At 39.9% G+C, this 67,849-nt stretch overlaps 3 protein-coding genes across 7 annotated transcripts; 2 read left to right on the top strand and 1 right to left on the bottom strand.

The window, feature by feature from the left end:
• Positions 1-11,582: 11,582 nt before the first annotated feature.
• Positions 11,583-28,997, top strand: GTA2 (global transcription factor group A2). The gene is made up of 22 exons (XM_010247536.3): positions 11,583-12,271; positions 13,821-14,059; positions 14,145-14,291; positions 14,389-14,547; positions 14,646-14,729; positions 20,229-20,299; positions 20,415-20,772; positions 20,896-21,051; positions 21,148-21,245; positions 21,345-21,393; positions 21,481-21,633; positions 21,722-21,865; positions 21,983-22,076; positions 22,226-22,384; positions 22,471-22,519; positions 22,600-22,694; positions 23,134-23,212; positions 24,193-24,247; positions 24,359-24,476; positions 24,566-24,709; positions 28,435-28,535; positions 28,699-28,997. The coding sequence occupies exons 1-22, from the start codon at positions 11,956-11,958 to the stop codon at positions 28,942-28,944; spliced, it is 3,114 nt and encodes a 1,037-aa protein (XP_010245838.1). The 5' UTR covers positions 11,583-11,955; the 3' UTR covers positions 28,945-28,997.
• An 8,761-nt stretch (positions 28,998-37,758) lies between these two features.
• LOC104589273 (uncharacterized) lies at positions 37,759-63,399 on the top strand. Of its 4 annotated transcripts, none has more exons than XR_016076138.1 (4): positions 37,759-38,826; positions 41,416-41,526; positions 57,965-61,728; positions 62,781-62,919. XR_016076138.1 is itself a non-coding variant. In XM_010247535.3 (4 exons), the coding sequence occupies exons 1-3, from the start codon at positions 38,131-38,133 to the stop codon at positions 42,230-42,232; spliced, it is 834 nt and encodes a 277-aa protein (XP_010245837.1). In that variant the 5' UTR covers positions 37,777-38,130; the 3' UTR covers positions 42,233-42,245; positions 62,781-62,891. The 4 variants fall into 4 exon arrangements, 3 of the variants coding, with proteins under 3 accessions (XP_010245837.1, XP_088743539.1, XP_010245835.1); XM_010247535.3 differs by lacking the exon at positions 57,965-61,728 and adding an exon at positions 42,206-42,245 and having other exon boundaries at positions 37,777-38,826; positions 62,781-62,891; XM_088887413.1 differs by lacking the exon at positions 62,781-62,919 and adding an exon at positions 42,206-42,245 and having other exon boundaries at positions 37,777-38,826; positions 57,965-58,051.
• A 779-nt stretch (positions 63,400-64,178) lies between these two features.
• LOC104589272 (alcohol dehydrogenase 1-like) lies at positions 64,179-67,511 on the bottom strand. 2 transcript variants are annotated; one of them, XM_010247532.3, is made up of 10 exons: positions 67,021-67,511; positions 66,462-66,598; positions 66,304-66,350; positions 65,854-66,179; positions 65,681-65,763; positions 65,509-65,584; positions 65,336-65,397; positions 65,087-65,182; positions 64,780-64,941; positions 64,179-64,665 (listed from the first exon to the last, which is right to left on the bottom strand). In XM_010247532.3, exons 1-10 carry the CDS (start codon positions 67,052-67,054, stop codon positions 64,549-64,551), a joined length of 1,140 nt encoding a protein of 379 aa, XP_010245834.1. In that variant the 5' UTR covers positions 67,055-67,511; the 3' UTR covers positions 64,179-64,548. The 2 variants fall into 2 exon arrangements, with proteins under 2 accessions (XP_010245834.1, XP_019051855.1); XM_019196310.2 differs by having other exon boundaries at positions 65,336-65,584.
• Between the last annotated feature and the right edge of the window lie 338 nt (positions 67,512-67,849).

Here is a 67,849-nt window from a genome sequence, read left to right as displayed (position 1 = left end):
CGAGCTCCCTGGGGCTCCTTCGATCATCGACTAGGAGGAGTCTCTTCCGCTTAGGGAGCCTGAGGCCTCGGCTGAGGCCGTTGTGAGGTCGGTAGCCGAGGCCGAGGTTGCCATCGGAGCTGCTAACGTTGCAGCTGAAGTCTCCGTCGAGCCCATTCACACAGCCGAGATGGCTGTCTCCAGCTCGAGGAGCCCGAATGGAGGCCAAAGCATCTTGCTTCCCCAATGCGGTCTTCGGAAGAGCAAGGGGGCCACTTACTCCGAGGAGATTTCGGTTTGGGCCGATATGCTCAACCCTTCTCAGCTTGGAGCCCGAGCTGCCACCCACACTATGGTGGTAAGTTTTCTTCTCTTTTCTTTTCCTTTTGTATTTGTGCTTCTTCGGTACTAACCAACCTCTTTGTCAGGCGAACTCCATCGTGCACGCCCTTACTCTTTAGTCCGAGAGGATCCTAAAGCGAGCTTTGACTGCCGAGGAGTCATCCCGCTCTACCCATACCAAATTGAGGATAGCTCGTGAGCAGATCCACTGGTTGGAGAGTGGTGCTATGGCCCAGAGGGGCGTCATCACGGCGCTTACGGTAGAGAAGGACGAGCTGAGGGGCGAGATGGAGGCCCTTAAAGCAGAGCTGACACGTGAGAAGGCCAAGCTGAAGGGTGAGTTGGATGCCCTTAGAGCAGAGGCGGAAGGCCTTAAGGAAAATAAGAAGGTTCTTCTACACGAGGTGGAGTACCTCAAGGCGGACATCACAGAGAAGACTGAGATCTTCACTCAGGCGATAGAGGAGACGAAGGTCAAAGCCGTTGCTGAGTATATTCAGTCTAATAAGTTTGATGCCGTTCTGGGGGAGGCCTACCACAAGGGGTTCAACCTTAGCAGGTGGATGAAAAGGAATACATACCCCGAGCTCAACAAAAGTACCATCACCACCTCACGAATCACGAGTGAGATAGCTCATCAAGCCGTGGAGAACCCAGACTCAGAGGAGGAGGGTGGTGACGAAGAAGCGGATACCCCTGACCAGCCCGAAGCTCCTAAGGAGGTCTCACGCGGGGGTGGAGAGCCTCCGAAGTAATCACCTTTGTACTCCAAGCCTGCGAGCTTAGTCCTTGTATTTTGTTGTTTTACTTTCTGTTGAGCTCGTTGTATAAACTTTACCTGTTAATGAAATTGACCCTTTTCCAAGTGTTCTTTCCAAGTATTGCTTTATCCGAGCTTATCATGGTTGAGTGTGGGGAGTGGTTTGACATAGTAGGGCATAGTAGGGCGTATGCCCGAATTGCCCCGCGGCGTACATTGAGGTGATTTGACATAGTAAGGCATAGTAAGGTGTATGCCCGAACTGCCTTATGACATACATAGAGGTGATTAACATAGTAAGGCATAGTAAGGCGTATGCCCGAACTGCCTTGTGACGTACACCGAGGTGGGCTTAACGTCGTAGGGCTATGGTGTGCTATGGTGTTGGGCTCCGTTGTTAGCTCAGTGTTTTAGCCCTTTGAGTTCATTCACGTCATAAAGGTGGCTACTTGAGCCCGAACTGCCTTTTGGTCCTTGAGCCCTGAGAGTGACCCGCGGTCTACTTAGTTACTCATAGGTAATTCTTTCTTAGGTTGACAATAGTCCATGCCCAAGGTACTTGTTTCCCTTCTAGGGTTTCGAGCTCGTATGTTCCTTCCTGAGTACTCATTTTACTCGGTTGGGTCCTTCCCAGTTCAGACCAAGCTTTCCAACACCGGGCTTGGGCACCATAACTTTACGGAGAACCAGGTTGCCAACGCGGAAAATCCGCCTTTTGACCCTGGCGTGATAGTACCGAGCTACCCTTTGTTAGTAGGCCACGGTCCTGATGTATGCGAGGTCCCGTACTTTGTCAAGAAGGTCGAGGTTGGTACGTAGCTCGTTTTCATTTGCTTTGTCCTCGTAAGCTTCTAATCGTAGCGAAGGGACTTCAATCTCGGCCGGAATGACTGCTTCGGTGCCGTATGTAAGGTTAAAGGGGGTTTCTCCTATGGCAGTCTTTTCCGTGGTACGGTAGTCCCATAGTACACTGGGTAGCTCGTCCGTTCATAGTCCCTTAGCTCAGTCCAGGCGCGCTTTTAGTCCTCGAAGGATAGCCCTATCCGTAACTTCCATTTGGCCATTTGCCTGAGGGTGCACCACCGAGGTGAAGTTCTGTTGAATTCCCATGTCTCGATACTAGTTTTGGAACTTGATGTTTTCAAACTGTTTACCATTGTCGGAGATCAGTACCTGAGGTAATCCTAAATGACACACTATGTTCTTCCAAAAGAAGTTCTGCACGTTTTGAGCCGTGATTGTTGTGAGAGGTTCAGCTTCGACCCACTTTGTGAAATAGTCCACTGCCACCACTAGGAACCTCCTTTGTCCTGTTGCTGTTGGGAATGGCCCGAGTAGGTCAATCCCCCATTGTGCAAATGGCCATGGGCTAGTGAGGTATTTTAGGTCGGCAATAGGCCGGTGGTGGATGTTGCTGTGTTTTATGACGCTTGTTGCATTTTTTGACAAGTTCGATTGGATCTGCTTTCATCGTTGACCAGTAGTACGCCTGTCGTAGTGTTTTCTGAGCGAGGGCCCTGCCCCCCAAGTGTTTACCGCACAGGCCTTCTTGAGTATCGCGGAGGACGAGCTCGATTTCCGAGGGTCACAGGCAGCACAGGTAGGGGAGCGTGTAGGACCTTCGGTACAACCGTCCGTCTATTATGACGTATTTGGCTGTCTGACACTCTACCCTCCTGACGGCATTACGATCTGCGGGGAGGGTCCCGTGTAACAGGAAGCTCGTGTGCGGATCAATCCAACTCGGCTCTGCTCGAACAACGGGAGCTTCCTCCTCTACCCCCATGAGAATACTAGGCCGAGGCAAGTCATCTATATACACGGTCCTCATGGTCTTATCGTCAGTGCTGGCTAAATGGGAAAGGGCATCAGCCTCGACATTCTCTGATCTTGGGATTTGCTGGATGAAGTATGACCAGAAGTTGAGCAGAGCCCCTCTTACTTTGGCTAAGTATGCTACCATGGTTGGCTCGCGGGCTTCGTACTCACCCATAACCTGATTTACCACGAGTTGAGAGTCATTACAGACGACAATGTGCTTGGCTTTCACTTCCTTTGCCAGGTCCTGCCTGGCTATCAGTGCCTCGTACTCTGCTTCGTTGTTGGATGTCGGGAACTCAAAGCATAGTGCGTATTCCAGTTTCACACCTCTAGGCCCGCACAGAACGATCCCAGCTCCGCTGCCCTACCGGTTTGACGAGCCATCTAGGTGAAGGATCCAAGGTTCTTCATCCCAGTTTGGGCTTGGCCTAACTAGGAGAGATACCGCGCTGGTTGCTACTTCACGGAGCTCGAGTTCAACCAGCCCGGGAACCCCAGGATCTCCCACACTGGGGGCCTCGTGTTCCACTGGCCTAGGGACCTCAGAACTGAAGGTACACTCTACGAAGAAATCTGCTAAGGCTTTGGCCTTGATAGCAGTTCGCGGTTTATATTGAAGGTCGTACTCGCTGAGCTCGATGGCCCACTTCGTTAGCCTTCCTAAGACCTCGGACTTAAGCAAGACTTGTCTCAGAGGTTTGTTGATAAGGACAACAATGGTTTGAGTTTAGAAGTACAAGCGGAGCTTTCGGGCTGCTATCACTAGTGCATAAGCTAACTTCTCTGTTTCGGGATACCTTGTTTCTGCTCCCTGCAACAATTTACTAACATAATAGATGGGCCGTACGACCCGATCTACTTCTCTTATTAGTACCGAGCTGACCACCTCGTCACTCGCCGAGAGGTACAGCTCTAAAACATCACCCTCTTCGGGTCGGGTTAAGACTGGGATGCTGGCCAGGTGCCTTTTGAACTCGTCAAACGCGAGCTGACACTCTTTAGTCCATTCAAAACCTTTGTTTTTTATGGCCTTAAAGAAGGGTAAGCAGCAGTCTGCTAACTTGGACACGAAGCGGCTCAAGGCGGCCAGCCAGTCGTTCAACTTCTGAACCTCCTTTTAACTTACGGGGTGGTCTCATTTCTAGGATGGCTTTGATTTTGTCCGGGTTGGCCTCGACGCCTTGCCGGTTAATGATGTACCCTAGGAATTTACCCGAAGTGACACCGAAGACACACTTATTCGGATTTAACTTCATATTAAATTTACGCAAGATTTCAAAGACTGAGTGTAAATCCTGTATTAATTCATGTGAAAATTGGGTTTTCACGACCATGTCGTCGACATAACTACTTTTTTGCCAATAAGTGGCTTAAACAACTTATTTACAAGTCTTTGGAAAGTAGCCCCAGCATTCTTCAGCCCGAAGGGCATGACCTTGTAGCAGTACAGGCCGAACTCGGTTATGAAGGCAATTTTCTCCTCATCAGCTGGGTCCATTTTGATTTGGTTATAGCCCGAGTAGGCGTCCAAGAAGCTCAGCAACTCATTTCCTGAGGTTGCGTCCACTAGATAGTCGATCCTGGGAAGGGGGAAGCAGTCCTTTGGGCAAACTCGGTTTAGGTCGGTATAGTCGACGCACATGCACCACTTACCGTTAGCCTTTTTCACCAGAATGGGGTTGGCCACCCAGCTCAGGTAACGGACTTCCCTGATAAAATTGGCTGCAAGGAGTTTCCCAACCTCCTCGTCGACTGCCCTCCATCGCTCCGGGGCTAGGTTGCGTTTCTTTTGTCTAACGGGCCTAACTATAGGATCAGTATTAAGTCTGTGAGTGATAATGTTGTGGTCTATGCCGGGCATTTCTGCCGTTGACCATGCAGAAACATCTAAATTTTTGAGTAAAAAGCTTACCAATTGCGACCGCAAGGGCTCCTCAATAGAAGCACCGATCTGAAGTACCTGAGCTGGATCTTCTGTTGAAGCCAGGATGGGGATGGTCTCCTTGGTAGGTGTAGTTTGCTCCGCGAACTGCTCTGCAGGTCATCTTAGCTCGAGGTCGTCAGCTACCTTGGCCTTTCCTTTGAGGGCGGCTACGTAGCACTTGCGGGGCTCGAGCTGATCGCCCCATGCCATTCCGACTCCAAAGTCTGTAGGGAACTTCATCACCAGGTGGTAGGTGGAGACTACCGTTCACAGGACATGGGTGATGGGTCGACCTACTATCGCGTTGTACGGAGAGGGGGTCACGACCACCAGGAACTCGTGATTGAGCCTTACCACATTAGGCCAGGTACCGACCTCCACTGGTACAGTAACCTTTCCCAAAGGCTGATCGAAGGCTGCCTTGAAGAGGATATCCCCCGGACTGTGGTCTCTCGCCTGGAGGCTGTCTCTGCGGTTGCTCTGCTGGACTCGGGGGCTTCTTTATTTTGTTCCTTGTGCCGACCTGCTTTATTTTTATGATTGCTATTCTGTACAAAATTTCTCAAATATTCGCGACGAATGAGTTCTTCTATCTCATTGCGGAGATTCTTACAATTTTTGGTACTTTGACCGTGATCTCTATGGAAACTACAATACAAGTTTTTGTTCCTAACATTAGGATCGGCCTTGAGCTGAGGTGACCACTTTACATACGGGGCATCCTTGATCGTCATGAGGATCTCGGCCCGTTTTGTGTTGAGGGGCGTAAACACCCTTTTTGCTGCTGGAGCTTGGAAAGGCTAGACTGGCTTTGCCCCCCGAGCTTGGTCCTTCTTCTTGTAGTCATTTGGAGCCGGGGGTTCCGGTTCCCTTTTTATTTTTTCGAGGACGTGCTCGCCCTTCTGGTTGATCTCCTCCTCTGTTCCTATGAACCGACCTGTGAGCTCGAGGAACTCAGTCACGGTCTTGGGTTGGTTGACGACCATGTGCCTTTTAAACTCTTTGTGGGTGATGCCCCGTTTGCCTGTAGTGAGCCGAACTCCAGGGTCCAGGTCGGGTATCTGCAGGCAAGCGTCATTGAATCGTTTGATGTAGTTCCGGATAGACTCCCCATCCCTTTGGACTATGCTGAGGAGGCTTTCCTGAGTCTTTAGGCACTTTTTACTGGTGACGAAATGGGAGGTGAAGACCTGCATGAACTGTGCCCAGCTCCTTATTGAACCCGACGCGAGGTTTCGGTACCAGGTGTGGGCTACTCCCTTGAATGTAGTGGAGAAGGCCACGCACATGCAAGATTCACTCGCTCTGGCTAGATGCATATGGGACTGGAAGGCGTCGACATGGTCGAAGGACCCGTCGTACTTGTCCAACGGGGGGAGTTTGAAGTCCCTAGGTATGGGGACAGCGAGGAGCTCCGGAGACAGAGGAGAGGGGACTGAGAGAAGTGGTGCCGCTCTAACCTCTCCCGAACTTATTTCTATTTTGCCCTTGAGCTCGGGCAGATTGTGGGTGGTGGCAGTTCGGCGAGCCCAACGGCGTCTCCGTTGCTTCTTGGCCTGCTCGACGTTGGTGCTACTGGCCTCAGTATTGTTGAGCTCGATGGGCCCAGGGGGAGGCAGGGATGACTATCGGTAGCTGTGGACAGAAGGACCTTGTTTCAGGTTGTCGGTTAGCAGTTCGAACCTGTTCTCCGCAAGCAGAGGCTCGAACTGCAAATGCTGAGGTGACGCCGGCCTAACCGGCTGGGAAGCCCCCGACCTGACTGCGGGCCGCGTGGCGGGGGTAGGAAGTCTTCCCTTCCTTCCATGAGATGATGCCAAAGTCTCTCCCCGACGGGAAGGGAGTTCATTGCGGCGATGAGGCTTAGTTGGTTGTGTAGCCGGATGCCGGGGCGGGAGTGATGGGAATTGTTGCTGGTATTGATACTGGGACACTTGGTGCAGCACTTGCTGCTGGTGGAACTGAAGTTGTTGTTGAAACTATTGCATCTGGGCTTGCATGGCCTGTATGCACTGCGTCAGGTCTTCAAGTTGATATTGGCTAGCCACCAGAGGGAGGATGGTGGGTTTAGCGAAAGTCGTCCCGACTGCAGGGGGCAGCGGAACAGTCACAGGTGCCACCGTCGTAGGCACGTTTAGGCTAGGAATCCCGTCCACAGAGAGGGGGACGGTGAACTGCCCGATGCAAATGGTGGGCAGTTGGAGTTGCTCCTCTGGGGTGTTTCAACATCCGGAGTTGGTGGAAGAAGCCATGGATATCGGTGGTGCCGATGAGTTAATGAGAGGGAAGTTTCACAGAAGTTAGAGGCTTTTTGATGTGTTTCCCACAAACGGCACCAAATGGTGCTGCACAATTTGGGCACTCCTAGCTGGCTGTGACTTGGCTTCTAGCTGGGACGGGCGGCACCTGAGAGGACGAAGAAGGTGAAGGATTCCCGGGGAGCTCTCCCGGTGGGAACACTCCGATGGATAAGTTAGATCTGGAGATATCTCAAAGGAAGAACAAAGAGTAAGAGTGTTGAAAGTGCTTAAGCTTCAATACCTTTGCTTTGTGAGGGTCGAGGTCCTTTTATACCGGAGCTCGGTCACATCAGGCGTAACTACCACTGCTCTAGCCGTTACTGACAGGGCAGGGGTGGCAGGTGCGGGCTGCTACTGTAGGCTGCTATTGCAGGGCACAGACTCGTCAGGCGTGCCATGCCTTTCAGAGACGGCAGGCAGAGCGCCACCTGGCAAGGGATTCGAGCACTGCCACCGGATCCGGCAGGTACGGATGTCAGGCAGATCTCCTTGTAGTTTGCCGAGCTACTATGCACCGAACCACCTGGGGCAGGTTTGCCTTGCACCGAGGTGCCTGCACTGGAGGCGAGCCTTAAGCAAGTACGAGCAGGAGTCTCGATGGTGCTGTCCCAAGGTGTTTCTCTCTCAGGACAGCCAAAAGTTGGGGTGCTTCCTTCTTAGGAAGGGAGATCTCGGGATCCCTTAGGAGGAGCTCGGGTCCCTTTGCATGGGGGAGCTTAGGGTGCTCCACCCTTAGGTTCGGGGCGAGCTGGGCCTTGCTTCTCGACGAGCTGTCACACCCGCCGAATCGTTTGGCCGGGCCTCGACGAACTTGCTGCACCAAGTGATAGCCAAGCTGTCACGCTAAATTGTCACTTATGCCAGGTCATGTCCACATGTCCCCGTGCTATAAGGTCGGGCCAAATCACCCTACATCAAATAGTATTTCGTATCTTGAAACACCTAATACACATTTCATGCATATCAAATGTATCATCTGGAATAAGAGATGAGGTCATTGAGGTATCATGCTTAACAACATATTGAGTAAGCAATTGGGCTGCTAAGGGGCCATTTAATAACAACTAAGATGGTTTAATTGAATGTTTTATTGCTTTATTTTTTAGCAAATATATTATTAAATAGGTTGTGAGCTCTTTATTAATATAAGTTAAAATTTGTTGATCAATCTCAAATATTCTATATTTTAATTGTTTTATCTACTAAATGACAAAGTAGTAAATCGTTACCTGCTTATAGATGTTATAAAACACTCCTAAAAGATACGAGGCAACTTTTTTATCTAATTATCCTTTTTTTTCTTGATAGGAGCTAGTCATGTTTTTTAAGTGAAATGCCTTTTTGTTTGAAGTCATTTATTTAAGGACATATATGATGATATGTGTAACGATGTGATGTTATTAAAATACATTGATTTAATTTTATAGTTTATAGAGAAACCAAAATAGGTATTGACATTATAGTGTATGTATTATAGATTTATACTTTATCTTGTGTTTAATGTTTGACGATGCTAATCTTGTCCCCATGGTTTGGTAGGTTAATTGATTATGTTTACAGTCTATTTGATTGGTGCGATTGATAAGAGAAAATGGGAATATTTTTCTTAGATTTTCATATTCATTCATTTGTTTTGTGAGACGGATTGAGAAATAGAGTGATTCCGTTTCCCAAAACTTGGAACGTGGGGTTGCACTAAAACGGTGCGACTCCAGTGATAAAGGAAACCACACGTGCAGCGGTCTCCTCTGATTTCTTTTCCAGACCCTCTTTTCTTCATATTTCCTCTCGCATTTTTTTCTCATTTTTCACATGCAGCAAGCTTTTTCTGCTCACAACGGTCCATGCCGGAGTGAAACCCTCTGCCAAACAATAGCTGAGCCTTGTGAGGGTTTTAGTAAAAGAGTATTCATGTCATAGTAAGCTTTTTTCTCTTTCAACTTGCTTTTCCAATCATGCTTGTTCATGGGATTTGTTATCTTCTTTGCATTCACGCCAGTTGCTAGTTCAAGTAGCAGTGGCAAGCGAAGAAAAAGATGAAGAAGAAGATGGAAAAAATAAGAAAGAGGGATAGGAGGAAAAAGAAGAGAGAGAGAGATGAGGGGAGACTAAAACTCACCTCGTCCATGCCACTGGTTTGAGTTCGAATGAAGATGATGAACAATAATTTCCCTTCTCAGCAATCAAACACCAGAATGTCAAAATGAGAAAATAAATTTTCCCTTCTCATCCCATCCCTTCTTAGCAACCAAATGGACTGTTAATGTTTAATGGTGCTAATCTCTTTCCCATGGATTGGTAGGTCAATTGGTTTATTCGAACCATACTTTTTGCCCTTTGATCCCTTCCCAAAGCTTCACTTGTTGGTTTGAGAATGCTACACCTGAATTTGGATTTATTGATATTGATCAAACATCTATGTATATCTTCTATATCTATATATTAAAATGGAATGTGCCAATCTATCACTTCCTTGTTTTTTGTTTTATTCTTAAAGGCATTTATCTTTTTTTCCCCTAGTTTCTTTTCAAAGGCACTTATATTTTTGTTCGGTTATTTTTTTTTTGCATTTTCAAAATTTTAAATTGAACAAAATAACTCAAATAACCATTCACCTTTAAGATTTTTAGCACTCACCATTATCTCTCTCTCTCTCTCTCCCCCATTAACTCTTTTAATAATCTCTCCTTATTAATTGTTCCATTAATTCTCTCCTTCAATAACTCATTAAATTGCATAAAATTCATTAACCTTATCTATATCTATGTCCATTTCAATTTAACTATAACAATATATATATATATATATATATATATATATATATATATATATATATATGTATTAGATATATTTGTATAGTAATTATTAGTAAATATTAATTATATTGAAATCGAGATATTCAATGACATATTATTGCATTAAATAATTTACTTTCATTTAAAAATAATAAAAATTAATTAACCATAATAAAATAATTTAGTAAGTTACATAAATAAAATAAAAAATATTAATTATTTTTATTAATTTAATAAAAATAAGTGGTTTTTACCATCCACTCCTCGTAACTTCAATGTATTTGTTAACTTCAATGTATTTGTTACTGAAAAGCCATGCGAAATGAGGTATTTGCACTTCTTTCTCAAAACTTAAGGGAGGCCTTTGTTAGGGTCAAAGCACAATGGTGGTTTATAGAATTGTTTATAAGAGGATGCACTTTTATAATTACATATAAATAATACAATAATAATAATCCAATAAAAAAAATACAAATTTATCTAGAGAATAGGAAATTTGCCACTCTCACTAAAGCCAATTTAGATTGTGATTGGATAAACTAGAAATAACCCAAAAGATCATACTTGAATTGAACTTATATGGGCACCACTTAATTGGAAATGTCATAAAACCCCATCTTCAATTTTGCTTATAAATAAAGCTCGTGCATCACACGGGTCCTGACTAGTACTATTATAAAGTGGATACTTACCTTTTTGGTGCATGTGATAAAAACTATATTTGATAGCATATTGTTAACATATATTTACCCAAATTTGCATGCACATGCCCTCACATTAGTTGAAATCATAAAAAATCGATTGAATGGTAGAAAAATATTATTTAACTTATAAAATTTTAGAAATACCCTTAAGATTCGAACTTAATAAAAATTTACAAAAAAAAAATCAGAAAATTTTTAATCTTTTAATGAAAAACTTATGTTTAACCTAACAATAATGGTTTCTTTTACATATGGTATTCTCTAATATTTATTTTGTAAAATGTTGAGGATACCCTTCAAGGGTTGAATTGTACATTTCCAATCTGAAGCTTTTCTTAATCCATTAATGCCTTTGTATGGAGATTTGTAATGGGTTCTCAAGGGATTTTGAATGGTTTCTAAGGCTCAGTTTGGAAAGATTACAAATGCAACTATGTAGAGTGCAAAACTTTATATTTCGTATTATTTTATATGCATTTGTACTATATTTATTTGTATTTGTACTCTTTCCAAACTAAGCCTAAAGGTTTTAAGAGCAATGTTAGATATATGAATCAATTCGAAGGCAAAATATAAGATGATTTGTTAACTCTAGGAGGCTGCATCTGCTTACCAAAAAAAAAAAGAAAAGGTTTGGTTGGTAGAAGATCTGAACTCATCTGTATCTACACATAACAGACATGGTGGGTCTCAGTCTCATGATAAGATTTGCGGACAAAGATCATGGTGAGTCATGTTGGTACAACTTTTGTTGTGAGCAGATCTAACTCCTTAGTAGAACTAGAACTTATAACATCACCTTCTGTCAAGACTCAAGAGTAGGTTTGTTTATGAGCTTTAACAGTTAATTGTTGGCTGAGATAATCCTTATAATTCAGCCCATTAATAGTATTTGGGCTTGGGCTAATTTTAGCTGACGGGTTAAGCTTGGGCTAAACTCGGCCCTCTGGAAAGACCGATCCTCTTCAGCCCTACGTTTAAACACCTACCCTTTCTCTCTCCATCTTCTTCCTTCTCCTTTTGACGGGAGATGAAACTGATCCAAATTAGGGTTCAAGTGTTCGAATCTGCAGAAAATTTTCAGATTAGTTTTCTTGGTTATTGAAAAGCTCTGTTCTTTGTGCATCTCTCGTAGTCTATAAATTTCTTGGGTTTCTCAATTGAGAAAACCCTAAACACCCTAATCTCCTCGCTGAGCTTCCTTTTCGAATTTGTTCTTTTCCGGTTGGTTTTGGCGAAACTGCGGATAAACATAGCGGAGCCGACACAGCGGAACCAAGCTTGAGATTAGGCCTAGAGGTTAGAAGTTCTAGAAGAGCTCTCTGCAACCATGCCTCGCAGGCGTGATGATGACGATGAACTAGACCCAGAGGACGAGCAGGAAGACGAAGAAGAACTAGAAGATGAGGAAGATTACGACGATGGAGGAGGTCGTGGTGGTTCTAGCAAAAAGCGCCGAAGATCCGAGTTTATTGACGATGTAGCCGAGGAAGACGACGAAGAGGAGGATGAGGATGACGAAGAGGATGACTTCGATGGTGGTCATCGTAGCCACAAGCAAAGGAGACGGACTGGCTCTGAGTTCTTCGAGCTTGAAGCTGCAGTCGATAGTGACGAGGAAGAGGATGAGGAAGAAGGCGAAGATGGTATGTTGAATTTATTGCATCGTTTATAAACTTTTCTGGTTCGACTTGAGTTCTGTTTGCAACTGAATTTGTTAAAGAAGGTGAAGATGGTATGATGAATTTGTTGCACCGTTTATAAGCTTTTCTGATTTGACTTGGGTTCGATTTGTAAATTGAATTTGTTATTTTACTTTTTCTTTTGTTGTGCTTTCTATTGCATTTATCAATTTGACAAAACTGAAGGTTATACTATCATTTTTTCGTGAATTCGTTGGTTTTAGGGCTAAGAAGGTTAGGACTTGGTGCACTTTAGATGTGTAACTGAATTCAACTAGGCTTGAAACTCTGTTAATTTCTTTTTTCCCCCAAGATATTCACGTTAGTTGAGTCTATCCACATTTACACACTTGCATTTTATTTGTGTTAGAGGATCCTTCATCTTTCCATTAATTTCATTTGAGAGAATCCGATTTTATTCTTGCTAAATTTTAGAGAGCGAACTTGCATTTCTGGTTCAGCGTGACACAAAAAAGGGAATTCTCTTGGCAATTCTTAACTGCATGCTTATAGAATCTCAAAGCCTCGGACTAGCCAGATCTCTTGTTAGATCCAGGATTAGAAAGTGTTTTATTTACATAAAGGGTGGTTTTCCTAATGAGTATATCTAATATTTTTTGATCAAAAAGTATATCTAACGTTTTATTGAAAAAAAGAAAAGAAAAACCAAATTATCTTCCTTCATTTGGATGAGCTCCCCTTTTAGAGTAATTTAATAAATTCATTTCTTTTAAAACTTGATAGTTTCCTACTTCACATGGCTTAGTAGTCAATTCTTTTGGTGTCCCATTGGCTCAGAACTTCATATAGAATACTTCAAATAGAGTTTATACTGATAAGGTAGAAAGTGGTTAACTTTCTTTGGGATCTGATACTACATAGTTACTCAATTTCTTAGTTAGTTGATTCTATTACAGTAGTGGGCATCTAAGTTCTAACTTGTATATCAGTGAAATAAATAGTAAACTTGACTATGGAAGTTTTCGAGTTTAAATTGAGTTTTTAAAATGTTGTGATGAAAATTTTATTTTCCAGTCATCTTTTCTTGGTGCTTTGGTTTTTATTTTAGGTTATTGGTTTGATGGGAAGTTAAAAGAAACTGCATTGTGTGTCTTAATTTGAAGTCGGCAGTGTTTACCAATTTAAAATTTTTATTCCTTGCGCTAGGTACTTCACAAATAACTTAACTTCTTCCTCATAATGTAAGAATGGGATTCTTGTAGCTTTTCTTTGTCCACCATATTTCCTTTTCCCATCTTTTCTTCTATACATTCAGAACTTGAGCTATGGTGATTGGTTCTTGAGGATTGGTTTGTGCTTATTGCAAATACCATGGCATATAAAATTTTGTTTGATTTGTTTCTTTTCATTTTTAATTTTGGTTTGAATGGTGGCTATCACCATTGATTATAATTGGTTGCTATCACTATTGGTTATAATTATCTCACTTGCAGGTTGGCCCCTAACCTGCATTTTTCATGCGTTGCTGATGGATTATGAACTTGACATGCAGACTTTATAGTTGAAACTGGTGCGGAGTTACAAGATGAAGAGGAGGGAAGAAGGATGCGTCGGCGCCCTTTACTACCACGAGAAGATGACCAAGAGGATTTTGAAGCTCTTGAAAGAAGAATTCAGGAACGATATGCAAGATCAAGCCACACAGAATATGATGAAGAGACGACAGATGTTGAACAACAAGCTCTTTTGCCATCAGTTAAGGATCCCAAATTGTGGATGGTTAAATGCGCGGTATGTTGGTTTCCCATAATGTGTTCTTGATGCTGTATTTTTATGAGAAATACTTCTTCTAATAACATTTTCTTGTTTATATCAGATTGGTCGTGAGCGGGAGGTTGCTGTTTGCTTAATGCAGAAGTTCATTGATAAAGGATCTGAGTTGCAGATTAGGTCAGCAATTGCACTTGATCATCTAAAGAACTACATATATATTGAAGCAGACAAAGAAGCCCATGTCCGAGAGGTATAGAATAACCACTACATGCATGTCTGAATTCGGAAATGATTGTTCAAGATTCAAGAACTTGTTTCTCAGCTACTTATTTATTTCTCTGCTTCAGGCTTGCAAGGGTATGCGTAATATATATTCTGCAAAAGTAATGCTTGTTCCAATTAAGGAAATGACTGATGTTCTTTCAGTCGAAAGCAAAGCAATTGATCTTTCTAGAGATACATGGGTCCGGATGAAGATCGGGACTTATAAAGGAGATCTTGCAAAGGTATTGTATTTCAACTTTGACACATTTTATCATACAGTTGGACTTACATGCAACTTTTTCTTTCTAATTTCCTAACTTAAATTACTTCTTCTGCATAGGTTGTAGATGTGGATAATGTTCGGCAGAGGGTTACAGTGAAGCTAGTCCCAAGAATAGATTTACAGGCCATTGCTAATAAATTGGTATATTCCATTTTAAGCTTGTTCTCATTAATCAAAGTTTTTTGAATTCCTCATTTTTGTTCCTCTTATATTGCTTTCTTTTTGTCTTGGTTTTGGTAAAAGACATGACTTGGGTGCTTTTAGCACTATAATCCATTAGCTTAGAAGTTTTGAACAAATACGGCAACTTTTAGCATAGTTGTCAAGGTGATGCCTAGGTGACAAGGCGCCCTTGGAGGCTCGCCTCGCCTAATTACCAAACATTTTTCTATAGCGTGTTATAAAAAAGTTTTATATTCTTAAATTTTGGAGGTCATTATTATAAAATAGAGTAATAGACGTTTTTAAACTAAACTATTCATTTTGTGTCTTTATATACTAATTTCTTTTTATTATTTTCTTATTTGTTAGGGTTTAACCAGTACAAACATTGCTGAATGCTGTATCGAACCCTCAAAGGCTTCAAAACCTGAATCAATAAATAAGGAAGAACTTAAAATGTTGTCCAATCAACACATTTTCTTTTTTTTCTTTGCTAATTTTGTGTGTTTATATACTAATTTCTTCTTCTTCTTCTTCTTCTTCCACTTTTTCTTTTCTTCTTTTCCTCTAGCAGAAATAGGGGTTCAGTCCCTATATTTTTTGAATTTTCTTTTCTTTCTTCTTTTTGTTCTCATGAATGTTGATTTTCTGTACTTCAACATGAAGTTTATACTTTTCTTATGAAAATTATGGATATTTATTAAGGAAATATGATTATGGAACCTAGGGAACTACCCTAGGATACATGTTTTTACTTCTAGGCAACTAGACGACAAGGCGCCCCCCTGTTGCCTAGCCTCGCCTTGGTGCCTTGAAAACTATGCTTTCTAGGAAGAGAAACAATGAATGGCTTTCTCTGTTTGCTGTAACCAAGGTTTAAATGTTGGTGCCAGTGGAAATATCATTCATCGAAACCCGTTTAAATTATTCCCACTTGGCGTTCGTGGGAATACTCTGAAAATGCTGGAAATGTTGTATGGAAATATTGTAATAATCATACACATTGTGGAAACATTGTGAAATATGTGAGAAGATACAATGATATTTTATGAAATGATAAAAGAATCATAGGTATACCCTTTCAAATTATTATCTTGTTTCAAACCATCAAAAAATGCTAAGAAAGTAGGGTTAATTGATAAATTATATGTAGCAAAGTTGTCCTGTACTCCTGTAAATTTTAAGAGTGAAACCTACATGATAGAATGAGTTGAAGGAAAAGTTGAACTCATAGAAAGTGCAAATGATTCTAATAGATCAAACAAATAATCTATTACACAAACAAAGACTAAAATTTAACTTATTGTTTTGTCTTTTAGTTGTTAAAATAATTAAATAATAAAATTTTCGAAGATATAGTGGTCTACCCAACTTCAGTTTTGGCCATTTTGGAGCCCACAACCTTCTTAAGATCTTATTCACTAATCACTAAAAGGCAAAGTGGTAAGCTTTTCAGTTAAGCATCTTCAGCTTTTATCAGTGACACCCTTAATGTTTGTAAAGAATTTTGAGCTAGCTCAATGTTGTAATAATGCTCTTTAGGCAGGCAATAATATAACAATTACTGCTACTCCACATATCTATAATATTGTTACCAACTTATGTTACAATACTATCTCTTTTACTCATAGTGCCAATAGTTTTCATTGGGGAATATTTATTTTCCAATAATATTTTCTGTACCTACAGAAATAATTGAAATATTAGGAAATATGTGTATGTTTTAAACCATGGTAACAACCAATTGTACTAGGCAAAAAAGTGATGCTTAGAATTTTGATTTGATTCCCCCTTTTTGATAGGTTTCCTTCCTCAGTGATTTAAAAGGCGTTCCTAGGCACACAGTCGAGGCACATGAAATAGAAATATTAGTCAATAAGTGTACTAGTCAAAGAAGTGATTCATAGAATTCTGATTTGATTCTCCTTTTTGATAGGTTTCCTTCCTCGGTGAGTTAAAAGACACACTTAGGCGCACAGGCGAGGCACATTTCAAGGCATGTGCCTGGCCTAGGCCCTTGGACCCCCCCAACCAAACAAACCATGTTAGAATCTTAAATTCTTAACCTGTACATTGTAATTGTAATTATAATTCCTTATCTTTTGAAAAATTTATCATATAAAAAATGAATGAACCATAATAGCATAAATAGGGGTTATAACCATATTAGCATAAAAGGTGCACCTAGGCACACGGTCCATCCCTTGGTCCCCTCCCAAGTCTAAGGCACATTTCTTGAAAGTTTCACATGTCATGTTTGATAATGTTTTGTATGTCATGTTTTATTTTATTTTTACATTCTCACTTTGAATATATTTTATATGTTCTGTTTATGTATTTTAATTTAAGCCAATAGGTTTTTTTTAAAACATTTAGTTTAGAATAAGTTTGGTTTCCTAAACTAATACTATTTAATATATTTTTTTTGTAAAGGGAAGGTAAATAATTTATTGATGAATGAGTAAAGTAGATTACAACAACTTCCCGGCAGACTTAACTGGGAAAAAACCCAGCTTACAAATTCCAACAGATTGAGAGTAAAGTAACTGGAACACATTTTGATGCTTAAACTCAGTGATTACAGATAACCAAGAGATCAGTTTGCTCACAGCAAGCTGGATTTGATCATCTGTACTTTTCACTTTGTTGCAGAAGATTCGATTATATATTTCAGACAAGATCACTAGAACAGCCGCAGGAATGGTTTTCCAAACCAGCTTTCCTTTCTTCTTCAGACCAGGCAGCTTCTAGCAATATAATAACTCTTTGACAGAACCTGGCATGACCAAGCAAACTCCAGCAGCTTTGAGAAAATGCTCCCAAACCTTAGAAGAGATAGAGCAACGAATGCTTAGGTGATCAACTGTCTCTGGCAGGAGCCCATAAAGACCAAACTTCAGATCCCAGGAGCTGCATCCCTCTCCTATACAGATTGGTTTTCAAAAGGCACTTATTCAGCACCAAAACTCAGGCCAGAAAATTTGACTTAGGAGGACTGGTTGGGTTCCAGACCTGTTTGCTAGGGAAACCGGTAATGTTGGCCTTGCTAAGCTTAGATGCCAAGGATTTAACTGAATAATAGCCATCTCCACTCCACTTCCATTTCCATTCATCCTCAAGACTTTTAGGAATAACTTGCCTAAGAGCTGTAACAGCTCCAACATCTCATCCAATTTCCAGTCAAAAAGATTTTATCTAAATTGAGGGCTCCAGGACACTAAATTCTCAGCCAAATCATATTAGTCAGCAACTGAAACATCTGGGTTAGCAGCACACCGAAGGAGAAGGGGGAAAACCTCAGCTATGCAAGCACCATGTATCCATGATTCCTTCCATAATCTCAGCTTATCACCTCTGCCAATCTTGAAACCCATCTGAGAAGACAGGAAAAGACTTCATGATCCACCCCCCCTCCGGACATTTCCTCCTGCCCATCAACATCCTCATTCCATGTGTCTCCTCCTTCCCCTACTACACTCATTTTTTTTCAAACTCTCTTCCCTCCTTTCGAACTCCTTGATGGCTTTTCTAGCAAATGACTCAGCACCCAAGAACAGACCAAGACTTTTGCTCACCTCAGTATTTTTCTCAACAATTTTCTCGAAGTCAAACATCCTTCCTTCTCCACTTCAACGAAGGTGCTATTGACAAATTTCCTCGTATTTGCATCCCAATCCCCATTTTTCTTATTCTCCTGAGACAAATTCACCAAACTAGAGTCTGAACTGAAGGGGTCAAGAGACTCAACTCCATCCGATAAGAGGGAGAATAATTTGAAGGCCAGTAAAGGCAGCAGTAATTTGGGTCATCTGTGAAAAGAGAAATGGGAGAATCTTCAATGAAAAAATTGGATCATTGGAAGAGATAATTGACAGTATAATGATCAAGGTGGCACATTGGGTAAAACTGGTGGAAAGCTTTCAGGGCTTCTTAGTGATAAAATGTTTAAGAGTCTGGCCATAGGTGGATTTGTCATCTGGAGAAAATGACAGAATTATAATGAATTGGAAGCCGTTAGAAGGTACTGGGCTTATACTGAATTTTGATGGAATTTCTTTGGGCTAGGCAATCCGGGTTTGGCAGGAATAGGAGGTATCTTCATAAATTCAGAAGGTAGGGTTATGGCCTTATATTCAGGACCTAATGGGGTTGGAAACTCTCTGAAAGCATAATTTTGTGCATTGCTGCAAGGACTTAGATTAGCAAAACAACTGGGGTTTCAACTGATGATGGTGGAAGGGGATTCTAAAATAGTTATTTTGTTGAGCAAGATGTAGCAGTCATGTTCCTTGGAACTTTCAGGCAAGCCTTTAGGGAAGTGGAAAATGCAGAAATCAAGTGGGTTAAAAGAACTGCCAATGGGATGACTGAAAGTCTTGCTAAACAAGGGATCACAAGACAGCAACTGTTTTGGGATTCTTTGTAATTGTTTCTTGTTTGGGTTGGCTGTCTTTTTGTCATTATGTACTAATTCCTCTCTTTAAAATTAATAAATTATCTGTTATTGCTGATATAAAAAAAACAAGTTACATGAGTGCTTTCTCCCAAGGAGAAACCTAGTGTTATCTTTGATCTAGATAAATTAGTGCTTGATCCAGTTTTTGGGACAAGAAGGTGATCAGTTCCCTACCCAATCGTGGGCTAGAAGATGAGTTTGAAATAACAGGCTTGTTTTTCCTTGCAAATAAAAGGTATACTTTCTCTGCATATTATAATCAATTGCTAGTTTGAGGTGCTGACAAGAAACATGGACCTAAGAAAACAATGGGTGGGGAGATCAGCAAATGCTATGGCGGACTGTCTAGCCAAGTGAGGGGCAGCTAGGGAAGTTTTGTATTGGGCACAATTGTAACTTATTACTTTTGTTTTCTTCTTTAGTGGAGAGATTGCAGCTTGCGCCTCTCCAAGGGCTACTTGTATGTGCTAATTTTTCCAAATTAAAAGTTCATTTATTTATCAAAAAAAAATCAATTACTAGTTTGGTTTTTGTTTGATTATCATCTCAATTTGTTAACTTTAATTTTATTTTGAACTTGATCCTGAATTATTGTTTATATTTATTATTCATAGTCTCATAATTTAACAGTGGATGTATCACTAAACAGAACATAATGGCAAAACAGGATTCATGTAGCAGATCCCGTTTTGTTAGTGTTTACATCTCCATTGGATTCAGTTTTTGGAAGTGGGAGGTTTGTTTGGTCAGATTGTGGATAAGGGAAGGGAGTTATGGCTGTTGTTTATTACTACTATTAGGTTTTTCTTTTTTCCTTATTTTTTCTGTGCGCTTTATTTTGAGAAGGTTGTCTGTTTGAAGTGTGGAGTTGGTCAGTTAGATTAGTTCTGATTGTAATGCCTTGTCATCTGTGGTTGCACCTTTTGCTTTTTCCTTAATAAAATTTCTCTTTTACTATAAAAAATTCAAATTTTCGAAGATGTGTTTGGTCATCTGGAAGTATTGCTTTCTTGCTGCTGTAGGAAGGTAGGGAAGTTGTGAAGAAGAAGGCATTTGTACCCCCTCCACGTTTCATGAACATAGATGAAGCAAGGTAACTTTGTTTCTTATGTCCCTTAATGCAGTGCAATACCATTTAGTTTTTATGTACACAGTACTACAGAGTTTTAATTCTTTCTGGCCTTATTTGTCTCTTATTCTTTGTTTAGGGAGATGCATATCCGGGTTGAGCGAAGACGAGATCCAATTACTGGTGATTACTTTGAGAATATTGGTGGCATGATGTTCAAAGATGGCTTTTTGTATAAAACAGTATCAATGAAATCAATTAGTGCTCAAAACATACAACCAACTTTTGATGAGCTTGAGAAATTCCGGAAGCCTGGAGAAGATGGAGCCGGTGATATAGCTAGTTTGTCTACCTTATTTGCTAACAGGAAGAAAGGCCATTTTATGAAAGGAGATGCAGTTATTGTTGTCAAGGGAGACCTCAAGAATTTGATGGGTTGGGTTGAGAAAGTAGAGGAAGAGAATGTCCATATTAGACCAAAAATGAAGGGCTTACCGGTAAATGCTGGTTGAATTTTCTATTTGCATTTGATATCCATATAATATGTCCATAGATGCACACAAGAAATGTTATTTATAAGTAAAAATTATATAAAGATTCTGATGGTTCACATTCTTCAGGCAACTCTAGCGGTGAATGAAAAAGAACTTTGTAAGTACTTCAAACCTGGGGATCATGTGAAAGTTGTTTCTGGTGCTCAGGAGGGTGCAACTGGTATGGTTGTTAAGGTTGAGGGCCATGTGCTCATCATTGTGTCTGACACTACAAAAGAAGATGTAAGTAATGCATGCTTTCTGATTGCAAGTCCCAAGTCTTGAAGTTAGTTTCTTAAATGGTCATATTTTTGTCCTCTGTCTCTCTCTTGCTTTCAGATTCGTGTATTTGCAGACAATGTGGTGGAAAGTTCTGAAGTAACTTCTGGTGTTACCAAGATTGGAGACTACGAGTTACATGATCTTGTGCTGCTTGAGTAAGCTTTTGATATTTCTTTTGATATGCTATACTTATTACTTTTCATGTGGTTTTATTTGATCATTGTTTCCTTCTTTGTTTATTGAATTTGATGCAGTAATATGAGTTTTGGTGTAATTATACGTGTAGAAAGTGAAGCTTTCCAGGTTAGTGGGGGAAAATTAGGTCATATAATTGGGTTGATTCATCCTTTTAAATCTCAATGCATACTCAATATGTTTTATCTTGACCAGGTGCTCAAGGGAGTTCCTGATAGACCCGAAGTTGTGCTTGTTAAATTAAGGGAGATAAAAAGCAAGATTGAGAGGAGGGTCAATGCCCAAGATCAATCTAAGAATACAGTTTCTGTAAAAGATGTTGTAAAGATTCTTGAGGGCCCATGCAAAGTGAGATCCACTATTTCCAATCATATTTACCTTATTATATCTACTTGCTACATTGCCAATTAATAACTCTTTGTATCTTCATTATTAGGGAAAGCAAGGTCCCGTTGAACACATATATAGAGGAATATTGTTCATCTATGACAGACATCACCTCGAGCATGCTGGGTACATTTGTGCTAAGGCTCAGTCTTGTGTACTTGTAGGTGGATCACGTGCCAACAGTGATAGAAATGTAAGATCTTTTGGTTCCCTTGTTATGTATTTTCCAGTTCCCTCACCTTCATTCATGTGTATTTTTTCTTATCCTTCTAGGTTCATTTAGCTAATCTTTACATGAATACTTCTGTAGGGAGATTCCCTGGCCTCAAGGTTTCCTAATCTGAGAGCTTCACCTCATATCACCCAGTCACCGAGAAGACCGCCCAGAGGACCCCCAATGGACTGTATGTTGCTGAGACCTTGCTTATTTTGTACCTAAATTTGTTTTCTGGATTATTTAGTTTATGATTTTTTGTTGGCATAAAAATCTGTTGTTATTTTATATATCCATTTCAAAAAAGCTTTGTTATTGATGCCTTCAAACCATGTGCAGCTGGTGGAAGACATAGAGGTGGAAGAGGACATGATTCTTTAGTTGGTAGCACCATAAAAATTCGCCTTGGTCCCTTTAAGGGATACCGTGGGCGTGTTGTAGACGTTAATGGTCAATCCGTCCGGGTTGAATTAGAGTCCCAAATGAAGGTTGTCACAGGCAAGTACTGTTTCATCACAAGTTATATGATATTATGATGTATATTGTTATCATGTTTTCCATGAATATGGTTGGTATATGTGCAGTTAACCGCAATCAGATCTCTGATAATGTGGCAGTTGCAACTCCATACCGGTACGTAATTATTTATGGCTTTTGTTTAGATGGAACTGGTATTTCATATTTCTACTTTCTAACTGTTTCCATTTTACCAGTGACACACCTAGATATGGTATGGGAAGTGAGACACCAATGCATCCTTCACGGACACCAATGCATCCATATATGACTCCTATGAGAGATCCAGGAGGTATTTCTTATTTACTTAGGTGTCATTTGGCAAGTCTTTTTTGAAAGATCTTCTGGCAGACCTGACAGCCAGAAGACTGAGCTTTTGCATTAAAATCTTAGCAGCCTGAAGACTTTGGTTAAGGCATCTACCTGTGCATCTCTCCACGTGAAGATGCAATGAGAAAAAGTCGAAAAACTCCATTTGGAGCTTCCCGAAAATAGCCCAAAATGGGCTTTCACATCTTTTCGGGGTGTCATCTTTTGGTGGCTAGATCTTTTTCCAACCAAGCGGGAAAAGACCAAAGCCTGGGCTGCCGGGCTTCTAAACAACTGACAGCCCACACAGAAAGACGTGCCAAGCAGGGCCCTAGTTTCTTCCTTGTTCTCTTTCAACTGTTGTAATATATTGTCTGGCATCTATTTATTACTTTGTACTGTTGCACGTTTTTTTTTCCCAGCAACACCTATTCATGATGGTATGAGGACTCCTATGAGGGATCGTGCTTGGAACCCCTATGCACCAATGAGTCCACCAAGGTCTGTATGCTGACTATAAAAGGTTCACACTTTCTTTTTTAATTGAAAAATAATGTTAGTGGATATGACTGAAGATAATATGTTATATATGTATCTAGTCCTTAATGAATTAAGGTATCTAAGGTTAAAGAAGTAACCTGTAGACTTCAAATTGATTCCAGAGATTAATAGGTTCCTAGTTGATCTCCATGACTCCATGTTGAAGCCCTTTATTTCACATATGCACTTAGATATGGCATAAACGTTTACTTTTGCTTTCTGGCTATTGTATGTAAATACTATTAAAGGGAAACAAAGGAATTATCTAAAATTATCTTAAATAATCATTTCTATACTTCCATTGAGCTGCTTCATAATTCATAAATCATCCTATAGTTTTGAATCCCCTTCTGTGATTGGTTTCTGCATATTCAAATCTATTGCTCTCTCACACCTTCCACTACAGCCATGACTTCTGCCCTCAATGAATCCCAACACCAATTGGCCCTGAGAATATGACAACTATTTGATCTTTTTATCCTTAAACACCATGATTGCACCTAATTGCCATGGGTTTCCCAAGAATGGCTTTTCCAGATAAAGTGTTGGTATGCACTGGAAATGTATATGCAGAATAGTTAAGTTTTAGATCATGGAGTGTAAAGTTGTGATATCCTTCTGTCCTTTTCTTTATACTTTGTGATTCTTTTACTCCATTTCATTTTTACTTAACCATCATGATTAATATAAATGTTTTTGTACTTTTAATTGGAGATGAGAATAAGCGGAAATAAACCATTGCATGATAAATATGGTTTGTTTTTTACAATGCTAATGTATTTTATTTAGTGGCACTTAATGTATTTACGTTTTCCATATGTCTCTTGTTTCTTGTTTCCCTAATATACTGTTGTTTGTTTCTAACATAAGCGATGTTTCTTGAAATTTGATAATGGTAATCCGTGCTTAACTAATAATTGTCTTCTGTATTTTCTAATCAGAGATAATTGGGATGATGCAAACCCTTCCTCCTGGGGCACCAGTCCACAGTATCAGGTCAGTAATCTCACTTCAGCAGTTGGTCCAAATATGCATGCATTGGTTGTTTTGGAACATTTAATATATTGGCTTTCATATATTAATTTCTGTGAACTTCTTTTTGTTCAGCCCGGAAGTCCTCCTTCCCGGCCTTATGAAGCCCCTACTCCTGGTTCAGGTTGGGCAAACACCCCTGCTGGAAATTATAGTGAAGCTGGAACTCCAAGGGAAAACAGCCCAGCCTATGGTAGTTTAATAGAAAGTTGCACAAAAATTTCATTCAAGAAATTCTTTTAATGCTATTGTAACCTTATTAATTAATGTTTTCTGTTTCAGCAAGTGCTCCGAGTCCTTATTTGCCAACAACTCCTGGTGGGCAGCCTATGACACCGAGTTCTGCATCGTATCTGCCTGGTACTCCTGGTGGACAGCCAATGACCCCTGGAAGTGGTGGCCTTGATGTCATGTCACCCACGATAGGTCTAATTCTTACTGTTGCATTTGTTGCTTCTAACATGAAGGAATAGGTGGCATTTACTTGAGTTTCTTTTTATTAGCAAAGTAGATCACTTTTCACCACCATTTAGATTAAAACAAATACAAATGCATTCCTAGCTTAAAGCTATATTGTTTAATGGATTTGCAAACTGATGTTGTTAAAGTAGTACCTACCTAATATCTGCATGTGGTCATTTCCATATCATGCTAACCATATATTATGAAACAGTATGCGTATGGGTGATTTAAAGAAAGAAAAATACAGGATGTGCATAGGTACTTTGTTTGTTAATTGAATTTACTTAATATTACATACTGGAAGCTTTACTGACATATAAAAATGAGAAACAAGACTTGGTGAATGGATGGAAAAATCTTAGTATACTATCTACTTTATTTTAGAAGACAATTTTAAGAAACATTCATATCACAGTGGTGGCCTGACTTCAAATGCTAGTTAAAAATTGAAATTAGATTATTTATTGTTTGATTTTCTGTAGAAATGATTTAATGAATGTGTACTTTTCTGTTTGGTGAAAAATGAAGGGGAGGATCAAATTTGGAACTGTCAAGTGATTTTCTTATTCACATTTGAAAATAAAGATTGGAATCTGATTCAATTTACAACTAAGTAATTATCCAGGAAAAGGCGATACCTGAAGAGATGCAATTACTCATATAATTTTAAGAAAAAACAACTATTTTATTTGAAGGACAAATAGTGTAAGTATTAATCAAGTCTTTAGATAACAAATTCTGACACCCTAATCATCCTGATGTAGCTTTCTAGATTATACCTACTTTGGGGGGGGGGGCAGTTTGTTGTGCTGGCACTTCAGGTTTGAGGCATGTGGAATCTGGCTCTGCTTGGCCCTTTTTCATTTGTGGCCCAATTTCCATCCCTACAGACTGCACTGTCTCTTTACTGATTCTAACACAGTGCAGGATAGGGTGTACAGTCAAAGTTATAAAAAGAGTATTGGCTATTCAGCCCACCCTCTCAACAAACTTACAAAGGTATAGAGATTTTTCTTTATAAATATACCCTCCTTGCGCCTGATATTTCTTGACAATGACTATAGAGTTGAGTTCTCTTGGAGTACTTCTTAACTGAACATGAATCAAGGAAAATATTTCCGCAACTTCACTGAGATAATATGCTAATCTCCAATGGTATCTATCTTCTATTCTATACTTCAATATGACATTGGCTAGATCTTCCTCCATTACTACGATTGAGATTCTTAGTATTTTGGCTTTAGAGGCTCCATAAGGAGGCCTATAAGCTTTTCTATGTTAGAGGCAACAGTCTAAATAATGCTTCCTATCTAATCAGAGGTTCTCCCATTTCTGCGTGACCGAGGATTACTAATATGGCTGCTGCCATCAAACCACATGGTTTGCATCCTTGTTGTCCACTCAACAATTGGTAAGGACTTGACCCTAGCCAATTGATGAGTACCTAAGAGAAGAAAGGATTGTCTTCAAACTCCTTACTAGACCATTCCAATCCAAAGTGTGAGTGGACTTGAGAGCTGAGGCTTTCTCTTCAGTGTAAGTTGATCTGAAATTTGGTATGGTACTTAGGTAGGGTATTTCAAAATTTTGCTCACAAATTGCTTAAAAGTATAATTAGAATGTAAAAAGCAGAAATTGAACTTTGATGGCTACTGTCTCGGGAGTCCAGGTGTTGGGGGAGCACTGGTACGGTTGGCTAGATCATTAGGTTCATCCCTGAATATCTCATTCATCTGGGTTCCTATGATTATCTTGTTTGGGGTTTCTCTGGGTTGGGCTGTAACTAAAAGCTGCTCCATTTTTTTTTTTGTTTTCCTGTGCAGTTGCAGTTCTCTAGACTGTACTTCTTGACCTACTGCCTTTTTTTTGGGGGGGGGGGCAGTTTGGTGTTTCTTTTCTAATGAAATCTAATCTCTTATTATCAAAAGAAAAAAGAATGTAAAAGTAGAAAAGCTAGTAGAGAGTATAAAACTGAACTGGTTTGCCGAATCTTCCAGGGTGCAACCAGTGCTTTAAAAGCACAGGTGGTGGTGACCGTGGTGTAATAAGCCTGGAGACGCACCTCAACTTGAGGCACTAGGAAAATGCACTGAGACACTTAATGAAGTGTTGGACTCCTTGATGCATATGCCTCCTTTATGGAGGCATGTGGAAGTTTTGCAACTTAGGCTCAGTTTGGAAGAAGTACAAATACAACTATGTACAGTGCAAATACATACAAAATACAAGGTTTTGCACTCTACATATTTGTATTTGTACTCCTTTCAAACTGAGCCTTAAGCCTATTTTGTGCTAATGCAAATTATATTGTGCTCCATGGAGTGTACAACTCCATATGTTTCTGGTATCATAGATTTTCCCATGAATAATGTGAAGTGAAAGTGAGCTACCATTTTACCTGCTATGGGTTCCATATTATCATATGAAAAATAGCAAAACAAAAGATCTCATATTCATTTGCAAAATGGTGGGGGGGGGGGTTGTTAGCTAGGGATTGTTAAAGGAGAAGTGAGGATGAAGCGGAAAAAGAGAAGTACAATCAGCTCATTTTGATCTTTTGCGGTGTTGAAAACTTTAGACTGCAAAAAGGACTGATTGTCTTCTCTCTTACTATCTACACAGGAGTCATGAGATCATCTTTCATTGTTTTTACAGTAAAAAGGGGGATTTCCCTCTTCCTCAGTATCTCTATTTGAAAAGAAATCACTTCCATATTCCTTTGTTAACTCCTGCATTTTTCTGTGTTTATGTGAAAAACGGCAGCTTTGCCTTTTCTTCTTCATTTCAACAGTCACAATCAAGGTCAAACTTCAAATTTTATTGAAAAAAGCTATTAAGTTAAAGCCTTATTTTTGAAATTGGGAAAAATACATGATTTATGGTTTGATTATAATTGCAATTCTTTGTTGCTCTAATCATTTAGGTACAAGTCATATAAATGGAAAATTAACACTTTTAATTTATAATTTATGTTCTACCTAAAATTGAAAGGATATATACATGCTTTCTCCAATTACTTTGAGAAAATTCTGTTAATTGCTTTGATTTCTGTTAAATTCTTCAAGCATAACACCAGACATTTTTCAGTTGTACCGTGAAATCATGAATTTACTACCAAGTATCCGTTTTGTTACTTCTTTTTGAGTTGCCATGTGATTGATAGTACTGATAAGTGATGTCTGCAAGCGATTGTACCATGTTTTGCTTTACACTTGATGGTTTTATTATTAGAAATTGCACAAATGAATTTCCCTTTTTTTGTATTTTGGAAGGTTTCTTATTTGTTTTATTTTTAATTAATTAATTAATTATTAAGAAGGTATATTCTTGGGTGGTTTTTCTTCTTTCCTTTGATTGATGCCTCTTGCCTTGGTGTTGTGGAGTGCCTAGCCTCATGCCTATTTGAAAAAGTGTGTGGAATGATATCTGTAAGGTATTATCATGCAAATTGTAGTTATAGCTGGAGGACCCAACAAAATTAACAATTAAACATGCTAGAAAAAGTATCAACTTAATTCCATCAATTATTTTTCAGCGGTTGTAGGTAGAAAATGTGTTGCTACTGTATCTGCCTTTCTGGCTCTTACACCGTTACACGGAAGCAAAGCTTTGAGACTTCAATTGTTTCTTTTATATATCCTAGTTTGGTTTATAAGAAATTCCCCGCCTTACATTTCATAATATGGCAGGTGGTGAAAGTGAAGGGCCTTGGTTTATACCAGATATATTAGTAAATGTAAGGAAGTCCGGGGAGGAATCTGGTGTCGGGGTCGTTCGAGAGGTGCTTCCGGTATGTATGACCACAACTTATTATGAATGCATGATGCAGTGTGAGATGTTCCCTAGTGAATGATTTGTACTTTTTGCATTCCCTTGTGGTTGGGTTGATTGTGGGACCGTGTTTTTCGTTTGTTTATCTATTCACTGCGTCATACTATCGTTCGTTTGTCCAGGATGGGTCTTGTAAGGTTGCTCTTGGATCAACCGGCAATGGGGAGACGATTACAGTTTCTCAGAATGAAATGGAGATAGTGGTACCAAGGAAATCAGATAAGATCAAGATTATGAGTGGGGTGCATCGTGGTGCCACCGGGAAGCTGATTGGTATTGATGGAACAGATGGCATCGTTAAAGTAGATGATACACTTGATGTTAAGATTTTGGACATGGTCATTCTAGCTAAATTAGCACAAGTATAATATTCAATAATGTTGTTTTAATGAAATGTTAATGTATCTATTGATTTTGAGCATCCCTCTCTCTCTCTCTCTCTGAATTGCCCAGTTATTTGCTCGTTATATCTCGACTTGTGGGCTGATTAACGCAGAGGCTCCACAGCCAGATCTGAGTGCTTTCATATAAAAATTTAGACTACTTTTTTTTCCGTTAGTGGAAGCTACAGAATTACAGATCGATGCATCTGGCTTGTCTTGGGGGCCGTTTGATAACGGCCAGAGTGGCTTTTTCGAGTGACTTATTGTACCGTCTCACTGGATAAATTGATTAAATGGTGAAATATGAGGTAGAGGAATCTAAAAAAGTCCCTTTTAGGAACAGTGATGTGTGTACAATACTCCAATCTATCACAATATAAGGGGCATTTAGCATAGGTTGGTAAAGGGTATTTAGCATTGGTTGGGGTTTGAGACTAAATTTGGAAAGCTAACGGAAATTTGTGAGGGGAATAAAGCATAAATTTTCCTAAAGTGATTCAATCCAGCCACTTTCGTGTTATTCCATACAGTTTTTATATATTTTGAAATGTGAATATTAGGGGATGCGTGGTCATATTTCATTCTCATATCATAATGTTCACATATTAGTATTTGCTTATTTTGAAATATATGAATTTTTAAAGCTTTCATTGTCTATCATGTTATTTTTTTGGTAAGAGTACACCTTTCATCACTAATTGGCCTAAAAGTTCAAGAGTAATTATTATTGTTGCTGCTGCTGCCGCTTTTTGTCCAATTAATTGATTAACGTTAGTGTAAATAATCTCAAATAATCCTTCTGGCCGGTAAAAAAAAGGTCTAAATATTCGTTGTTTAGATGGGTTTTTAAAAGATTTTTTTGGTGGTGCGTATTAGCTTATTATGCATCAATGCGTGGCATGTCATAGTGATCGGATCCTACTATTACCGTTAGATGTGGTCCAATATTCATTTGCTTTATGAAATGCAAAAATCCTGCAAACATGTTAAAAGCATGGCTTATGAAATGAACCCGGATATCCTCAAAGCAGAAATCATACAAACATGTTGGGAGCATGTCATCCAACTGCACCCCAAGAATGTTATCCATACTTGTATTAAATTTATGGGGAGATGTTATGGATGTGTGGTTGGATTCTTTTTCTCATATTCGCATGCCGTCTTTTATAAAACATAGATTTGAAATTTGATTTTTTATTTTTATTACATAATATTGAATTTAAATCCATGTCACATTGGAATTCAATAAACCCGCATAAAGTCAACATAATCCACAAATATGTTGTCCGAGTTGAGGTGTGTTGAACCGATGTGTGCCAAACTGAATACAACATACAATCCTACCATTGGACGAAGCCGAGGTGAAAGAACAAGGTCGTGCATCAAGGAGATCTGCAAATAAGACAAAGTCAAAGGCCCAAGGATGAGGTCCCCAGGAAGGCACTTTGGTGCTCAAGTCAATAATGGGGTGATGTAGTCAGTTGGGTTGAGCTTGGCCGAGGCCAAGTAGGCCAAGATAGAGGAGACTAAAGGTGAGGTGGAGGTTGAGGAGACCAAAGGTGGGGTTGTGTTGGCCGAGGCCGAAGAGTTCGAAGGTGAGGTCAAGTCGGTCAAGGCCTAAATTGAGGCCAAGGAGGCCGAAGGTGAGGCAAAGTTGGCCGAGGTTGAAGAGACCAAACGTGGGGTAGAGTTGGCCAAGGCCGAGATGCTCGAAGGTGAGGTCAAGTCGCCCGAGGCCAAGGTCAAAGAAACTAGAGGGGCCGAGGTCCTTAGGGAACCGACTTCGATCGTTGTTTGGAATTGATTCTCTTGGGTTGGTTGAAGTCTTAGGCTAGTTGGGGTTGTAGACTTAACGACTAGGTGGCCTTTGGTCTTATGCTGATCGAGGTCTAAGGCTTGATGGTTAGGTGGTCGAAGTCTTAGATAGTCGAGGTCGCAGACTTAATAGCTAGGTGGCCTTTGGCCTTATGTTGATCGAGGTCTCGAGCTTGATGGTTAAGTGGTCTTTGGTCTTATATTGATTGAGGTCTCAGGCTTGATGGTTAGGTGGTCGAAGTCTTAGGATGGCCGTGGTCATGGACTTAATGGTTAGGTGGCTGAAGTCTTAGGATGGCCAAGGCTGTGGACTTAACGGATAGATGGCCTTAGTCTTATGTTGATCGGGGTCTCGAACTTGGTGGCTAGGTGGCCTCCAAGTCTATTTGGACAAGGCACTTCCAAGTTCTCAGATTTCTTTGGGAGCTTAGTGGAGCCTGGTCATTTTGGAGCTGATTGGCTACTTCTTATCGGGTTGGCCATGGTACTTGGCCGACTCTTCCCTCAACACTAGGTCAAGGGGCTTGCCACGGTTCTTTGGCTCCTTAAGGCCATTATGACGCCATGGAGTGGTATTTGCTGGTCGTTCTCAAGCCATGAGTGGCGGGGATTCCATTCCCACTTCACCTAGTCCGAGCTAGGAATCTTAACTGTCCGTTCTTGGCCATCAGGGAACGACCGAGTCACCGTGAGGGGGGGGGCATTTGGTGTGTGCAGTATGACGAGTGTATATTATCAAAAATTAACTTTTATTGCTCAAATATCAGTTATAAAGAATTCAGTTAGTTTTAGTGGTAATCACCTTGCCTATGGGGCTTTCCTCTCTAAGCGTCGCCTACCTGAGAGACGACGATGATTCTAGCCGAAGGCCAGACTCGGACGATAGGCACGTTGGTGCGGCTTGAGCTGTCTTTGTTGGGAGATTGACAGTCGTCCACGAAACCCCCAAAGTACCTTCTTTGGGTGAGGTCTTCTTTGTGGTTGCTGAGGTCTCAAAAATCTTTAGTGTCATGGCCATGGTCTCGGTGAAATTTGCAATTAATACTCGTCCCTGGTCCTCCTGTTTCTTTGAGACTTCAACTTCTTCGGCCACCATACAAACCTATGGTCACAATTTTGTACTAGCATCTCGATCTGGTTGAGTGGAGTGAACTTCCTGAAGGCCGAGGGTGGAGTCCTCGGCCTACGACTTCTGTTGTGGTCACGATTGTGGATAGCTGGATTGTCGCTCTAGTCCTTGCACTTCTTGTCATGTTGGCCTTCTTCTTCTTGTTGGCATTGTGCTTGTGCCTCTTCAACGTTGTTGTATTTTTAGGTGTGTGCCATGAGATGGGTCAGTCCGACAGGGGGATTCTTTTGTAGTGAAAAGCTGAACCGAGATGTCCGCAACCCATTCATGATGGTGGCCACTGCCATAGACTGGTTCAGACTCTGGACTTGGATGGACTCGGCATTAAACTTCGCTAAGTACTCTCATAGGGATTCGCCTTCCTTCTGCCGGACCTGCATGAGGCTGGCTAATGTCTTCCTGTATCAATGGCTGTTGGTGAATTGTTATAAGAATTGCTTCTCGAGCTATTCCCAAGCAACTATCGATCAAGGGGGTAGTGCGACATACCACTACCGAGCTACTCCATAGAGTGTAGAGACAAAGGCCTTGCACATTAAGGCCTTGGAAGAGCTCTATTAGGAACATGAGGGCCTTGAATCCTTCCAAGTGGTCGGCAAGGTTTAAGGTCCCATTGTATTTCTCCAATTGAGGGGGGTGCAACTCTTTTGGAGGATGAGTTGTCGTGGTGGCCACGCTCTGGTTGGCATGGCCTTGCTCTAACTCGTTCAATCGCTCCCGCATGTCTCCAATCTCAATGTCAAAGTCTATGAGGTGTGTTGTTCAATCACTATGGCTGTTGGTGTCGCACGTGCGGACAAGGTATGCTGAGCTGAGGTGTGCTGAACCGAGGCAATCCTTGTCAAGAAGGCGATCTCCTCCAGAGTGATTTGATTGGGAGTGAGTGTTATGGGCTCGGGTCGAGCTTGGGACTCAGATTTCTCAGGTGGTTGGGGCCTTTTACACTCAATCCTAAGTCTCAAAGGATCCATTGGGTGCCTTTTGGGGTCCTTGGCATGAAGGTCAACGGTCGTTGGCACCAGTGGGTTGGTTGCACTGTCGTAGGGTGCGTGTCCTTGTTGCCACAATGCTTCCATCATTAGGATGAGGCAATAGACCTTCTTCTAAAGCACGTTGAACTCTTTATGATTCACCTGGTCCTGCGGCCAAGTCTCACAGGGGGGAGCTATGTCGAGAATGGGGTCCCTAAGATGGAGAGTGAGCACTAGAGCAGTCAGAGGTATTTTTGTGATGCATGATCGCTTTCAATACACGAGGATAGAGAAGATTAGAAGTAGGCTTTATGTGCCCATTCCCATAGATGGTGTCAATTTAATGTTGCTTGATCTAAGGTGTGTTGAATTGAGGTGTGTCGAACCGAACACGCAATAGATAATCCTACCACTGGACGAAGCCGAGGTGGAAGGACGAGGTCGTGCACCAAGGAGATATGCGAATAGGACAAAGTTAGAGCCCTGGGGATGAGGTCCCTGGGAAGGCACTCTGATGCTCAAGTCAATAATGGGATGATGTAGTCGGTCGGGCTGATCTTGGCCGAGTCGAGGAGAACAGTAAGTGAGCAAGAGAGCTAGAGCACTTGGAGAGTCCCGAGAGTTGAAGCCCCTTTACCTTGAGGAGAGATGCCTTTAAATAATTGAGTGTCCAACTTCTACCTAGACACGCTCCTTGCGGGGTCATTAGGATGAGGTCATCCACCAAGGTTTTTGGGGAGCTCCGCCTTTCTTAGAAAGGGCGCTTATCCTTGGGTGGTGGTGTTTTTCTTTGTTTGTGCAGGACTTTGCTAGTCTTTGGTGACGTAGTTATCCACACTTGTAGGTGAGTAGTGCGCTGATGTGGTCTGAGGACGTTAGCCACGGAGGAGCCCACGTGGTAGCTCTATCCAACTAGGGCATCACCTGGATAGTAAACAATTAGAAAAAAAAAAGAAAGAAAAAGATGCTTCCCAAGAAAGAAATGGGCTCTTCATGATTTCAGGTCTTTGATTCTCTTAAGTGTTCTATACTTGTATTTAGGGACTCAATGAATAGTCACTATAGGTGCAAGTTAGGCCCGGTTAGGTCGGGTTCAGGTCATTTCTATCTCAACCTGGGTTGTTTAACCCAATCATAATCCAAAACTTTAGGTTGGGTTGGGTTTACATTGGGTTTTGTTTTAAGTTGGTAAATTATCTAGAATCATTTTGGTAAACCTACATTTCATTGAACAAGAGCAACGAATAATGACACAAAGACATGAAAACAAAGGAAACTAAAAGCAAAAGAAAAGGAAAAACAAAGGAAAGAAAACATGGAGCCAACAACCCAATCATCCACTAAAACTCAAGAAAACCACAAAGGGAAACCATCATCCATTCCCAAAGACAAAGTGAGACCAGGCATAGCTAACTTGTGAGCAGCAACATTAGCTTCAAGAGGAGCCCCAAAGAATAGAATAGACTTGCCTTTGCATAAAGCTTTAATATCTTTTAACATAAAAAGAATATCTTGGTGACAAATATCCAAAACAGAGTTTAAGCGGTTCACTAAATAGAGATTATCTAATTTAACCAAAATATGCACAAGGTTCTTAGAAGACACCATTTTTAAAGCTTCAAAAAAGGTTGCCACTTCGGCTATTAAAGGTGAGGTAGCAAAAGTAGGGCTGCAACCTGTGCCATTCCTATCACGGGCCAAAACACCATAGGCAACTTTATCTGGGGCAACAAAACCACCATTCATGTTGACCTTTAAAACCCCTAAGTCCATGGCAACCAAAAAGAGGGAGAAATATTAGCCTTGAAAGAGTTTTCTGATTCCTAAAGTGAGCTTAGAGATATATCTATTGTCAACCTATTGTAAGCATCCATAATGATAGTAGGATCAGAATCAATATCCTCAAAAAAAAAAGAATTTCTATCCTTCCATATTTTCCAAAGCAGGTTAGGCATTTTAGAAACTAAAGTGGAATCACGATATCCATTAATACAAGTGGAGCTAAAAAACCAATCACCAAAAGAACTTTGATCCACCGTATTTGTTTTTAAATTTTAACCCAAAACCAAAGTAGAACTAATTGCATCTAGCTTTGCAACAATACACTAAAGCATAAAGAATAGTTTCATTCCCATTCTCAAATCTCAAACAATCTAGGGATTGAGAAATCTTTCTTTTGACAAAATTTCCTTTTCTAGGAGGATATCAAACAACACTTCCATAGGAAGTGCTTGACTTTTGTCTCTACCAGGAGCTTCTAGAGGAGAGATTGACATATGGGATTTAATAGCTAGGTGATATGCAAATTTCACTATGAAAATCTCACATGGGTTTGGAGCCCACATAACCTAACCTTCCCACTCATTGGAAGCTAGCTTAATATTAAGGATCTTTTGGGCAACTGAATTTGGGAAGAAATGTTTTAACTCTACTTTCATTCTAGGATCTACTCCTATTGTTGATTTGACTAGCCACAATCAATCTAAGGCCCCATTTGGGTCACTATAATAGGGGTTTGGAATGGGAATCAGAATGGGTCATTTCGATTCCAACTATTTGGTTGGGCAGAATCAGAATCCCATTTTCATTTCTACTGGAATGACATTCCCCCATTTGAGAGAATGGCTATTCCCTGTCCTTCCCTTGGGAATGAAATCTCATTCCTGCTAATTCCAATTCCCATTCCCATTTGAACCAAATAGACTATGGGAATGGACCATTCCGGTTCCCATTGTGAACCAAATAGACTCTAAGAGATTCTTGGGTCTCGGATCCTATTGGCTTGAAATATTCTATTCCTAGAATCCAAGGGTTAGAGAATAAGTCAACTTTTTACCCCTTATTGCCCCAAGATTTTCTTCCTTTCAACCAATTGAGGGTTGGCTCGTTGGTGTATTAGCTGGTTTGTTCTAGCATTGACGCAGAATCAAATCTTGCAACTAGCACTTTGGGGAAGAAAACGGGTCAGGGCAAAGTTATTGATTACAAAAAACAAAAGATTTTATTCCCTTCCATCACACTTTTCCACCCTTAAGACTGAGCTTTTTTTTTCGTAAGCACGAAGAAAATGGCTGTTAAGAAAACACTTTGCTTTTAAGGTTTTAGCCCACAAACTCTATTTTTAGAATTCAGCTTTAGATCAAACGATCTCTATACTAAGATATATGAAAATGACAAATTTCTAAAGTTCTTTCTTTTAAAGCTTTTTGCTTTTTAGACTTTCAAGCAATAAAATGGCACCTAAATCTAATCCATTTATTTTCCATTTTATCTTCTCTCTCTCTCTCATATGCTCTTCTATGGGTGTTTCTTGAGTCTCATTAACTGTTGACTCAAGATCTACTATCCACAAGCCTACCCACAAAACACTTCAGCCTCACATCCGGAACATCACCATTATCATTTATTGAAGATGTTCTCAATGTGCAGCTGTGTGTGTGTGTGCATAACTTCTCTGCGGGTTGCATATCTAAGTATTTAATGGTTTGGGTGAATCCAGATTTCCTCATACCCACCTCATAGCACTTGCAGCTGTGCATTGAGAACATCTCCCATGAATGAAAACATACAAGTATATAAGATGTTCCTTATCTTTCTTTTTTTTTAACCAAAGAAAACCTTAGAGAAATGATTGAAACTCAGTTGATGAATGGTTTCTTTATTACTTATTATTGGAACCAAGGTTAGGTTTTCTCCTACTTATTTGGGATGGGTCTACCTTGGCCCAATCCAAATCCATTCAACAACCTATTGACAATTCAAGAAGTGTCTTTTTAACAAGGGATATTATCTAAAAATTCATTGTGGCTTTTTGACATTTCTCTTAAACTTATCATGACTTTTCAAAACCTCTAAATAACCCTTTGCCATTAAGTTTTATTGTCCAAAACTCACCTTCCTTTAGAATGCCATTGGATCATCATTAATAATCATTAATAAAAGTTTTCCACATAAGCATTTAAGTTTTACATGACCAAACTACCCCTGGATGACCTTATTAAATAATTTTTATGATAAGGGGTGTCAACGGTATTCGAAAATCTGATTTCGAATTCAATATTCGACATAATCAAATCGAATTTGGATATTTCGAATATCTAATCGGTCGAATTCAGATATCCTATTTGTACCGAATATATAATTGGATTCGAATTTGGATATGGCTTGATTCGATTCGATAAATATCCGAATTCAACCGATTATTTAATTCTTATATAATATAAAATATTTTATATAATTTATATATAATAATTAAGTTAATAAATAATTTATATATTTATATACTTTATATCAATAAAATATTTATTTTATATATTTATTAATTATCTAAAATAATTAATTAGTCGAATTCGAATTGAATTCGGGTATTGCCTGATCCGATTCGAATTTAATCCATTTACACCCCTAGTTATACTTAATTTGGGCCCACACCAGGCCTAACTCACATATATTTAACATATATATATATATATATATATATTTTAACAAGTTTGACTGACCATTCAGGAGTTGTTTTGTCCGTAAACTAATTAAATGATTTTAAATCTCATGTTGTATTTGATTGTATGCAAAGCAAGAAAAACTAATGATATTCTTGGAATTTATTTGGAAATTTGAAAATATCATGGGTATATTGCAGCGAAATAATTAATAATTTAAAACCCTACCTAGAAAATTTACTTCACCACAAATAAAGTCTCCAGACCAGTGATTTAGATTTGTTGAGATTTCCTACCTTTCCTTTCCAAAGAAAAGACTAAAGAGTATTGATGAAAAACAGACACAGTGATGATAATAGTGAGCGCACTCCCGGTGGATATATTATTCCCTACCTGTTCACCGCTCATTGATTCCAAAAGAGCAGCGCTCATGCGCGATTGGGCAATTTATTTTCCACGTGGCATCAATAGATAGGTAGAGAGTAACATATACATTTATTTGGATCTATCTACATCTACTTCTTAAAAAATAGAAAAAAATAAAAAAAATAAAGAAAATCTACCCCTGTTTTTTGGTTACCACTTCTTCTTACATATTCCGGCATCCGGGCCGTCCCGCGTATGTTCGTCGGAGAAGTATTGTTTTAACTTTCCCGGCAAAAAACTAACTTGCGCGGCTGAGCTACTGCACCACACTGTTGGGAACATCGTCATTGAATTCTGTCAGCAATTCTTCTGTCTCCACTCTCCATCTAGCACGGATTCGCAGTGATTTCTGTCTTTTCGCTTCAAATTCTCAAAACCCTAATAGAGAGCAATGTCATTTGCTGCTCAATCCCAGTTGACCAATTCGCGCTCTCATATCTGCCTCTTCTGTTCGATGAATCTGGTTCACGGTGGCGATCCTCTGAAACACCTTGCCACTTCCACACTCCCATTCTCCTCCAGGCACGGTGGAAGCTCAAGTTCCCTGCATTTCGGAATTCTCAGGCGGAGACCTCCTTGGCTGCGTAACCAACAACAGAACTTTGAGGCGGGTGGTCAATGGCGTGTCAGAGTTTTTGAGTCCTCCCACGACGCTCTGCAGAGAGAGGGGCTCGATAGTAAGCTGAATTTGGAGGCTTTCCTTTCGATTGTAGAAGTGTTGTGTATCGTTCCTTCAGCTGTTCTTTCTGTCGGATATGCCGTGAATTGGGCGTTTTTCTCGAGCCCCTTGCAAAAATCGCTTCAGGTGTCTTTGGTGAACCGTATTTTTGTCTGGCAGTTTGTTTTGTTGGTTGGTGCTGTTGCTGCCGGGGCTTTGGTTAGAAGAAGGCAGTGGAGGAGGATTTGTAGAGATACGATAAAGACGGGTGCTGGTGGTTCGAGTGTTAACCTTATCGAGAGAATTGAGAAGATAGAGGAGGATCTTCGAAGCTCTGCAACTATCATAAGGGTTCTGTCTAGGCAGCTGGAGAAATTGGGGACTAGATTTAGGGTTACAAGGAAAGCTTTGAAAGAACCAATTACGCAGGTGAGCTCATGTTTCCTAGAAAAATACTTTTAATTTATTTTTTGCTGCATTACTTCTGAGGCTCTGTTTAAAGAATCATGCTTGGTTGGAGTAGGATAGAATAAACAAATAAATCAAATATCCCAAAATGCACGATTTGAATGAAGAAAAAAAAAAAGAGAATGTCATGAGCTAACTTTCTCCAACATTGTAGCAGAAAGAATGTCATGAATTTTATTACATTGGATTCTAATACTAAGACCAAATAGCTGATTCAAAAGAGCGTTGATTGTGTTGTAACCAGGAGAACCCCAGTAGCATGGATAAGAATTTTTTTTTGAATTAAAGTTTGAGGTTATTAATTGCCATTATTATCTAACAGATGAAATAATTTACAGTAACCATATTGACCTATAAAAATCATGATTGACAACCTTGTTTCGAACTTCATCACGGAGGTGAAAGAATTGGATAAGTTAAGATCATATTTTTCACTGTGTTTAGTTGAGAGATATTTTCTCTTGTTCTTATTTCTCTGTTTGGTGACAATATACGGTTTGGAGCAATACTAACTTCACAGGCTGTGTTTCCACAGAGTCATTGAAATCACAGGACAGAATGCAAGACAGGGGTCTTTGCACATACTTGGGATTTCACAAACTTTTACATCTTGTGTGTTTTTTTTTTTTTTTTGATTTAAGGCTTCTGTGAACTCACTTGTAGCAGTGACCCACAATTTATGATCTTCAATTGCCCATGGAAAATGCCCTTGTAGGAAATTTGGCTTTACTTATGTATCACATTTAGCTACATTTTACTGCTGGGGGAGTAGTGTGGGAGATCTACATGCACCCTAAAACATTTAGCTACATTTTAAAGTAAAAAATGGGAATTTTTTTTTTACTTCAGAGAAGAGTGCAATTAATAGTTATTCAACACAATTTGGTAGAGAAAGTTCCTTTTTTTCCTTAAAAAAAATCAATTGAAAGATGAATAACTATCTCTCACCATCAGCTATCATGACCATGTGTTACTGATCCCCAGAAAATATGCCACTACCTTTTACTCTCTTTTCCAAATTCCAAATTTTTTTTTTTTGGAAAAGGTAAAGTAATATTTATTGAGAAGAAATTACACACAGGAGGCTGAGATCAGTCCCAGAAAAGGCTGACTGATCAAATCAGCAATTACACATTCCACCATGAGCTAGAAAGAAAAACAGCTGACACATTACAATTTCTGAAATCCGCAGACACAGACACCCAAAACATCAGCTTGCGCACTGTTTTCTGAATTAGCTCTTCCGGACTTGAGTCTTGTTACTGAAAATCCTTCTATTCCTCTCAGTCCAGATGGACCAAATTACAGCAATTGGAATCATCTTCCAAACAGTCTTCTTTTTCTTGCTCAAACCCATAAGCTGCCAGCAACAGAACAGCTCCTTAACCAACCTCGGCATCACCCAACTTAACTTCATGGAGCTGAGGAAATGGCTCCACAACTGAGCAGAAAACGGACAGTGGATGCACAAATGGTCAGTGGATTCAGCACTACTCCCACACAGACTGGAAGACAGGTCCAACATCTGAATGCCCCTTCTCACTAGGTTATCTCAAGTAAGACATTTATTAAGAGCCATAGTCCAAACTAGGAAGTTGGCTTTAGTTGGGCTGGTTGGATTCCACACTTGCCGATCAGGGAAATCAGGAATACCACTCCTATAGAGGTTAGAAGCCAGAGACTTGACAGAGAACACCCCATCTGAGTTCCACTTCCATTGCCACTTATCCTCCACACTGTAATCCAGCTCATGGTTCTGAAGACAGGTCAACAGATTCAAAACCTCATCCACTTCCCAAACAAAAAGGTTCCTTTGAAATGAAGGAGACCAAAGAACTGAACCACCAGATACACTAAAGCACTCTGCAACAGAAGCCTAGAGGAGAGGGAAGGAATCAGCAAGGGGTTCATCTGAGCACCAAGGGTCCTTCCAGAATTTGGTCCTGCTACCATTGCCGACTTTAATTGAGACCCCAGCAACCAGAGTTGAAAAATTCATCATTATTCCTTTCCACGGAGAGTTACCCCAATTGAGAGGAGGGTCCCTTGTTCTCCAATTACCTCAATCCACACCATATTTGCTAGCAATGAGAGATCTCCACCAGGCATCATTTTCTGCTGTAAATCTCCAAATCCACTTGCAGAGGAGAGCAGAAGTAAAAGTATGCCTAACCCCCCTTCAACTTTGGGGAGGCAAATTTGCTCCCGAATTCCAAAATTGCTATATAAAATTTTCTAGGTTGATACATAATTAGTTGTTAGTATTATTTTAAATCAAAGAAAATAAACTTAATTCTGTATATGATAGATAGTTGTAAACTACTTGACCGAGATTCTGTTTTGGGATCTCTCTTACATTTTTTTTAAATATTTTATGATTTTCAAATAGCTTGCCCTTTATCTAGTTCTACTACCATAAGTAAGCCAGCTTTTCTTTGTTTTTTTTTGGTACTAAATTCAGCAGCTTATACTCAAGAACTTCCTTCCTCCTTTCTCTCTCTCTCCTCTCTCTTCAATAGCTAATTATTTCTTAGTGTTTGCACTTTGAAGACTGCAGCTTTGGCTCAGAAGAATTCCGAGGCCACTCGATCTCTGGCAGTGCAAGAAGATAATCTCGAAAAGGAGCTTGTTGAAATTCAAAAGGTTTTGTTGGCAATGCAGGTATGACCACATTACTACTTGACTACTTAAGTAGTAACCATGTTTCTGTTAATTGGAATCTTATGATGGTTAAAAATGCCCAATGGGCAGAGTAGGGGGTTGTTGAAATGTCGATTTATATATATATATATATATATTATATTTAATTTAAGGGATTCTGTAAGCTTTGAGAACCTTATCTGTTCCATCATATTATGGTTTTCAAGATTGTTAATTTCCTCTTAGGGCCATTTTAATTTGTTTTTTGTATCATTTAGGTGGTAGTTTACATTTATATGATGATAAAATTATGTGGTTGTTTCTCTTGTGATTTATACCTTGAAAATCAGAAGCATGTCCTGTTTCCAACTTGGAGTTTGCACTGGCTTAGTTGGCCGCCTTGAGGTTCCCTTTAACTTGGTTCCTTCTATATAGATGATATTATGCCAGTTGCCACTGGTATTAAAGGACCTATCCTTCACTGGAATTGCTCTTATTATCTTAGTCAATGAGAGACTGCCCAGTAGCTGTAAAATGAAAAATATATCATGTTCTCGAGATAATATTTAATCATCGAATAAGCTTTAAGTTCATTATTTATGGTTGCCTTCAAAGCACTTGTATTTATGGATTCTTTGGGTTCATTGAAGGAGTACTAGTAAATATTCTGTAACTTCGAAATCTGTTTTGTAATGTTCAGGCCGAAATTACACTATTTTCTCTCTAATGCTTATGGGAAGGTATTCTCAAAACTTACCATCATTTTTTTCCATACTTGGAGTGGGTAACAGTCAGAAAATCAAAATTCTACTGACTTATGGTGGGGTAACTTTCCTCTTAGCTGCTCCTTTTCCTCTATATTTCAGCCCTCCTTGTATAAGGAAGTCGTAATCTTGAATTTTCTATATCATGTTGTACATGGTTTAGATTGGAACTTGCATTTAAGACAATCCTTAGAAATGTGTAGATAGAAGAAGTTGCCTGCTTCTCTATTCAACAATCTTAAGGATGGTTAAATCTCTTTATTTACACTTTATGCTAGAATTTGGTGCCCCAATCATCAGGTTCCTTCACCACAAAATCATTTTTTCCAAGCATTTATTTGTAGCCTTGGTGAGCATTTTATTCATGAAAAAAAGGACGTTGGCAGTTTGGCTATATTTTTTTCCACCCAGGGTGGAGGTGAAAAAAGGAGAGATCAATGCTTTTGACATGCTGGCTCATCAAAGAAAGTGATGTCCCTCTGGTCTCCTTATTTCTCCTTAAGTTTATTATGTATTTAAAGGAGGCAGAATCAACGCCAAACTTACTCTAGTTCTTTTTGTATGCCTATGACCGTCTTGTCAGACCACATTTTATTTGCTTCATCATGTGTATAGTTTTCTGCCACATATTGAGATTGCATTAGATGAAATCATAGATTGTTGCGTCTCATTTATTATGTTGTAGCTCTTGAGTGCACAATCTGTTCAAAGTGTGTGTTACAATATTCAGATACTATGTCTAATTGAAATCAGATTCAGTTATGTTCTGGATTCCAGAGAGTTTCCGTTTTTTTTTTTTTTTGATCAATGCTCCAGAGAGTTTTTTGTTACTCCTGTAGTCCTGTGTCAGTTACTTCTGTGTTCTCGTTTTAAGCAGAAAGATTTAAGAATCTTTCCATATATTCTTCAAATTTAATTATATCTTATATGGAAAAATAGAATAAAATATTTTTTGAGCCGTAGACCCGTAGTGCATTTTAGTTATTAGTTTGTTTTCTTCTATCCTTATTTTTTGATTTCCTTTTCTAAGTTTTTTTTTTGAGAAAAGGTAAAGTATAATTATATTTTTGATGAATGGTAAAGTATAATTATATTAATCAGTGGTCCTTTGTACAAAGAGAAACTGTACAAAACATAAGCAAAAGGACCTCAAAGAAAGGCCACCTTCAAAAAATTACAGTCAGATGTATCTTCTTTAAAACCTGTATGTATAGACAACCAGCTCCTAAGCAGTTCAATAGTCTTGTTAATGATCTCAGCTTCAGTAGAAGCTTTGTGATCAAAAGTCGTGCTGTTCCTTTCAGTCTATACTGCCCACAAGATATCCAGAGGTAAAGAGGACCAGCACAACTTCTCCTTCTTTGTCATCCCCGTTATATGCCAAGCCTCCAAGCATTCTTTAACTGAGGCAGGCATACTCCAGATGACCTCTAAGCACTTTAGAAAATAGTTCCATCACTCCTATGAACTTGCAATGTAAAAACAGATGATTAACTGATTCCATCTTCCCACTGCACAGGCTGCAGTTCAAGTCAATGCATGGAAAACCTTTCTTCAACAGCATTTCTTTTGTTAGGCACTTCTCTAAAACTGCCACCCAAGCAAAAAATTTAACTTTCATGGGTGTCACTGTCCCTCAAATGACCCGGCTGGGAAAACATGTACCATTTCTACCTACTAAATATCTGTAGAAGGATTTAACTGAGAATACTCCTGAATTCTCCCATTTCCACACTCTTGAATCCTGGCTTTTCAAGTTCGGAATCTGATCTTGAAGCAGAGTTAGAAGATCCCCTATCTGTTGAATCTCCCAGTCATTAAAATCCCTTCTGAAGGATGGGTTCCAGCAAATGTTCTCTCCCCTCTTTACGAAAGAATCGGCTACCAGCACCTCTTTGTCAGCTGCCAGGTTGAACAAAGTAGGAAACATCTCTTTAAGGGACCTCTCCCCAGTCCAAGGGTCTAGCCAAAATCTGATCCTTTTGCCATCTCCTATTTTGAACCTGATATCCTGTCTGAAGTTGGTGTTAGCTCTACAAATTCCTTTCCAAAGGCTGCAACCATAAGTTGAAGGAGGGGGACTGCACTCCCAACCATTACTGTCCAGCCCAAATTTCTCAGCTATTACCTTCCTCCACAGGTTATCCGGTTCTGCATAAAACTGTCAGTGACAGCTGCCTAACAAAGCTAAGTTGAAGGATTTTTAGATCTATTATCCCCAAGTCTCCTTGTGAGTAGGGTTTTTATATTTGCCCCCACTTCACTAGATGGTACTTATGTGAGGCTTTCCAATCCCTCCACAGAAAATCTCTCATCTTTTTCTTTTTTTTTTCTAATGCCTTCACCACCTCCGAAGGGATTGGATAAAGAGACAAAAAATAGGTAGGCAGGCTGGCTAGGACACTCTTTAGAAGAGTTACCTTCCCTCCTTTGGAAAGATACATAGCTTTCCATGTAGCCAGCCCCAAGTAGCTTGTGGGTAAAAGTCCTACTTTGCAGCCCAATAGCTCAGCCAAATTCTGAATGTTCGACACTTCCCCCACTGCTATCATTTCACTTTTTGCTAAGTTCACCTTTAACCCATAAACAATTTCAAATCAAAACAGGAGGTGCTTTAAATTCAGAATTTGATCCTCCGAGGCCTTGCAGAAAAAAAAAGTGTCATCAGCATACTGCAAGATTGGAATGGAAGTACCATTTGGGCTGACTTCAAAACCTTCCAACAGGTTCAACTCCACAACCTTGTCCACCATTCCGCTGAGTCCTTCCATTACTACTAAAAATAGGAGAGGAGATAAGGGATCCCCTTGTCTCAAACCTTTTCTTCTATCCCATTTCACCTCAAACTTCTTGTCCCCCTCAATATCTCTTTTCAATCTCTCCACTTCACTCAGCTTTCTCTTCTTCATCTTGCTGTCCTATTTTTTTTGCATGTAGGCTTTTAGATCATTCGGGTTCTTCAGCTTGCACCCCAACTTTTTCACAAACTCTGCAACTGACTCTTCCCCACTAGTTTCCTCTTTTTCTAAAGTTGCACTTTCCTCACTCCTAGTAAACTTCTCATTCCTTCTCACATTACCTCCAACAACAACCCTTTCTGTCCCCTCCATGCTCCCTCTCTGCATTTCCTTCCTCTCCACTTCACCCAAAAGGCTCTTCATGATTTTCCGTATTTTTTTCTCTTTGCAAGTTTTCTCACCCACTTCTCCCCCTTGTGGACGCATTGTGGCTTTCAGATCAAGGGCTTCCGACTCTTGGTTGGGAGGAGAATCTGAAACAAGGGACACAGAGCGCTCATTAGTAGCCAAAACTGAATTGATAGAGTTGAGGGATTTACTTGAGGCAGAGATGTGAGGAGAGAGCGTAGGCGAAGGAGTGGTAGTCACTTCCATTTTTGAGAAATTAGAGCACTCTGTCTCCCCGAGTTGGGGGAAGAAAATCCCTGTCGCTGTATCAACACAAAGACCCCTTTTTGTAACCAAGTATGTACCTCTCTGTGAGGTACCCTTGTTCAGCTCTGAGATGACTCGAGCTATCTCCTTTTCAGCCTTTTGCAAAGCGCTAGAACTATGGAAGGGCTCAGCCAAATTTGGGTTAAGATCATTCACCCGCTCCTCCCCCATTGAATCCCCTATGAACAAACAATCCAGGTTGAAAGAATCCCTGTTCTGTTCTTCAGATAGAGCTTTGTCTGCCGCACTGCCTAAACTCCCACAGGCTTCCGATCTTTCATCATAGTCATAATCTAAGCCACAACTTATCCAACCTTGGTCAGCCTCTTCCTTCTCTTTTGTCTAACTCTCAAATAGTGTGGGTTCGGGCGATCAGAAACGTTGTGTTTTTGTGCGTTGCTGGCCGGCCGTTGGGCCCAGCATAGAGGACGACGTTCTTCTGCCTTGCTCACCATCTGAGCCCCTTCATAGTCGAGAGGGCAAGACCTAGATGATGATAGATGAATGTTGCCATCTATCATCGCCCCATGCCTGCCCCGTCCTATGTTATGACTTAAGTTGTCACGTGGGCTTTTAAAAAAACCACCTGATGCTTGCCCCACCCCATTGACCCATCCGACCCAGCCTTCCTTAAAACCGGTTTAGACAATGACTTTGAGCTCACCTGAACCTTACCCCTTTTAGCCACATCAGCATAGGACGGGCCAGCCTCTTTAAGCAACCCAACTTCAAAAAAATTTGAAGTTCATCCACACGCACCAACCCCTTTTACCCCCTGCGACTGTTCCCCTTCCTCTGTAGTTCACCCACACACACCAGGCTTTCTCGCCAGCCCCTGAAGGCCACATGTACACCAACCTGTAGACTCGTCAGCTCCTTCAACCTCTGTTTGTCTTCCCCAGAGTGACACTTCATCTTCTGAAGCTAACCAGACCTTGTACCAGGCATCTTCTGAGAGAACTTCGAAGGCGCGAGGCAAGTACTCTGGCTTGATCCCAACAACCTTAAGTTCCACAGCTCTCAAGTTTCTTAAGTTAACCTCCAACAGAATTCCACCCAACGCTCTGACAATTTTCCTTAGTATTTGATCGTTCCAAAGGTTGAAAGGAAGACTGAGAAGTTTGATCCAGAAGCTGTCGACTCTAGATTCAACTTCGTTACAAACTGGAGCCCAATTCTGGACCTGAATCAAACTTCCCTGTACAAGGAATGTATTGAAATTTAGTTTCTTATTGCTTGTATCTAATAAAGCTTTCTTTTCAGCAAAAGGCAACAACACTACATCTTCATCTAAGCCCAACCTCTCTGCAACTACTTCTAAAACCTTCGTCCAATCTTCTATCACCCTATCTGCCACTAGGACCATCCTCTTCTCCTAGCTCCCACTCCCTTCTTTCAAAGCTACTCGTCGGAGGACATTCGAGCTAGACGCCAAAACTTAAGGGTAATGCTTAAAGCAAGGCACCTTCAAGCCAGAGACTTCTTCCACTCACTCTTTGACCTCCAGAAGAAAAGCCTGAAGATTAAAAGCGAAGGAAGCCCACCCTCTCTGCTTCTGGCCTTCCGGAATACACAACATTTGCCTTTTGTTATTACCAAAGAGTTCGGTAACCATTATAAACCACCCGTTTCCATTCCTCTTTAGCACAGTTTCGAACCTCTTACTCCCACAGGTTAACGAGTTTCTCCAACCTTCTTCCCGTAAAGAAATAACAATTCCATCTACAAAACCTTTCAACTACACACACACCTCCTCCAGTAGGAGAATCGTTGCCCTGCTCCCTTCTCTGATTTTCAAGTGAACCTTCTCCTTTGTCCTTCCCTGCTCGAACAAGAAAGATTTGGCTTCAATGATCAACTCTAGTCTCCATTTCCCCGCCAGCTTGAACTTCCTCTCCTCTCCCATGGTATTCTACGGAACTGCTGAAGCAGAGGGTTCTAACACCAATAACCCTACTGGTCCACATGTGAACCACCCACTAAGGACTGCCATCAAGCCCCTAAGGTCTTGAACTCTACAAACTCAAGGTACTTTAAATGATTTATATGATGAGTTGGTGGAGCATTCTAAGGCTAATATAGATGACTATCAGGATGACATTACTAGTAAAGTGAAGATAGAAGTTCCTAGTTTTAGAGGTGATATCAATCCACGAGTTTTCTCCAATTGGTTGGCAGAACTAGAGGAATACTTTGATTGGTTTGATATGTCAGATGAAAGACGGGTTAGATTTGCTAAACTTAAACTTGTAGACCATGCAAAAGTATGGTGGAGTGTGGAGAATAGATTACAGAATATGGGTAAGCGTCCAATCACCCGTTGGGAAGATATGAAGCATTACTTGGAGGAGAAATATTTGCCTAATGACTTCCAAGATGCTCTTCATGATGAGATGATGGCATTGAGACAAGACAGGTTATCTGTGCTGAGTACATGCAGAAGTTTGATGAGCTTACTATTAGATGCTAGTTTACAGAAAGTGAGAAGCAAAAATTAGTCCGATTTCAGAATGGTTTAAGGGCTGATATTCAAAGGGAAATGATGACTGCACTAGTTTATGATGTAGATGATGCTTTTTAGATGGTTCTTAAAATAGAGAAGAGCTTGAAGCAAGTGACTAGTAGGAGGTTTGGTATTCAAGATGAGGAGATAGCAGCACGTAAGAGTTTAGATGAGGGTAGAGTCACTAGACCTGCATTTCATAATGCGGTTCCAGTAAGGTCTAATGGTTCCAAGTATCAGGGAGCTGATAACAAGGGGAAGAACATCATGATTGATGCTAATAAAAGGGGAATAACAGAAAATACTTGTTTCAAGTGTGGTGGAAAGGGCCACTATGCATTTCAATGCCCTAATAAAAATCTACACATAGGGTGTGAGAAGGAAGGACAAGTGGAAGATGATGAAGGCGGCCTTGGTGAAGAGGAGTATAATGGGTCTGAACATGAAAAAGAAGATGACAGCAATCTTGTTGGAGTTGTTAGATGCATTTTAGCATCCTATAAAGAAGAAAAGAAAGAAGATTGGCTTCGTACAACGATCTTCCTCACCTTTGTCAAGAGCGGAGACAAACTTTGCAAGCTAATAATTGATGGTGATAGCAACATGAATGTGGTTTCTGCAGCAACTGTTGAAAGGCTCAATCTAGTTGCACATCCTCATCCTCAACCATACAAGATTGCTTGGTTAAACAAGATGACACTTCAGGTAGAACAAAGAGCTCTTGTTTCTATTTCCTATGGGTCTTATGTTGATGATATTTGGTGTGATGTTGTTCCTATGAATGTTACACATATTCTATTAGGCCGACCATGGCTTTACGATAGGGATGTATACCATTGTGGGAAAGAGAATACATATTACTTTCTATTTAATGGAAAGAGAATTGTTATGAAACCTATGCCACCTGATGAGATCAAGAAGCGAACTAAGACCCCTCAAAAGGCAGCTCCAGCCCAGAAACAAGTAGTTGAACAAAAGAAGCAACCTCTCTTGCTGTCCAAGAAGCAATTTGAGGAGGAAAGCAAAGAATCAGGCCTTGTTTAGGCCCTAATAGTGAAAGAAGTGAAGAAACCAGCACATGCCCCTATTTCAAAGGTGCCAAAAGAGGTTGAAGACTTGTTGGCTGATTTTTCAGATTTGATCCCAGAAGAGTTGCCTAATGAATTACCACCTCTACGTGATGTCCAACATGCAATAGACTTGATTCCCGGGTCTCAACTACCTAATTTGCCTGCACATCGAATGAATCCCATAGAACATGGTGAGTTGAAGAGGCAAGTGGATGATCTACTGAAGAAGGGCTTCATTAGAGAAAGTCTCAGCCCATGTGCTGTACCGACTTTACTCACTCCAAAGAAGGATGGCTCATGGAGGATGTGCGTTGATAGCAGAGCAATCAACAAGATTACAATCAAGTACCGGTTCCCTATTCCACTCTTAGATGACATGCTGGATATGATGAGCGGAGCTACAATTTTCTCTAAAATTGATCTTAGAAGTGGATATCACCAAATTAGGGTTCGACTTGGAGATGAAAGGAAAGCTGCTTTTAAGACAAAGGATGGTCTCTATGAGTGGCTGGTTATGCCTTTTGGCTTAACTAATGCTCCTAGCACTTTCATGAGAGTTATGACTCTGGTACTTCGTCCTTTTATTGGTCGTTTCTTGGTCGTTTACTTTGATGATATTCTTATATACAATCATACTCCTGATGATCAACTTGATCATTTATGTCAAGTGATGAGAGTTTTACGCTAGGAAAAGCTCTACATCAACTTAAAGAAGTTCTCTTTTATGACGCCTACTGTTATCTTTTTAGGATTTGCTATATCCCCTGAAGGTGTCAAGGCTGATTCTGACAAGGTGCTTATACTTGATTGGCCTACTCCCACTAACATCCATTAAGTGAGAAGCTTTCATGGATTGGCTACTTTTTATAGGCGTTTCATAAGGAATTTCAACACTATTATGGCACCAATTACAAAAGTTATTGAAAAAGGGGGAATTTGTTTGGTCTAAGGCTGCAATTAAAGCCTTTGAGACTATCAAGCAAAACTATTATGGCACCAATTACAAAAGTTATTGAAAAAGGGGGAATTTGTTTGGTCTAAGGCTGCAACTAAAGCCTTTGAGACTATCAAGCAAAGGATGAATGAGACCCCAGTGTTACATTTTCCCAACTTTTCAAAAATCTTTAAGGTGTTTTGTGATGCTTGCCAAGTTGGAATAGGTGGTGTGCTTATGCAAGAAGGACATTCTATAGCTTTTCATAGTGAAAAACTTAATGAAGCTAGACAAAAGTACTCCACATATGACAAAGAATTCTATGCTGTGGTGCAATGTCTTTGACATTGGCATTATTATTTAATTTCCCAAGAGTTTGTTTTGTATTCAGATCATGAGGCACTCAAATATCTCAAATCTCAGAAGCATCTTAGTAGTCAACATCAGAAATGGGCTGAATTTTTAGCAGAATATAACTTTGTGATTAAGCATACAGTTGGTGTCGATAACCGAGTAGCTGATGCATTGAGCCGAGTGGTGTATATACTTCATTCTATGTCTGTACAGGTTGTGGGGTTCAATCATTTGAAGCAAGATTATGATGGTTGCAAGGATTTCGACATCATTTATGGTTCTTTACAAGCTAGACAACAATCTGAATATCCTGGTTTTTCTATTCGTGATGGTTATTTGTTCAAGGGAACTTGCTTGTGTGTTCCTAACTCCTCACTACGTGATTATGTTATATGGGAGTTACATGCAGGTGGAATTGCTGGGCATTTTGGGCGAGACAAGACCATCGCTATGGTAGAAGATTGCTTTTATTGGCCTAGCCTTAACGTTGATGTTGATCGTGTGATCAAATAGTGCAGAATTTCATTTATCAAAAAAAAAAATAGTGCAAAATTTGTCAATTGGCAAAAGGGAGAAAGAAAAATATAGGGTTGTACACCCCTTTACCAATTCCACATGAGTCTTGGCAAGATCTCTCTATGGATTTTGTCCTAGGTCTGCCCAAGACAACAAGGGGTCATGATTCAATTTATGTTTTGGTAGATAGGTTCTCAAAAATGGTCTACTTTATTCCTTGCAGTAAGAAATCAGATGCCTCACATGTGGCAAGCCTATTCTTTAGGGAAATTGTTCGTTTACATGGTGTTCCTATTATTATTGTTTCTGATCGTGATGCTAAGTTTATGAGTTACTTTTGGAAGACACTTTGGAAACTCCTCAATACAAAACTGAAGTTCTCATATTCTTTCCATCCTCAGGCTGATGGCCAAACTGAGGTAGTTAATAGGAGCCTCAGTGATTTGCTACGTTGCTTAGTTGGTGACCATACTTCTAGGTGGGATCTCATCCTACCTATGGCTGAATTTGCTTACAACAGTTTAGTTAATAGGTCAACTGGAAGAAGTCCCTTTGAGATAGTTACTGGAATTCAGCCTAAGAGGCCTATTGATTTAGTGTCTTTGCCACAAGAAGCCAGGACTAGCATAGAGGCTGAAGGCTTTGCTTGCCACATGAGAGAAATCCATGATGAAGTTAGGTGCAAGATTGCTCTTAGCAATGATGCATACAAAGCCAAAGCTGATTTACATAGGCGCCTAGCTGATTTTCAGGAGGGTGCTATGGTTATGGTGCGTATACATTTTGAACGCTTTCCTAAGGGCTTTTATAAGAAGCTTCACTCCAAGAGTGCAGGTCCATATAAGATCACTAAGCAAATCAGTTCTAATGCTTATGTCCTAGAGCTGCCAAGCAAAATGGGGATTAGTTCAATCTTCAATGTTGAAGACCTAAGTGCATATCATGGCCATAGTGGTTGTCCCATAGTCCCATTGCCTAAGCTACCTTTGGTTCCACCTATTAATGTGCCTAAAGACATCCTTGATGAGAAGTTGATTTCTACAACAAGTGGGGGTTATCAAAAGTTTCTTGTAAAGTGGAAGAATCTACCTCTTTCAGAATGTTCATGGATTACAGTTGAAGATTTGTATCATCTTAATCCAGAACTTTATGAGCAACATCATGCCTTTAACTTGCTAGGGTCAAGTTCTTTCAAGTCGGGGAGAGATGATGGGGATCGGTCCGTGCATTATAAGACCTACTCTCGTAAGAAAAAGACCAACAAACAGGTTCTGATTTGGCATGGAGAAGACTCTTGGGACTTGGACTGATCTGGTCAGGGGTATTTTCGTCATTTTGACAAGCCCGATGTGGACTTGGGCTGCTCTCAATTTATTTGCATTAGTAGATAGAAAGTTATTGTGTTTCTTGATGCACATGACAGAGTGGCACTTTTTGTAATTATGGTGAACAGTGTTCCGGGCCACTCAAGTCACTCTATAAATAGATGTATTCTCTTCCTTTTGAGCTAATGAATGAATAAATGAAGATTTCTTAAGAGCTCTCTTGCTGTATGGAGTAATTCCTACAAACCCTAGAGTGATTCTAGGACCCCTTGGAGTGATTCCTTGGGATTTCTCTCTCTTTTCTCTTTCTCTACCCTTTCTATTCTCTCTTCCTCTCTCTTTCTGTCTTGTGTTAGTTTGTTCCAGCCCTACTGCATCACAAGGTCTTCCCCACCTTCCTCTGACTGAGTCTAACTCTTCCCAGAGATCTTCCTTTAAATTTGACTCCACCGGCCCATAGATCCCTGTCATAGTGAACTACAAATTAGTTGCTTCCCACATGAATTTCGCTGAGATGGAGAAAGCTCCCACCTGTTTATCTAGCATTTTGAAAGAGCTGTTATTCCAGATAAGTGCCACTCCTTCTGCCGTGTTTATAGCTGGGATTTCAATCCAGTCGCACAAATTAAAACCCCAAATGGTCCTAACAACTCCAAAGGTTAACTTTTGTAGTTTTGTTTCTTGTAATAGCAAGGAATCTGGCTTCTTGTCCCTTAAGAAGCCCCCAATTACCATCCTCCTACTTGACCCTAGGCCCCTGGCATTCCAAGTGATTAATTTTAAAGATTCCATTATTGATATTTTGACGAATTTAAACTCTTTTTCGCGCCTCCTACACAGTCATTTAATCCCCAGGCTAACCTCAACAACTCCTTAGATTGCTTCCTATTTTTCTTTCCTTTTTCTACTAGAAATCTATTTTTGACGGCCACCAACAAGGCTTTTGTTTCCTCTTCGAGCCCTTTAAAGGTCACCCCTAGGAATTCCCCAAAATTGAAAAATTTGGAAAGAGCCCAATTTGAGATTTCATTTTCTGTTACGTACCTCAAATTCACATGTTGAGGTTGGGTCGCTAAAGTCGGAAAACCGTCCAACTCACCGGAATCTTCAAGTGTTGCAACAACTATCGCCAAGGTATCATGCTTCTCTGCACTAGGGGAAGAGAGAGCACCTGTAACTTTTGCGAAACTCCCCCTTTCCAAGAAATCTGTCTTTGGGATTAACTCCTTAGAAGTCGAGATCGCCACCTCTCCTTCAATTGAACCCCCAACTAGCTGACTAGCAACGTGGGGACGCTCGTCTCCTAAGGTACCTTCTGCCGGGAAGTCTCTTTGATGTGTCTCATTCTTTGAACAAAACTTCTCCTTCTCTCTCCTGCCTTCCATCTTCACTCCACAGATTAGAAAAGTTCAATCCTTCCCTAAACTCAGATCCCTCATACTTTGAAGAAGAAGGTGTTGAAACTTCTAATTGGGCTTTACCTTTCCCTTTTCCCTCCCCATACGAAGGCCTTGAACCTACCTTGGGGTTCTTCTCTGGGCTTTTGATTCGCAATGGGCTGGGGTCTCAATGGGCTAACAAAGAGACTTTACTGTTTCCTTGAGCACAGCCAAGGCCCAGTTGGCCCAAAGATTGTTCAACTGTTTTGAAGTGGGCTACTACTGCCACTGCTAACTTATCCAGGATGTCCATATTGACCCCATTAGGGAGCGGGGTATTTGAATTTTGAACATAACTTGTCTTTTGACCGGCTTTCCCCGACTAAGGCCCCCTGTATCCGTTGGATTTCCTTTTTGGTTCTACGACTATGATTTCGTCTCTTTCCTTTCTTTCGTTCTACCACTGTCCAACCCTCCTCCTTAGAGACTCCAGTGACCGCTATGGGTTCTTGCAGATCCCCTCTTTGATCCGTCTAGGTTCCCCCCATGTTTGCCCCTTTTCTTGAGTCAACCATCACCAACCTCACTTCCTCTTCAATCAGCTTCCTAGCAAAAGCCTTCTGGGCTAGCTCCACACCTATCGGAACCGCTGACTTACAGTCCACCAGCCTTGTCATTTCTCTGTTCTACTTTCCGACCAGATGATGACAACGCACATCTCCTCTTTAACCACCAAATTTATGGACCGAGGAGGGATTCCGTTCCAGTGCACCTTGAGTCTTATGCATTCGAATGATTCTTTGTATGCTTTGCCTTCATCAACTTCCAAAAAACCTCCACACATGTCTCCTATTTATTGGGCAACTTCATTGCACCACAAGTGTAGCGGCAAACCGAACACTCTTACTCATTTGTGACCTCTGATAACTTCTGCCCTCTGCTAGACCCCTTCGTTCTTAGACCAAGGTTCTAAATGGAGCAAGGCTTTGCTACAACATCTTGAGTCCATGTTTAGCGCCCTTCGAGTATCGTCCTTGGAAGAGAAAGCAAACAACTATCTTTCTGCGTCTAGCCGCATCACGTCAACCCCTTGCAAACCTCTCCAAGCTCTGTTAACCCACACTTGGATTTCATCTACCTCAAAGCCCTTCTAATCGAAAGAACCCATCAGGCATGCTTCTAGGAAGTTCAACCCTTCCTTCATCGCCCCCTCCGTCCACTTCTAGGAAATCTGAAGCGAGATTTGCCTTAACTTTTACTCTCCCCCCGCTGGCCATCTTTGTAGGTTCGAGGGCCCTTCTTTTCTTCCCTTGGGTCCGAAACTATGTGAAAAAGGAAGATGATGCCGTTGGTTTTTGCCATTCATCCCTGCCGACTGCTGTCGGGTTAACCCTCCGGCTTTCTTCTGAAGCTGCTGGTCATATCAACTTGCCGCTGGTCATCTTCCATGACTGGCTTTTCTAAGGTTTTAGTACTAGTTCTATACCTGATGTAAATGGGTTCTCCTGTTGTATCTGTCATGCTTCCTCTTTTGGTCATCAATAAGTTCTTTTATTATTGAAGAAAAAGCTATCAAGCTCTCCTTGAAATTGTAGCTGTGAAGCTTCCTGAATGTAATATTCATTGGACATTTATTTATTGTATCTGATATTGATCATAGATGAATTGACTAAACATATTCAAGAGGAGGTTCCATGGTGCATTTTGTCTGCTGATGACATTGTTTTAATTGATGAAGCTAATGAAGGATTAAATGCAAAATTAAGCTTTTGGACAAGTGCCTTAGAAACAAGAGATTTTAAAATATGTAGGACTAAAACAGAATATATGATATGTAATTTTAATAATAATAGGAGCATAAATCAAGATATGCTTAGGATTGGAGATGAAGAGATAACTCAATGTGACCTTTTCTAGTACCTTGGTTTGATAATTTATAATCAGGGAGAGATTGATGAGGATGTTGCCCCTAGAATTAGAGCAAGATGAACAAAATGGGTGACTACATCCAGAGTTTTATGTGATAGGCAAATACCACTTAGATTAAAAGGAAAATTTTATAAAACAATTCTAAGTCCATTTATGATACATAAAGCAGAGTGTTGGGTGGTCAAGAAACAACATGTCCAAAAAATGAGTGCAGCAGAAATGCTATGCTAAGATGGATGAGTGGAATCAAGATTGTTGGGAAATTTTGAAAGATGAATTAATGGATGTATTTGTGGAGTTCTATCGAGAAGGAAAATTATCGCCTCGAGCAAATGCAACTTTTGTTGCTTTAATGCCAAAAAAGGAGGCCAAAACCCCCAAGGATTATAGACCGATAAGTCTTGTGGGTAGCTTGTATAAAATCATTACTAAAGTTCTGGCTGGTAGGTTGAAGACTGTATTGCCCTATATTATCTCTCAGAATCAAGGAGCTTTTGTAGAGGGGAGACAAATTGTGGATCAAATTTTAGTGGCAAATGAGTGTGTGGCAGCTAAGAGAAAACAAGGTGACAAAGGTTTGATTCGTAAATTTGACCTTGAAAAAGCTTATGATATGGTGGATTGGTCCTTCTTGTTGAATTTAATGGAAAATATGGGGCTAGGTGAAAGATGGAGGATGTCGTTAAAGAATGTATTAGCTCAGCACATTTTTCTATTCTGATGAATGGGGTAGCAAAGGATTTCTTCCAGGCTAAAAGAGGACTAAGACAGGGTGACCCTTTATCTCCATTCTTATTCACCTTTGTGGCTGAGGTTTTGAGTAGACAAATCACCAAAGCTGATCAAGAAAAACAGTTTAAAGGTTGGAGGATGGGTAAATCAGAAGTGGTGGTGTCTCATTTGCAATTTGCTGATGACATAATTATTTTCTGTGAAAGCTATGATGAAGCCAGTTTAAGGAATCTGAAAAGATTGGTGGATGAATTTCAGCAGGCTTCCAAATTGAAAGTCAATTGGGGAAAAAGCTGTGTAGCCGGAATCAACATTGAAGGGGGGGGATATCCAAGCCATGGAAAATCTGCTAGGTCGTGAAGTGAAAAATTGGCCTCTAGATTACTTAGGAATGCCCTTGGGTGGGAATCCAAAAGCTGAAAGCTTCTGGAAACCGGTGGTAGAGAGGTTCATGAAGAAGTTGGCAATGTGGAAGAGAAATTATATTTCCTTGGGGGGAAGAATCACCTTGATAACATCAAACCTTGCAAACCTTCCCACTTATTTCCTTTCCACCTTTTAAGATCCCGGTGAAAATAGCTAGGAAATTGGAGAAGATTATGAGGGACTTTTTGTGGGAGCTAGATGAAGAAAAGAAAGATCATTTAGTGAAATGGGAGCAAGTTTGTTACCCTAAGGACCAGAGTGGATTAGGTATAGGGAACCTAATAAAGAGAAACAAGGCCCTCCTAGGGAAATGGCTATGGAGATTCCCTTGTGAGGAAGAAAGGTTGTGGCACAGGGTCATTAAAAGCTTACATGGTGATGCAGATAATGGTTGGGATGCAAAATTAGCCCCCAATGCAGCTCCATCCTCTCCCTGGAATGCAATCTTTGAGGTATATCCAACTTTTCTTCAATTTATCAGGTTTGATGTTGGTTGTGGCAACAAAGTTTTATTCTGGGAAGACCTTTGGGTTGGGGATGTGCCTCTTATGTTCAATTTCCCAGACCTCTACTCTTTATCAAACTATAAAAACAAACCTGTTGCTAGGTTTGGTGTGCTTTCAGAATCAAGGATCTCTTGGGATTTTGGCTTTAGAAGAGGGTTGAGGGAAAATGAGTGCGAGTCTCTAGTGCTGGTGATTTCAACACTTGAGAGGGCCTACTTGGACCAATCTATAGCTGATTGTAGAGTGTGGTCCCCAACTTCTGATGGTTTATTTTCCTGTGCATCTTTCTTTGGTTTGCTCACTCATATTAACCCTATGGGGGTGAGCTTCCAAGTGAGAGAAATTTGGACTAAACCGATCCTTCCAAAAGTACAAGCTTTCTGTTGGGAAGTGTTCCTAGGGAAAGTTAACACTTGTGATGTGCTACAGAAAAGGAGGCCAAACAATTGCCTCTCTCCTCATGTGTGTGTCCTTTGTTTGGGATGTGGTGAAACTCTAACCCACTTACTATTATCCTGCTCTTTTGCTTATGGTATTTGAAATGTTGTTTGTTCTCTCTTTGGATGCAGATGGGCTCCCCCACAGGATGTGGTAAGTCTATTCAGCCCCTCTTTCCTGTGTCAACAGAAGAAAAGGGGAAAATGTATATGGAAGGCAGTGAGATTAGCTACAGTATGGACTATTTGGGAGGAAAGAAACCTAAGAATCTTTTTAGGAAAAAGCAAAACAGTGAAGGAAGTTATTGAAGCCATAAAAATCAGAACTGCACATTGGGTGAAGACCATGGAGATATTCAGAAACTACTCCACGAATGAGATACTAAGGAATTGGGCTGAAATAGCACACAACAGATGTACCCAAAGTTCTTGTAAGCATGGAATGGAAGCCACCAGCACGGAACAAACTAAAACTGAATTTTGATGAGAGTTCTCTTGGCAACCCTGGAAGGGCAGGCATAGGGGGTGTGTTTAGAAATTATCTGGGTGTGGCGATGGCACTCTACTATGGATCAATAGGTTATGGTGACTCAATACAGGCCGAATCTCTAGCCCTACTTCAAGGTCTAAAGATGGATGAGCAGATAGAAACAACAGACTTAGAAATTGAAGGAGACTCTCTATTGGTCATCTCTTGGGCGAAAGACATCACATCAGCACCTTGGAAGCTCAAGTTTATTTTCAGAGAAATTGACACACTTGCGAGGAAATTCAACTCTCAGTTTGGTTGGGTTAAAAGGGATGCAAATGGGATGGCGGATACCCTAGCAAAACAAGGGGCAAATAGATCTTCATTGTATTGGGCAGAATTGTAACTGATTGCTGGAGATTGCAATTTCCTATGCAATCTTTAGCTATTGTATTTTAATCTCTCTGTTATTAATGAAAGATTTTTACTGATAAAAAAAAAAAAAACTAGAAAGAATTGGATCAGAAATGAAGTCATTCTTAGAAACTTAGAAGTAGCTCCAATAGGTGATAAATTGAGAGAAAGTAGACTCAAATGGTTGGTTACATGCCTGAAAGACCATCAACAACACCTGTAAGAAGAAGTGGTTTGTTGCAAGTTCAAGGGGTTAGAAGGGTGGTAGTAAGAAATGCTTTAAGCACCAATAATTTAATAATGGCTATGGCTTTAAACATAATGGAATGGTGAAGCAAGATTAGTGTAGCTGACCCCATATGGTTGGGATGAGGCTTGAATGATGATTGTGATGATATTTGGCCTTAAAATGGTGTATTAATTCTTACTTTGTTCTCTCCATGCCTTTGGTGTGTTTAATAAATAAACTTAATAAGAACCTTCCAAATTGCAACAAGAAAACTCTTTCAAAAAAAATCTTGTTTGCATGATGTTTCTGCTCAGTAATCTTTTGCATATAGGGACCATTGCTTGGTTTAGTGATACAATGTCTGACTGGCAAGTATAAGAATGCAGGTTTCAGTCTTGGATTGGCCTTTTTTGTGCTGAAAAAAAGGAAAAGCTTAGGTCTGTATCCAGTATACCCCTCCCAAGACCCCAGATAGTTGGGACCAATATTGGGTAATGACCTTTTTATCGGTTGCATTTTATCTCATTCTTTTCCTAAATATCAACAACAATGAATTATTCAAATACAAAAAAAGGTGCTACGAGCATCGAGCCCTTGAGGAAGTAAAAGGATGAATTAAAATCAGAATGAAAGCTACATCATCGTCGAAAAGGAAGAAGAAAAAACAAAGGCATCTCAATATAGAATGTTCCTTATAGTACTTACATCCCCCTGCCCCAGCTTCACCAGGACTGTCTGACATCTAACAGTAACACACTGGTCTTGGAATCAATTCCAATGAGGTGTTCAATCTGGATTCCAAGGTTATAACTTTCCTGATAAAGTGTCCAGGGCCTAGGGGTTGGTGGACCCATCCATATCATCTAAATTCTAGCAAGGAGGTCAATCTGAGTCTCAAATCCCAGCAATCATCCATCAGTCTCTAACTGAGCTTGTTGGATTACCTCTGGATTTCTCTAACTGAAACCTAAAATACATCTATGATGCAAATGGGGTCAATGATGGTCGCAGCAGATTAATGTTTTTTTCTTATTTTACTTTTTTTTGGGGGGTGGGTGGGTGGGTCTGTTGGAGAAGATTAGCTGAACAGGTCCCAGCTGCATTATCCTCTTGGTTTGTCATTTGTTCTTTTTTCCATGTTAGTTTGATGGATTTTGTATTCAGAAATCAGATATAAGAATTTTTTTTTTGGACATGCGGTGTCTCTTCCATGACAATATTCTATTGAGACAGAATGAACACCAAAGGTCTAAATATTATTAATATTAGTAACTGTGCTGGGTGTTAGTATCTCCTAAAGCTGAATTTCAAGGCTTTTGCTGCATTTCTTTGATTGACATACTATAGTTGTGTTTGGTACCATTGCTGTTTCTACCTTTAAACGTTTTTGGTTGATCAATACATATTGGTGAGAGATATGTGTTGTCACATCACATATGAGAATCACTTCATCTAGAATGGTTAGACTTAACTGCTCTGGAGCAAGAAATGTCAATTTGATGTTTCAACTATAAACATCAATTATAAGTCCCACACAAGGTTCAAGGTATTGCAAATGCAAGAATTGGAAAGGCAATGTTAAGAGACGTGTGGGATACACATTGGATATGGACGAAAAATAAAGATATGCATGGATACACTAGGAAACTTAGATCAATCCTAAAAAAAATATATTAACAACAATAAATTAAGTGTTACATGACTATAATTAAGTAATTTAAATATAAAAAACTATACTTTAATGGTTTATATAAATGTGACATATCTGGACACAATTGGTAACCATTGAAAAATGATGGAAAAACTAAAATGTGTACGTATATACCTTAATTTTGAGAAAATCAATACAATCTTTGTTAATAATTATTAGTATATAAATTTTAATAATCAATTTTAGCATTTATTTACAAACATCCACTAAGAAGAGTAAGTTTAAGAATCAAAATGCATATTATTATGACAAGCACTTAGAGTATGTTGTAGTGGTTGACTTATGGTTATTAGTTATTACAAACTAATGACTAGGGTTCAAATCTTTCTACTTCTTACTTCTAGTTTTTATACCAAAAATTATAGGCTAGTTTAGTGTTGTGTCAAATTCGAGTAGACTAGTTTAGTGGCATGCCAAATTTGAATTTGAATATTGAAAAGTGAGACAAATGACTCAAATGTCAACTTCGAATTTGAATATTGCTTTAAATGTAGGAGTTAATTAAAAGCGAGACAAATTTGAATTTGAACAGTTGCCTTGAATACAGGGGGTTATTGAGTAGGGTTATTTAGGAATTAATGAGTAAAAATAGGAATGACACAAATTTGAATTTGAAAAGTTGTTTTAAATATAGGAGTTATTAGAGAGAGAGAGAGAGGGTGTGGGGTTATAATATTAAAAATCGTAATGTATTGGCTGGAAATTGGTCAATATGGCCCTATACATTGTGAAATTTTAAACCTTGGTTTCACTCGTGCATTTTTAAGATATGATTTTTTCAACTATAAACAGGCTCAAATAACGGTTGAATGCCAATTTGTTTAGAAACAGCATTGTTCCAAACACAACCTATGTTTCTTATCGTAAAGGTTTATTTTAATAGCAACCACATGGTTATGAGAACTGTCTTCTCATTTTCCTTCATTTAAGTTTTTTTCTTTGTTTTGTCCTTTGTTTTTTTAATAATGCAACTTATCCATGACTGGTAGTTACAGTTGCGAATTCTGACCTTTACTCCATTTCTTACTGGAAGTGAACCTGGCCTGTGGTGATTCCACTACTATACTTTCTTAGTATGGATTGTCCATCCTGGTTTATGATTTTATTTCCTGTTCAGTGTATTAAGTAGGTTAGGAGCACTGTTTTGCTTTAACCATCTTTAGTTCAAGTGAGTTCAACATAGCTGTGCTGCTAGATAGTCATATAAATTTCTTAGTGTGGTATATGCTGAGATACAGACATCTACACCTGACTCTCATGGCAGTTTATTGACTTTATTCAATATTGCAGTGTCGATCAGTTAGTATGCAATATTTATAGGAAAATGTTACTTGAATACTGTTGAAACCATTCTTGGCTTTTGGCTCAGAACCATGAAACTCATACTAGTCGAAATTGAAACTCAATTTTATTTCTATTACCAGTATCAGTCCAAACCCAGTAAGGTCAGGAAAACGTTTTTCCGTTTGTTCTGTTAAACGTCACCTCCACTTTGATTAATAGCATCAATAACCAGTGACCAATGTGTCTTGGTATAATTTATTGTCTAATTTCTTATCTGAGGGATGCCCATGCACATGGTGACATGAAATCATCTAATAGTAGGAGTGATCATTTCTAGCCCAGCCTAGAATTTTGTAGGCCAGATTCTTAGCTCTCATAATTTAACAATCATTATGGAATTGAACATAACAGATTGGCAAAATAGGACATATGTTGCCGGACCCTATATAGTTGAGACAAAGCTTAGATAATGATGATTATGACATTATATATTATATAATATTTTATATTTATACTATATAAAGTATAACATATATTATGTGTTATATAATATAAAATATTATGACATAAAGTCATAGGTCTGGGCTGGGATCAGACCATGATCAGTCCTATCTAATAGCTTCCTGTCTTAGATGTATTTATATCAGGAGTTCTTAACTAACCGAGTTAACCCTCTATTTTTTTACACGGAAAGACACAAGCATCCCTAAAAAGGTGTATGTCTCAGTCTGAGCAGTAGCTGCTTTCCTTTAATATGTTTTAACTAGAACTTTGAAGCATGAAATCTGGAAGTTCAAAATAAAGATCTTGGTTTTGATTCTTCACCTTGGTGCTTTTATAGGACCAACAACAAAAACAGCTTAAGCTGATTCTTGCAATTGGCAAAGTTGGGAAGCTGAGGGAAAGCAAGCATGACACTGTTACAGAACAAGAGACAATTGAACCAAGCAATTCATTTTTTAAAGAGGATTTACAACAGATCGAGAACCAAACCCAAACGAGTATGGAACACAAGGGAACCAGCAACGACAGAGCTTAGGACTCGATATTTCAAATGGGATAGTCTTATTTCATGCAGCCACCTGAAGTTGCGTCCATTCATGGTATCTGGCTGATGATGATCACTGGTCTGTGGATAAGCAATGCAGTCAACTTGTATCTAACCATTTTCATCAACTGGGAAACTTCAAAGATTTGATAAATGAGATTACTAAAGAGAAAAGGTTGGGAGTTTATCCATTGGATCGTTTAATTTAGAATAGTAGGCTCCCCTCTCTCATACATCAACAATTCTTGTAGTTTCAACCCTGTATCTTATCCATATTCATCTTGTATCGAGGTGTATGGCATGTTTTTTGTCATCAGGCAAAATTGCACACGTGCAAAGGAGTGGCTTCAGTGGTTATAATGTTTTTTTTTCATTCTCTCTTGAACAAAGAAAAAAAAAATCCTTTCCATATTCTCTGGTAGACTAATACAATTTGATAGTTTAGTGACCCAAATAACTAAACTGTGGAGAAAGGCTTGGAGCCAGAACCGGGGCAGAACATGTGGGATCCCGTGAGTATGTAATGGATTCTGGAACCCATCAACTGAAAGGGTGTTTGAGGATATGTATGATTTGGTTTTTCAAAAAATACCATACACATTGGCGAAACACCGCCTCAATCTTCTCAAATATTCCTTCGGCCCAAGGTAAGCCCTGGAGTGGAGGGAAGAGCTTTGTTGGGTCTGTGATCACTCAAAGGGGGAAGAACCTTGGAGTTGCATTAACAGAGTTGATAATTGGCCGTGGTAACTTTTCTAGATGCTCCGTGAGATTGAAAACCATTTTGGCAAAAGTTGTATGATATTGTGAGATCACATTTGCTGTGACCATGATCGCAGGATAATCCGGAGACTCGATGTTTGAAAGAACAACAAAATCACATCAACTGGTGTTTAGTTTAAAACACTAATGTGTTCACATTTCATTGGGTTGCAGGAAATTTTCTTCTTAGTAGTTGTTTTGTTCTCTCCTGCTAGCTTGTTAGTAGTTCTTTCTTACCTTTCATTTTTTTTTTTTTTTTGAAGAGCTTCTGCATAATGATGCTAGTAGATAATTAATCTTTTGTCTGTTTCTCCTTGTTTTCTTTTGAATAAGGTTTCAAGCTTTATTAGAAAAGAAAAAGACAGCCATGTGATTTGACATTTTTCCTCTTAATAGATAATAGATTGATAGACATAATCACATAACGACTATCTGCAAAAAGTAGTTTTTTTTTTCTTTTTTCTTTTTTTTTTTATGGATAGCTAAAAGAAGGTAGGTAAAAAAATACAGCATAGGTAGGTTATCTGCAGTAACCCAAAAGATTTGCTTCCTTAAATTCTTTTTTATCCCACATCTTTATTTCAATTAAGGGTCCAGTACTCGGTAAATTGATGAAAATGTCTGAATGCAGTCACTCTGCAAAAATGCCAAAGGTTGGACATGCCCAGTCTACCTTCCTATTCCTACAACCCAAGACAGCTGAGAGCCTGAGATCAATATTGGCTAATGACCTTTTTATTTTCTTTATTTCAATTTTATGTGAGATCACTTTATTCAGATGCGGGGCCTGTACTCCATTTTAACCATCCATGCGGATGATGCATCGGAGACCTTCTCCCTTGAGCATGTAGTCAAAAGCCTTGTTGATTTCTGAGAATGAGACTTGATGGGTGATGAACTTCTCCACTTCAAGTTCCTAGAAGTCACAAAAATGACGAGTCTCACTTGCACAGATGTGAACAAATTGATGGATGTATAGGTAATAGAATATTGGAAATAATTAATTAATAGTGAGCATTAACAAGCTTACCTTGTTCATGTATTTTTCTACAAGAGAAGGAAGATCTGAGCGTGGCTTGTAGTTTCCAAAGAAGGTACCCTTGAGAGTCCTTTCATTCAGTAAGTTCATTGGATGAGTCTTAAAGACAGCATCTTTGTGAGGCACACCCACTAGAACAGCAACACCCCAACCCTGAGAGAATTATTTTATGTTTTTAATTAAGACAACTCATACCATAGATATATTAGATCTCTTGGCAATTGGCATCGAGTAACACTCATCAAGGGAAATAGATAAAAAGGAAGGAAATGAGAGATTGGTTGGAACTTGCACATACATCATGAACACTTTCAAATGCAGAGATCATGGCATCAACGTTTCCAGTACACTCAACGCTCCGATCTACTCCTCCATCAGTCATCTCAGCAAGAACCTGAATAGAGCATCCGATAAACACAAATACTGAGTTAGAACAGTTCACCTTACATCAGTTAAAATTACACTAAATTGTAATTAAATCAGAAACAGGGTATTTATCACCATAAATTTGGATAAACAGAAAAGCTTTAGAGCTTTATATACAAACCTCTTGAACTGGCCTGTTGTGGTCTTTTGGGTTCACAAACTCCGTGCATCCAAATTTTTTCGCTGTTGAAATGACAAGCAAAGAAAAACCCATTTCCGTTTTCAACTTCCATTGTAGAACATAGGAGCAATGGTGCTCAAATACAAAATTCTTCATAGGACTGGACCATTTACCTTCCTCAAATCTCTTGGGGTTCACATCAACACCGATAATTCTAGATGCCCCAGAGAGCCTAGCCCCTTCTGCAGCCTATTCACGATAGCATCAAAAGAAGTCAGTTCTTCATTAAAGCAATTTGAAGGACAAACACAAACAGTTCCCCCTACGAAAGGAACAGAGACTTACAGCGAGTCCTACAGCGCCCAATCCAAAGACAGCCACCGTTGAACCTTTTGGAGGTTTTGCAACATTCAAGGTAGCACCGAGACCTTTAAGATAAAAAAAAAACCCAGTTAGATCACAGAAATGCAGAGTTAAAACATAAATTTGAATTGGATTAATATCTCCTCAGTCCTCACCTGTGGAGATACCACAGCTAAGGACACAAACTTTTTCTAGAGGGGCCAAAGGATTGATCTTGGCCACACAGCCAACATGAACAACAGTGTACTCGCTGAAGGTGGAGGTGCCCAAGAAATGGTAAATAGGCTTGCCATTAATGGAGAACCTGGATTTTCCATCATTAAGCATCACACCTCTGTCGGTGTTGATCCTGAGGAGGCTGCACATGTTGCTCTCTTCTGACTTGCAGTGGACACATTCCTTGCATTCTCCAGTGAACACTGGAAGGACATGATCTCCCGGGGCAAGATCTGTCACACCCTCTCCAACACTCTCCACAATCCTAAACAGAGAACAAAAATAGAAAAACCAATTAGATAACAATCAAATTGGAGAAAGGAATATTACCAACCCATTAATAAACAATTCTGTAAGAACTGGATTTGTTTGACCAGAATAATACATACCCTCCTGCCTCATGGCCATAGATCCGAGGAAACAGAGGAGTTTGTCCCTGCAAAATTGAAAACCACCCCCATTTTGATTTGATCATATCATCTGATGAAGCATCATTAATGATAAGTTGAACTGTTACAAGCAGATATACTACTCTGAAAGAAGTTACCTTAGCTTCCCAGAAGTAGACGTCAGAATGGCAGAGGGAAGTATAGAGGATCTTCAAACGAACTTCATTCGCCTGTGGTGGTGCGACTTCCACTTCTTCGATCACTAGCGGTTTGCCAGCTTCCCATGCCACAGCAGCTGCAGATAATACAAGCAATCAATCAATCAGCAAATGAGACGAATAAATTTGCTGCCACCTTCTATTTTACTCTTTTCAAAGCAAAAGTGCTTAAACTAATTGGAAAAGCTAATAGTTCGGCTTGCGAAATAAACAACTCCACTAGATTATGGATTTTAAACCTCCGAGTTAATGGAAACCGAGTACATTTTTCAGGACCCAATTCACTAAAGACCTCAACAAACTCCAAATTTATGAGAAATGAATCAACAAAACAACATTAGATCGGTGACCCAAATTTCAAGTGACCCAACAGACGGATTTCTAATCAACAAAGTATAATAGAAATAAATCCAGGAACAGGAGACCCAACAAATAAATAGCTGAATGAAGGGTTTGCAGAAAGCAAGATCAAATAAAAACTAATGGGTTGCGATAGTACCTCTGCAACGTATAACCTGACCAGCAGTCGACATGTTTTATTTCAAAAGCTTTCACTCTCAAATATGCTCCACTATGCTACAAGATTTGGGAGTATATTGTTGGTGTGTCCTAAACCAGTTTTGTGGGGTATTTATACGAGGAGGGAAACAGAGATAACCTTAATTCTATTTCAGTAATTATTCTTCCAAACAAGTTGTCTTTAGAAAACAGCCTTTAATCAACATACAAATACAACGGCGTTCACTAAAACCATTCCTTGGTTTTTATTTCTGGTTTTCTGTCATCAAACGTGGTGAGAGATGAAATCAACTCTAGAGACAAAGTCAAGAACCAGGACACTGTGATTGTCCTCCACTTCCATGTTATTAGACAAAATATCTAGTGCTTGGTTCTCTGAAAGCCTTATGTGAGACCCTTGACATAATCATGCTCTATTTTACGTTCCATCTAGCAGCTGATTGATACTTTTTTCTTGGGATAAGTAGACTGTACTCCCCCTAAATCACAGGCTCACAGCCACTTCCTAGTCTATTAGTAGCCCCTACTTTTTTTTGGCTTTCTGATGAAACTATAGACAGTGATGGAATGGACCACCTATTGCAGAAGCCATCAGATTCCATAAATCTTATCCGCAGAATAAAATGCAATGCAAACACTGCTACAGGCCTACACCCCATTAGTTATAGAGTAAGACCCTCCTTAAACAAGGTAAGCATTCCAATTAAATGGCCTTTTTAACAGATTGTACAATCCTGGAATCCTGTCTCCAGAATCCGGCCCCATTTCATCACATTTGAACTAGAATATTTTAGTTCCAAGGATTTGGA

This window comes from Nelumbo nucifera, chromosome 5 (assembly GCF_055504915.1).
Source record: "Nelumbo nucifera cultivar China Antique chromosome 5, China Antique-T2T, whole genome shotgun sequence".
NCBI lineage: Eukaryota > Viridiplantae > Streptophyta > Magnoliopsida > Proteales > Nelumbonaceae > Nelumbo > Nelumbo nucifera.
Note: the sequence above shows the minus strand (reverse complement) of the source record. Positions and strands in the feature narration are given on the sequence as shown.

Coding starts and splice junctions, on each gene's coding strand:
- GTA2 (XM_010247536.3), top strand. CDS start 11,956: ATGCCTCGCAGGCGTGATGATGACGATGAACTAGACCCAGAGGACGAG. Junction 22,385..22,470: donor CCAAATGAAGGTTGTCACAG/GCAAGTACTGTT, acceptor GTATATGTGCAG/TTAACCGCAATCAGATCTCT. Junction 22,520..22,599: donor GCAGTTGCAACTCCATACCG/GTACGTAATTAT, acceptor CCATTTTACCAG/TGACACACCTAGATATGGTA.
- LOC104589273 (XM_010247533.3), top strand. CDS start 38,131: ATGTCATTTGCTGCTCAATCCCAGTTGACCAATTCGCGCTCTCATATC. Junction 38,827..41,415: donor TGAAAGAACCAATTACGCAG/GTGAGCTCATGT, acceptor TGCACTTTGAAG/ACTGCAGCTTTGGCTCAGAA. Junction 41,527..62,780: donor AGGTTTTGTTGGCAATGCAG/GTATGACCACAT, acceptor GTGCTTTTATAG/GACCAACAACAAAAACAGCT.
- LOC104589272 (XM_019196310.2), bottom strand. CDS start 67,054: ATGTCGACTGCTGGTCAGGTTATACGTTGCAGAG. Junction 66,351..66,461: donor TCTACTTCTGGGAAGCTAAG/GTAACTTCTTTC, acceptor TCAATTTTGCAG/GGACAAACTCCTCTGTTTCC. Junction 65,764..65,853: donor TAGCTGTGGTATCTCCACAG/GTGAGGACTGAG, acceptor TTTATCTTAAAG/GTCTCGGTGCTACCTTGAAT.